The 55099-nt window shown below is 31.6% G+C and overlaps 5 protein-coding genes across 7 annotated transcripts in view; 3 read left to right on the plus strand and 2 right to left on the minus strand.

Annotated features, from left to right (window-relative positions):
• The window catches only part of LOC100261084 (serine/threonine-protein kinase AFC3), a 4477-nt gene extending 3752 nt beyond the window's left edge, over positions 1–725 (plus strand). For 2 of the 3 annotated variants that reach the window (XM_002284452.5, XM_019219587.2), the window contains exons 10-12: positions 1–27; positions 239–344; positions 442–725. The exon at positions 1–27 is cut by the window's left edge and continues 71 nt beyond it. In XM_002284452.5, the coding sequence (XP_002284488.1) occupies positions 1–27; positions 239–344; positions 442–579 (271 nt within the window). In that variant the 3' untranslated portion in view covers positions 580–725. Of the gene's footprint in view, positions 53–238; positions 345–441 lie in introns of those variants that run through there. The other variant, XM_019219588.2, reaches the window with a different exon arrangement.
• Positions 726–12291: 11566 nt separating this feature from the next.
• On the minus strand, positions 12292–21323 carry LOC100255917 (ABC transporter G family member 32). Its single transcript, XM_002281806.4, has 24 exons — positions 20875–21323; positions 20533–20653; positions 20344–20432; positions 20182–20266; positions 19398–19557; positions 19203–19279; positions 19063–19116; positions 18883–18973; positions 18382–18683; positions 18007–18288; positions 17323–17639; positions 17065–17225; positions 16881–16984; positions 16580–16739; positions 15801–15920; positions 15616–15710; positions 15189–15521; positions 14821–15111; positions 14193–14276; positions 13964–14097; positions 13650–13877; positions 13150–13321; positions 12787–13041; positions 12292–12655 (listed from the first exon to the last, which is right to left on the minus strand). The coding sequence occupies exons 1-24, from the start codon at positions 21150–21152 to the stop codon at positions 12383–12385; spliced, it is 4266 nt and encodes a 1421-aa protein (XP_002281842.1). The 5' UTR covers positions 21153–21323; the 3' UTR covers positions 12292–12382.
• A 3589-nt stretch (positions 21324–24912) lies between these two features.
• On the plus strand, positions 24913–28997 carry LOC100250753 (photosynthetic NDH subunit of subcomplex B 3, chloroplastic). The gene is made up of 6 exons (XM_002281817.5): positions 24913–25142; positions 25246–25359; positions 27908–27961; positions 28098–28160; positions 28266–28328; positions 28699–28997. Exons 1-6 carry the CDS (start codon positions 24954–24956, stop codon positions 28732–28734), a joined length of 519 nt encoding a protein of 172 aa, XP_002281853.1. The 5' UTR covers positions 24913–24953; the 3' UTR covers positions 28735–28997.
• Positions 28998–29184: 187 nt separating this feature from the next.
• On the minus strand, positions 29185–39088 carry LOC100255998 (aromatic aminotransferase ISS1). Its single transcript, XM_002284478.4, has 9 exons — positions 38929–39088; positions 38773–38820; positions 38493–38621; positions 38358–38417; positions 38105–38261; positions 30414–30520; positions 30233–30291; positions 30053–30161; positions 29185–29908 (listed from the first exon to the last, which is right to left on the minus strand). The coding sequence occupies exons 1-9, from the start codon at positions 38989–38991 to the stop codon at positions 29456–29458; spliced, it is 1185 nt and encodes a 394-aa protein (XP_002284514.1). The 5' UTR covers positions 38992–39088; the 3' UTR covers positions 29185–29455.
• Positions 39089–46454: 7366 nt separating this feature from the next.
• LOC100245617 (cyclin-A2-2) lies at positions 46455–53594 on the plus strand. Its single transcript, XM_010650250.2, has 12 exons — positions 46455–46569; positions 47658–48033; positions 48333–48621; positions 49291–49424; positions 49947–50039; positions 50576–50709; positions 51309–51384; positions 52102–52178; positions 52284–52317; positions 52413–52562; positions 52648–52782; positions 53128–53594. Exons 2-12 carry the CDS (start codon positions 47737–47739, stop codon positions 53185–53187), a joined length of 1479 nt encoding a protein of 492 aa, XP_010648552.1. The 5' UTR covers positions 46455–46569; positions 47658–47736; the 3' UTR covers positions 53188–53594.
• Positions 53595–55099: the final 1505 nt, after the last annotated feature.

The raw sequence follows: 55099 nt of genomic DNA on the forward strand, positions 1-55099 counted from the left end.
GCCAGAGCATATGATTCGGAGGGCAAGGTAAGTTTTCTTTGTGAAGATTATGGTAAGGAAACGGTTCCATCTGTTGGAAAAGATGGTACATATATAAAAGTTGTTGAACATTGCTAATTCTAAAAGGCCATTCTAGCACTTGATCATTGCTGTCCCTCTATTTTTGTATGCATCTAAAATTCGAGAATGATGTTTCGATATCACCCTTTAATGCCATTATATATCTGTATATTTGCAGCCGAAGTGTTGAAAAGTATTTCAGGGGAGGATCACGGTTGAATTGGCCTGAAGGAGCAGTTTCTAGGGAAAGTATCAGAGCAGTGAAGAAGCTTGACCGTCTGAAGGTTCCACCATTTTCTCCTTCTGCCTTTGATTTCAATAAACCTGAAGTTCCACTTTTCTGGTACATTTTTTAGTAAACTGTATGTCCGGTAAATGCAGGATATGGTATTACAGCATGTGGGGAGCTCAAGATCATCTCTTACTGACTTGCTTTATGGTTTATTGAAGTTTGATCCAGCGCAGCGGCTTACAGCCCGACAAGCACTGAACCATCCCTTCTTTAAGAATCCGACCTGAGAATTGAGAAGCACCACCATGTATCCGGTATATGGAATATAATATAAAATAGCAGGGGCTCAGTCTCAGGCTAGAAGTTTGAGGTTTTGTGGTTTCCCATCCTGTACAAATATTTAACTTAATGCAAAATCTTTATCCTTGGCCAAGACCTATTTGTCTTTGATCTTCAGATCGAAAATACACCTCTAGAAAAAGATTATTTTTGTAATAGCACTTTTATCATAAACATTATCAAGAAAAAAAAAAAAATCAGTTAGGCTATTGTTTGGTTTCAGAAAATTTGGAAAAAAAAAAAAGAAAAAGAGAAAGGAAAAGGGTAATTTGGGGATTTTAATAAAAATGTTTTTATTTATAAAAATTGATATAAAAAGAGTTTTAGTGAAAGTAAATATATTTTTTTTTTAAAAGTGCAACAGAAAATATTGTTAGGAATTTTTCAAATTTTAAATATTTGTCAACTGGTTATTCTTTGCTGTTCATTTATAATCATATAGATCTATAAAATATTCTTTATATTTTTAATTACTTTTACAAATATTTTATATAAAAAAAAGGGTTTTATTAAGTTATTTGATTATACCGTCTCCCGCAAATAATCGGGCAAGAGCTCTTCAATCCCACAAATAATCGCGTATGAATTCTTCATCCGTTGTGCAAAAACTCGTTGCTTCATTCCAAAAAAACATACATGCTTAATCTTCAACTTCAATCAAACTTATTATTAGAAAAAATAAAAAGATTGTATAAATAAAAGTAAATATCCATAGAGGGTGAAACATCTCTTTTCCTTGAATAATGGGGTTATGTTAACCCCTTTAGCCAAAAACCCAACTTTCTAATTGGCAATGGCCACTTCCCTATGTATAAAACAACACATCAAAAATCTAGAATTTTCTTTTACGGTTGAAAAACAACACATTCAAATTATAAAATTCTCTTTTAAAGTGATTATTTAGACCATTGAAAAACAATTTACGTTTTATGGAATAGACTTTAATATTCTAAAAACAAAGAGAGATAAAATATAATATTTTTCAAAATAAATAAAGAAGAGGCAAAGAGGGTTTTAGCTTAAAAACTCTTAATACAACTATTTTATTTTATTGTTCCTATCCTATATTGTTCAAAAATAATAAGTGATAAGTCAACTCATCAGTTATCATATCCTATATTCAACCAAATATAAGATAAGATGAATATTATCACTTATCCTATATTCAATCAAATATAAAATAAGATAAGTGGTGAGATATATTATCTATCTTCTTTTTTTTTATACCTTTCACGTGATATATTATATCATGATAAGATATGAGATAAATATCTTCCATGTATCAAATATTTATTTTTTAATACACTCATTTTACAAAATAAAATTTTTTTATTCTAAATTAAATTTATGAGTAAAAAAGAAAAACTAAAAAAAATATAAAATAATATTAATATATGATATATAAAAATTATTTTATATATTAAATACTATAATATAAAAATATATATTTTTGAAATTTAAATATTTTAATCATAAATATTGTTAAACATAAATGAATTACTTTATACATTGAAAAATAATATATATATTCATATTATTTTTTATTCATTTCACAAATTAAGATACACATATCCTATCCTAAATCATTTCGTCAACCAAACATAGCTTAGTATGAATAAACCTACCATTTATCTAAATTAGTTCTAAATTAAAATTTATTTTTCATTAAATTGTTCTTATTAAGTACTTTAAAATTAGTTTAAATTCTTTTTCAATTAGTGCAAGATAATTAATTTTATATTTTGATTGATTTTGTTTAACTTACTATAGTATCTAGAAATGATAAAATTAGGATTATATAATTTCTACCAAATAAGGTGATTTTCACGGATATAAATAATTATATTTGCTTTAATGAGATTTATAGACTCAATTGATTCGACTAGAGAAAGATTGTGGTATAGTAGAATATAAATTCAAAATTTTTTTTTAATAAAACAATTCATAATAAATAAAAATTAAAAAAAAAAAAATAGAAGGACTAACTTTTTATTAACTTGAGTAAATCGTGAAATTAATTAATTCTAAATTCATGTAATTAAGTTATTAATCATACAAATATAAATGTAACGAACGCATTTGAGCACACATCTTTCTAATTTTAAATTTGAAAATAATATCTTAAAAGTTATAAAAATAGAAGGTTTTGGATGGTGTCTCGTTTTAGAAGGTAGTCTTTTAGTTAAGTTCTAATCTTATCCAAGTAGATAACTTAAACTTTTTAATTGTGGATTATTTAAATTTCAAAATATAGACATATATTTATTCAATTTTCTCTCTATATAAATTTCATTTTTCCTCTTTCAAAAACATGAGTTTCATTTTTCCTCTATGAGAAACTTGTACTCGAAGAAGCTTTTCCAACATTGATTAAGGTATGAATTACTTTCTAATTTTTCTTTTGTTATGACATGATACTGATGATGATTTTGCATGACGACTTGAAGAATTTGTGAGATGATCAGCTATGTTTTGAATTATGTAGATTGATGTATTTGATCATTTATGCGATGTTGTTTCGTTTTCATGCATCGTTTACTTTCTGGTTGTTGAATAAATTTTCATCCAACGATTCTTTATGGGTTCATTTATATGCCTTGACATAGTTGTTTTCTGGAAATAGAAACATCTGAAAATTGTTGCCCTGATAGGATATTTGAATTCTCTTTACAGATGGCAGAATTACCTCTTGTGTTGATCTCCCCGTGGACTGCTTTCTACTCTCAACCTGCCGAGTACTTTCGTCCAGTTGAACATGAGTTGCAAGAGTTTGGGTGGAAGAAGAGAAGCTTGTTGGGTAAATTGTTTGGAAAGAAAAGCGTTCTAAGTATACACGATATGATCGACAAATGGGACTTAGATAATAGTGTGATCGTAAAATTCTTAGGGGATGAATTTTATTTATTTTCATTCCCTTTGGAAAGCGATTTCATAAAGGTTTGGTCCCACGGAACTGTGTTTGCGGAAGGACTGTGTCTTGCGGTGAGAAGATGGTGTCCAGGATTAGAATTAGACTCCAAGAGTATGTCGTATACTCAAATGTGGATGAAACTTCCGGATCTTGATCGTTGCTACTGGACCAATGAGGTTTTGTCCATGATGGCTTCTTCAGCCGGCCAGCCAATAGCTATTGATACTTCTAGTAGTGATGAAGCCCGAGTCTGCATTGAGGTTGACGTCAACGAACCACTGGTGACGGGAGTGCATGTGGATGATGGAGAGGGAGGATTCTGGCAGAGTTTCCGCTACGAGATTCCGGGGTTGTGCTTCCACTGTGGAAGAATTGGCCACAAGAGAGAATATTGCCCACATCCACGTCGGAGAAACAAGCAAACCTATGGAAGTCACAACTTGGCTCCTAGAAGAGAACATGGGCTTCGACCCCTTCGGTATTTTTCATGGCATCGTCCGGATGCTGGGTGGGTGAAGTTGAACTTTGACGGCTCATTCAAAGGGAGGACAGGGAGAGCGGGAGGTGGAGGCTTACTAAGAGACGCACAAGGCTCCTTCATCGCTGCTTTTGCCACACCATTGGACACAAGCAACTCATTGATAGCCGAGATTGGGGCACTTGAAGGTGGGCTCAGGTTGGCTTTGAAGTTGAATGTGGAGCGGATTTTGATTGAAGGCGACTCTAAGATTACAATAGAGATGTTAAACGGGAAGCGGGAAGCCACAGGGGAAGAAGAGAAGTCCCTTATGACTCATATCCATGAACTTCTGCAAGGCTTCCAAGAAGTTACTGCTCGCCATGAATTCAGGGAAGCAAACAGGCCGGCTGACCACCTAGCAAATATAGCAACACAAGCACATGAGCCTATGGAGTGGCACCCCCACCCTCCTCATTCCTTGCTTCCTTTTCTTCATCACGACCAATTCAGCAGGGTAGTTCCTAGACTTGTTTTGTAAGCCTTCTGGCTCCAAATTGTAAATTTGTAATCTATATTTTGTGATTTATGCTTGTAAAAAATTACATCCACTGTTAATCCTTGTACCATGACTATACTTTGTACGCATACATTCATTTGATGCAATATAATTGAAATTTTCTCTTCTCATGATACTTTTTTATCCTGTTTCCATCCCTGTTGCTGATTTTAATTTCTTAGTCTTAATATAAATGTGATATTATATACCTATATTCCAATAGGTAACCTCGTCTCCTAATCCAGATTCGGCTTTTCATAAACTTGTTACAATTTCTTCAATTCATTAAAGTTTTTTTTCTTATTTTATTTTTCCTTTTAAAATAAAATAAAATAAACGGCGACTCAAAGTCTTTTATAAAAATCATATTTTTCACAAAATAAATAAAAAAACGAGTATTATCGTCGAGTGGGAAACGTGAAAATTTATGAAGGATATTACGTATCTTTTTCTTAAAAATATAACAAATTCTTAAATTTGTGGTTTAAAAAATTTCATATTTAGGATGGAATGGGTTTGAGATGCCCGTGAAATATCTCAATTGTTTAAATATATGCTTATTTTTGTTGGAAAAAGGAAATCAATTTCTCACAGATCCATTTTATCCTGTTTATTTTTTTTAAATAAAAATAAAAATTTTATTTATGTTAAAACAAATATAATTTATCTATGAATAAATATAATAAATTTTTATATCAAACATAAGATTTATTATATAACACTTTTAGGTTAATAGTAACTGAAATAAACTTTCTAGGGTTATTTGATTAAAGGGATTAAAATAACTCTCACATTTGCACGAATAACTCATCCTTTAAAGGTAGAAAAAATAACTCAATTGAAACAAAAATACCTTTTTTTTTTTTTTTTTTCAAGACAACTTCTCCTTTCCCTCTATTTTATTTTTTTATCTTTTTTTTTCTACAAAGAAAAAGCTTAAGTTCTCACCGTTGTTTCATCTATTATTTATTCTTGGTTATGAAAAGATGTCAAAAATATAAGCAACCAACAATTTCCTTTTTATATCATCATTTTATTTCATTTTGTTTCTTGAAAATTAAAAACTTACTTCACCATTGTAAGTAGAAAACAGAGATTGCACTGTCAGTATGAAAAAATGAAAATGTGAAAAGTTAGTTCAAAAAAAGTTAGAAAAGTTTTATTCATATCGCAAGGTCAAATGATGGTAAATAATAAATCTAATGCATGAAAAATGATTATGTTTTAGTATTGCTTGCAAGAGTAACCAAATCATTGAATAAAAAAATAAAATAGAATGAAAGGGAAAATTGTCTTAAAGGGAAAAATGAAAAGTATTTTTGTCTCAATAGGATCATTTTTTCTACCTTTTAAAGAGTGGGTTCTTCTTGTAAACACGGGTTATTTTAACCCCTTTAACCAAAAACCGAACTTTCTAATGTCAAAGAATTGGGAACATTGGCAATGACCACTTCCCTATGTATAACAACACATCAAAAATCTAGAATTTTCTTTTACAGTTGAAAAACAACACATTCAAATTATAAAATTCTCTTTTAAAGTAGTTTATTTGGACCATTGAAAAAAAAATTACATTTTGTGAAATAAACTTTAAGATTCTAAAAACAAAGAGAGATAAAATATAATATTTTTCAAAATAAATAAAAGAGAGGCATTAAGGGTTTTAAACTCTTAATACAACTATCTTATTTTATTGTTTCTATCCTATATTATTGTTCAAAAATAATAAGTGATAAGTCAACTCATCAGTTATCTTATCTTATATTCAACCAAATATAAGATAAGATAAGTGTCATCACTTATCATATCCTATATTGAACCAAATATAATATAAGTGGTCAAATATATTATCTATCTTCCTTTTTTTATATCGGATATGTTAATATCATGATAAGATATAGGATATATATCTTTCATGTATCAAATATTTATTTTTTATCAAATTTTTATTTTTTAATATACTCATTTTACAAAATTAATTTTTTTATATTTTAAATTAAATTTATGAGTAAAAAAGAAAAACTAAAAAAAATATTTACAAAATAATATTAATATATGATATATAAATTATTTTTATATATTAAATAACATAATATAAAAAAATATTTTTGAAATTTAAATATTTTAATCATAAATATTGTTAAACATAAATGAATTACTTTAAACATTGAAAAATAAAATATATATTTCATATTATTTTTTATTCATTTCACAAATTAGGATATACATATCATATCCTATCTCATCCCGTCAACCAAACATAGCTTAGTGTGAATAAATCTACCATTTATCTTAATTAGTTCTAAATTAAAATTTATTTTTAATTAAATTGTTCTTCTTAAGTACTTTAAAATTAGTTTAAATTATTTTTCCATTAGTGCAAGATAATTAATTTTATATTGTCATTGATTTTGTTTAACTTACTATAATATCTAGAAATTATAAAATTAGGATTATATAATTTCTACAAAATAAGGTGATTTTCACGGAAATAAATAATTATATTTGCTTTAATGAGATTTATAGACTCAGTTGATTCTACTAGAGAAAGATTGTGGTATATAGTGGACTATAAATTCAAAATGTTTTATAATAAAACCATTCACAATAAATAAAAATAAAAAAAAAAGAATAGTAAGGACAAACTTTTTATTAAATTGAGTCAATCATGAAATTAATTAATTCCAAATTCATGTAATTATATTATTAATTTTTATGAAAATCATACAAATATAAATGAAATGAACGCATTTGAGCACACATCTTTCTAATTTTAAATTTGAAAATAATATCTTAAAAATTATAAAAATAGAAGTTTTTGGATGGTTTCTCGTTTTAGAAGGTAGTCTTTTAGTTAACTTCTAGTCTTGTCCGATTAGATAACTCAAACTTTCTAATTGTGGATTATTTAAATACTAAAATATTAAATATAGACATATATTTATTCCATTTTCTCTCTACATAAATTTCATTTTTCCTCTTTGAGAAACATGAGTTTCATTTTTCCTCTATGAGAAACTTGTACTTGGAGAAGCTTTTCCAAGATTAATTAAGGTATGAATTACTTTCTAATTTTTCTTTTGTTATGACATGATATGGATGATGATTTTGCATGATGACTTGAAGAATTTGTGAGATGATCCGCTATGTTTTGAATTTTGTATATTGATGTATTTGATCATTTATATGAGGTTGTTTGATAGTCATACATCGTTTACTTTTTGGTTGTTGAATAAATTTTCATCTAACGATTTTTTATAGGTTCATTTATATGCCTTGACATAGTTGTTGTCCGGAAATAGAAACATCTGAAAATTTATAATAACAACTCATCACTTATCATATCCTATATTCAACCAAATATAAGATAAGATAAGTGATGGGATATATTATCTATCTTCCTTTTTTTATACCTGATATGTTAATATCATGATAAGATATGGATATATATCTTCCATGTATCAAATATTTATTTTTTTATTAAATTTTTATTTTTTAATATACTCATTTTACAAAATTAAATTTTTTATTTTAAATTAAATTTATGAGTAAAAAAGAAAAACTAAAAAAAAATATTTACAAAATAATATTAAATAACATAATATAAAAAAATATTTTTGAAATTTAAATATTTTAATCATAAATATTGTTAAACATAAATGAATTACTTTAAACATTGAAAAATAAAATATATATATTTCATATTATTTTTTATTCATTTCACAAATTAGGATATACATATCATATCCTATCTCATCCCGTCAACCAAACATAGCTTAGTGTGAATAAATCTACCATTTATCTAAATTAGTTCTAAATTAAAATTTATTTTTAATTAAATTGTTCTTATTAAGTACTTTAAAATTAGTTTAAATTATTTTTCAATTAGTGCAAGATAATTAATTTTATATTGTCATTGATTTTGTTTAACTTACTATAATATCTAGAAATTATAAAATTAGGATTATATAATTTCTACAAAATAAGGTGATTTTCACGGATATAAATAATTATATTTGCTTTAATGGGATTTATAGACTCAATTGATTCTACTAGAGAAAGATTGTGGTATAGTGGACTATAAATTCAAAATGTTTTATAATAAAACCATTCACAATAAATAAAAATTTAAAAAAGAAAAAGAAAAAAAAAAGAATAGTAAGGACTAACTTTTTATTAACTTGAGTAAATCGTGAAATTAATTAATTCCAAATTCATGTAATTAAGTTATTAATTTTTATGAAAATCATACAAATACAAATGTAACGAATGCATTTGAGCACGCATCTTTCTAATTTTAAATTTTAAAATAATATCTTAAAAATCATAAAAATAAAAGTTTTTGGATGGTTTCTCATTTTAGAAGGTAGTCTTTTAGTTAACTTCTAATCTTATCCAATTAGATAACTCAAACTTTATAATTGTGGATTATTTAAATACAAAAATATTAAATATAGACATATATTTATTCCATTTTCTCTTTACATAAATTTCATTTTTTTCTCTTTGAGAAACATGAGTTTCATTTTTCCTCTTTGAGAAACTTGTATTTGGAGAAGCTTTTCCAACATTAATTAAGGTATGAATTACTTTCTAATTTTTCTTTTGTTATGACATGATATAGATGATGATTTTGCATGATGACTTGAAGAATTTGTGAGATGATCAGCTATGTTTTGAATTTTGTAGATTGATGTATTTGATCATTTATATGATGTTGTTTGATTGTCATGCATCGTTTACTTTTTGGTTGTTGAATAAATTTTCATCTAAATTCTTTATAGGTTCATTTATATGATAAATGATGAGATATATTATTTATCTTCCTTCTTTTATCTCTTTCATATGAGATATGTTAATATCATGATAAGATATGGGATATATATCTTCCATCTATTAAATATTTATTTATTTTTATCAATTTTTTATTTTTTAATATACTTATTTTACAAAAGAATTTTTTTATTTTAAATTAAATTTATGAGTAAAAAAGAAAAACTAAAAAAAATATTTATAAAATAATATTAATATATGATATATATATATATATAAATTATTTTTATATATTAAATAACATAATATAAAAAAATATTTTAAAATTTAAATATTTTAATCATAAATATTATTAAACATAAATGAATTACTTTAAACATTGAAAAATAATTCAAAAATTAGGATACACATATCCTATCATATCTCATCCCATTCAACCAAACATAGCTTAGTGTGAATAAATTTACCATTTATCTTAATTAGTTCTAAATTAAAATTTATTTTTAATTAAATTGTTCTTATACTTTAAAATTAGTTTAAATTCTTTCTCAATTAATGCAAGATAATTAATTTTATATTGTCATTGATTTTGTTTAACTTACTATAATATCTAGAAATTATAAAATTAGGATTATATAATTTCTACAAAATAAGGTGATTTTCACGGAAATAAATAATTATATTTGCTTGAATGAGATTTATAGACTCAATTGATTCGACTAGAGAAAAATTGTAGTATATTGGACTATAAATTCAAAAAAAATTATAATAAAACCATTCGCAATAAATAAAAGTTAAAAAAATAAAAAGAAAAAAAAAAAGAATTGTAAGGACTAACTCTTTATTAACTTGAGTAAATCGTGAAATTAATTAATTCCAAATTCATGTAATTAAGTTATTAATTTTTATGAAAATCATACAAATATAAATGTAACAAACGCATTTGAGCACACATCCTTCTAATTTTAAATTTGAAAATAATATCTTAAAAGTTATAAAAATAGAAGGTTTTGGATGGTTTCTTGTTTTAGAAGGTGGTCTTTTAGTTAAGTTCTAATCGTATCCAAGTAGATAGCTCAAACTTTATAATTGTGGATTATTTAAATTTCAAAATATAGACATATATTTATTCAATTTTCTCTCTACATAAATTTCATTTTTCCTCTTGGTTTCTCTGGGAGAAATTTGTACTTGGAGAAGCTTTTCCAAGATTAATTAAGGTATGAATTACTTTCTAATTTTTCTTTTTTTATGACACGATATCGATGATGATTTTGCATGATGACTTGAAGACTTTGTGAGATGATCAGCTATGTTTTGAATTTTGTAGATTGGTGTATTTGATCAGTTATACGATGTTGTTTGATTTGATCATTTATAGGTTCATTTATATGCCTTGACATAGATGTCCGGAAATAGAAACATCTGAAAATTGTTGCCCTGATAGGATATTTAAATTCTCTTTACAGATGGCAGCATTAGCTCTTGTGTTCTCCCCATGGACTGCTATCTACTCTCAACCTTCCGAGTACGTTCATCTAGCTCAACATGAGTTGCAGGAGTTTGTGTGGAAGGAGAGAAGTTTATTGGGTAAATTGTTCGGAAAGAAAAGCGTTCTAACTGTAAACGATATGATCGACAAATGGAACTTAGATAATAGCGTGATCGTAAAATGCTTAGGGGATGAATTTTATTTATTTTCATTCCCTTTGGAAAGCGATTTCATAAAGGTTTGGTCCCAAGGAACTGTGTTTGCGGAAGGACTGTGTCTTGCGGTGAGAAGATGGTGTCCGGGATTAGAATTAGACTCCAAGAGTATGTCGTATACTCAAATGTGGATGAAACTTCCGGATCTTGATCGTTGCTACTGGACCAATGAGGTTTTGTCCATGATGGCTTCTTCAGCCGGCCAGCCAATAGCTATTGATACTTCTAGTAGTGATGAAGCCCGAGTCTGTATTGAGGTTGACGTCAACGAACCACTGGTGACGGGAGTGCATGTGGATGATGGAGAGGGAGGATTCTGGCAGAGTTTCCGCTACGAGATTCCGGGGTTGTGCTTCCACTGTGGAAGAATTGGCCACAAGAGCGAATATTGTCCACATCCACGTCGGAGAAACATGCAAACCTATGGAAGTCACAACTTGGCTCCTAGAAGAGAACATGGGCTTCGACCCCTTCGGTATTTTTCATGGCATCGTCCGGGTGCTGGGTGGGTGAAGTTGAACTTTGACGGCTCATTCAAAGGGAGGACAGGGAGAGCGGGAGGTGGAGGCTTACTAAGAGACGCACAAGGCTCCTTCATCGCTGCTTTTGCCACACCATTGGACACAAGCAACTCATTGATGGCCGAGATTGGGGCACTTGAAGGTGGGCTCAGGTTGGCTTTGAAGTTGAATGTGGAGCGGATTTTGATTGAAGGCGACTCTAAGATTACAATAGAGATGTTAAGCGGGAAGCGGGAAGCCACAGGGGAAGAAGAGAAGTCCCTTATGACTCATATCCGTGAACTTCTGCAAGGCTTCCAAGAAGTTACTGCTCGCCATGAATTCAGGGAAGCAAACAGGCCGGCTGACCACCTAGCAAATATAGCAACACAAGCACATGAGCCTATGGAGTGGCACCCCCACCCTCCTCATTCCTTGCTTCCTTTTCTTCATCACGACCAATTCAGCAGGGTAGTTCCTAGACTTGTTTTGTAAGCCTTCTGGCTCCAAATTGTAAATTTGTAATCTATATTTTGTGATTTTTGCTTGTAAAAAATTACGTCCACTGTTAATCCTTGTACCATGACTATACTTTGTACGCATACATTCATTTGATGCAATATAATTGAAATTTTCTCTTCTCATGATACTTTTTCATCCTGTTTCCATCTCTGTTGCTCATTTTAATTTCTTAGTCTTAATATAAATATGATGTTATATACCTATATTCTGGGAATCATATGGCTATATGAATTTGCAGAAAATGGATTTGATTTCCATATAAACGAAAATTAAGAGTGTAGATGAATCACATTTATTACATTTTCTATTATAATCCTCCTCTCTATCTCCTTTGGAAGTTGAAGGATTTGATTGCAAAAGCAAAAGTGACTGCAAAGACTATGCAAAAACAAACCACCACCAAACCAGCTTTCTCCAAGAAATCATGTTTGTAACCAAACTCATCCTCAAGTAACTGTTTTATTGACACGGACCGCACCCCATCTGAGAGCTTCACTTGGTTTTTCATGTCTCCATATTGGGACGTCAGAAGCCCATACAAAGTCCAGGCTATTGGATTTGCCCAATAATACCATCTCCACCATATGGGGATTCTCTGCAAGAGGGAAAAAGAACACCTCAATATCAGTCATGACTTAAGAGAAGAAGAGCTACATTATCTGAAAGATGTCTACAAAACCGGCCTCAATTTGATAATGAGAGCGTGTAGAGTAAGTGTATTATTACCCTGCGAACAATCATGAATCCACTGAAAAGGTTCCACATCATATAAAACGGAGCAGCGATGATTGCAGCAACATTATGATTGGGTGTAACAGCAATGGTCATCATTCCAAAGAAGGTGAAGTACAGTAAAGTGAAATACATAAAGCATGAGTACCAAAGGAACTTCGTCAGGTTCCATTCAAATGAGGCCATGGAGTAGAACATACTGCTGTAGATAAGTGACTGTACAAACACATAAGGCAATTCAACCAAAACCTGCCCAAAAAGAAGTGTTATGAATCCTTATCTGTGTTTGCCATTGGAAGATTGATAGCTACTGTGGAAATTATAGGAAGAAAACAGAAGGAAAGGGTGGGAACAGACCTGGGCAAAGGCAAATGGCAGAGCAGAATACATCCCTGCTGCTCTTTCTCTGCATGAAACAGACCTTTCAACATAAACAACAGGCTGCACTGCAGTGGCATTTGTGATTCCTATAAATAAGACTGCTGCATACATGGATCCCATAGCATTAAAAATGTCCTGCTGTGTCTCCCTGCAGCAGAAAAAGGATTTGATTTCATGTAAATACAAATATTCTGACTTTACCACAGTTTGGTACATTGTTTATGATGCTGTTGGCTAATCATAATTCAACAATGAAGAAAAGGGATGGTTGGACATTAGAAGTTTAGAACCATGTTGCAAATCAATCATTGTCCAGGAGACACCAGGAGATACCATCCAGGAAAGAAAGCTTCCCTTACTCTTTTGAATGGTTCTTAACAAGGTGAAAGCATATGATGAAAAAATGATGAACAAGACAGATAGAGATACATCATAATGAAAATTTTCAGAAGTTGAGAGAAGCTCCAGATGGTAACCTTTTAGAACCGAATTTCCAGCATATCGTTCCAAACATCAATGATATGATAACAGTGTAGAAGAAGCGGACAGCAGTGTATTGTGGATTCCGCCAATAAGACAGATTTTGCTTCCAAAGACAGTCCAGAAGCTGGGAAAAGAATGACTGAGAATATTTGGTTGGGAAGCTTAAATCCTTTGAATCCCAGTTTGGTATGCTTAGTCTTTCAACCAGTGTTTTATTTTGCCTGAAACATAACATAATTAACTAAGAAAAAGCAGGACACATGCTAAAAGATTGATTCTGTTGCAGAAAATGAAAAAGATAACTTACTGGAATAGATTTGATCTTTTATAAACTTCTGCAAAATCCAGACCAAGACGAGCTTCTTCTGTAGAAGTAGTGACCTCAAGCATCCATGTAGCAGGGTTGTAGCCAGGCATGATCTTCGGGACTCCTTCAATGGCCTAGTAAAAACAAAGTAAGAAGGGAATAAGACTCGTGTTTTCCATCAGTAGGCTGTCAAAAAAGTGCAAACAAAATAGAAAGAAGCAAGACCAACCTCAAAAAACTCAACAAGTTTGTGAGACTTGGCGCCTAGAGGACCAGCATAAATGAGCTTCCCTCCTTTCTTCATAAATAAAAGCTGTGACAGAATATATTTGTTGGGAGATTAGAATCATGATCAATGCACCTATCCATGTGAATTCATTGTCAAGAAAACATAGTTTTAAAAAGTAAATGCAGGGTTGTATCTGCCTATTTAAGTCAGAAATAATAGCAGATTACAAACATGGTAGTATCAAAATATATACATGCCCTAGATAAAGGTATAATTTCAATATGGTGAAGTGATTTATGAGTTAATTTCAATCCTTTGTCTTTTTTTATGAAATTTTACTGGACTTTTTATCACAAATTTTGACCAAATCCTATTTTCCTATATGGCTTTTAGTTATGATAATGGAACATCAGAGCTTTCATGTTTTCCCAGATTATCAGCTGCACTTTGAGGGAAAATAGTCAGATCATTTCTATGCAAATTGAAGTTCAGGTATTCAGTTTGAATCCAAAAATTTTCCAATTTTAATTGTAAAGTCAACAAATATGTTAGAACTTCCTAGCTGAGATGAACTCCTGCTCCAAAAATTAAATATGGCTCTACTCAAAAGGAATTAAAAGAGGAGAACCTCATCAAAAGACTCAAAGATATCTATGCTTGGCTGATGGATTGTGCAAACAATAGTCCGCCCAGTGTTGACGATATTCCTCACAGTTCTCATAACAATGGCAGCAGACCTGGCATCCAGTCCTGAAGTGGGTTCATCCATGAACACAATAGAAGGGTTGGCAACAAGCTCAACAGCAATGGTCAGCCTTTTTCTTTGCTCTGTGGACAATCCATCAACCCCAGGTAGACCAACTAAAGCTCCACTTAAAGGAGTGAGCTCAACAAGCTCCATAACCTCACTAACAAAAGCCTGCAATTTCATACGTAAAAGTTAACCCATCAACCAAATAGAAAAAACCATTAGCAATATCCATGGACCATAGTTACCTTCTGTGTTTTCAAGTCAACATGGGAAGGTAGCCGGAGACAGGCAGAGAATAGAAGTGATTCATGGACAGTCAAGAATGGAGAATGAACATCACTCTGCTCACAATAGCCGGAAATCCTTGCAAAGGTCTCTTGCCTTTTGGGATAACCAGAAATACGTATGCTCCCTTCAATAACCCCCCCTGTTTTTCTACCAGCTAAAACATCCATGAGGGTAGTTTTACCAGCACCACTGACTCCAACTAATGCAGTAAGCACGCCTGGCCTAAATGCTCCAGTAACATTAACTAGCAACTGTAATCGGTCTTCCAGTGCACCCTGCTGTTTCAGTTCCTGCAGCAACATGATGATAAGATCATAAGAAAAAACATTAAGGAAAAGATTTGTGGCACAGATAATAAACAATAGAGAAAATCAGCCAATGTACCGCTGGGACATCCACATAATAATTAATGTCGTGGAAGGACATGGAGAGCGGTTGAAATGGAAGGACCATGCCTCTGCGTTCTTTAATGTCTCTGCCTGAAACAAAGGTGAAGAATCAAATCTATATATTCGAAGTAAACTCGAGAATATCTAGTTGAAGCAAAGAAATAGTCCTTTCATTCATACCAGTAAATGAGTGTGAATGCTTCAAAAATTCTCCTAGCTCAATGACAGCATGTTTGCCGTTTGTCTTCTCTTCATTGAGAGGCTTTTCTTTAGAAACAACAACTTGTCGCCTCCCAAGGGCTGCACAGAATTTGAGAGCATGATTTTGATTAGATAGTTATTATTTTCAATCAGTTCACTACATTGAAGTTTTCAATGGAGATAAGGAGATTAGACCAAGGATTCCACTGGTATTTTGGAAAGATGGATCTTGGGCATGGTTTCAACAAACTTCCATACATTTCTGTAGCCAAAGTTGAGCTCCCTGTACTAAATTGTGCCTTCCTTCCCCTGCATCTAGCCCCTTTTCTACTCTAATAGAATTTTGTAAAGGATTAATCCATGATTATACTAGTTTAAATTTCTATGTTGGTAGGATGGTTTACCCTCTCTGCCAATTGGTCTCATCCAGGATCATAGCATGCCCTTCTCCTGCCACCAATTGGCCTCCCAGGAATTTGGCTTCGACTCATATAGTGTTGATGTCATGTCCTAATGAGTCATAAAGTAATTTTGGAGCCTAATGGATCATTTTTTTTCCATAAACATAAACAGAACCCCAAATAGTAAGGAAATGGATTGATGGTTTTTGTCATATTTGGTTTCGTTCATTGGATGGTTAAAAACATATCTTCTGTTTCAAAGAAGATCATAATGAAAGAATTACGCATCATTACAAGGATCTACTTTTTCTAAATATCTAAGCACCCTAGCTTAAAGAACTATTCCATACAACTTACGGTTCAGGTAAGTCAAGAAGAGTGTGAACAGGATGTTGAACAAAATTGCGTAGCCAAGCAAAGCACCCACACCAATCCAGTACCAGTAGCTCTCTGGAAATAAACTGCGGCCTCTCAATAATGCCTCCCCTAAAGAAAATGTAGTGTGGTTCCCAGCTCTCTACAAATTATAGAAGAGAAATAGAAATGAATAAAAATGAGAAGGAAATTACAGGTTTACAAGGTCAGTTCAACTGAGTAAGGAGTTGAAAGAAACACTTAGATAAAATCCTAAAGAAACACTTGCATAAAATCATGTTACCTTGTCCCAAGAATGGCCAAGGAATTCATTCACAGAAGCCGCATTTTGAGCATACATCAAAGGGGAAAACCAATAACCCCAAATCCACCAATTGGGAATGCTATCTGCAGAAGTGATAAAGATGAGTGCACTAACAAAGTGAAGTTATGACAGATGTAGGAACTGAGAGAAGATTTAAGCTGACCTCTTGAAAGGATAAATCCTCCCAGAGCCATGACCACCAACATTGCAAAAGATCCAAAGGTGTTAGCAACTATCATATTTCGTCCCAAGGATGCCATGATGCGGAAAAGAGAAATAGACATCTGGTGCAAAGAGAAATATAACAAAGCCTGCTTAAGGCATCTGCATAAGTACAAAACAAGACTGAATCAATCTCAAATTGATCCCCAAAAAAGAAAACTTGCTGGCATTTCTTCTGGGCAAAAGAAAAAACATATACCTGGTTATTTGAGGATCAAATCCAACCACATAATAAGTAACTGCCACCCATATGCAGGACTCTAGAATTGAAGATGGAATACTCAAAAACCAAGAAGGAATTGTATAGACCCAGCATGGATAGAAGCGCAAGTCTCTATGCTTGTAGAGAACTGGAAGCTTGGCTACTAACATTGGGACCTCCGTAAAGCCATTGAAGAGAATCATAACTATTGCAAAGTAGAGGGCACCAAGATAAACACCGCCATCATCAAGTGTATTATGATGCATGGTTGTTCGAAAAAATACAGTCACCATGATCACAACAACAAAAAGAAGCTGCAAAATAGACCCCATGGCTCTTGTATCAGTATTTAGAACTCTAACTTTACAGCAATTTTGTCACAGGAGGTCCTTTTTTCTCCTTTTATCACAGATGATCGCCCCACAACTAACAAGATAATGGAAATGATCGTATACAAGTCAATACCAGAACAGAAAACAAGTCCACCAACTCAACCTAATTTAAGTCAGACATAAACCCGAGATTCTAATATACAAACTTTGTTTAATTGAATTAGGGTGAGCTTCAAGAATTTGATCTCCAACAAGCTAAATTTTGAGTCATTCATATTTATGGTAAATGGTATCTATGCATGGACTGAAGGTTTCTTAGAATAATAAAAAAGCTGCTCAAAAGAATTACCTGCGTGAATTTGAAAATATAGATGAATGAATTACGTTTCATCAGCAGCATTTGCCAGGAGAAACTCATCTTGAGAAGCTCAGCCCTCTTCACACCATAAGTAAATGTTGAGAGCGCTGCAGGGTGACTACAGCATCCATCAATAGGTACAGCCAGCAACTGGAACAAAGATTTTCTGGCATGAAATGATCGAAAAGCTTCTGCAAGCTTTGCCACAGGTACATATTGGTAATGGCGATCAGGAAAGGACCAATACTGTTCTTGATCTTTTTCTGATATGACCTGTGTATAAGCATTCAAAGATGGAAAAGAAAGAAAAATAAGCACAAATTCATAGAGCACAAGTTCAATTGCAAACTCCAAATATATACTTACTTCTTGCAAAAAATCAGCCACATTTTTCCTATCTGGACACTGAAACCCCATAAGTTCAAAGAACTCAAGAGCAGCCTTGCTTGGTCCCTGGTACACAATCTGACCTTCCGCCAAAAGAATGATATCATCAAACAGCTCATAAGTCTCAGGATCTGGTTGCAAGAGAGATATGACTGTTGTCCCATTAAGTGCTTGAGTTGAATGCCTAAGGTACTTGATAATTTGATGCGTAGTTGAACTATCAAGCCCGGTTGATATCTCATCCATGAACAATACTGTAGATGCACCCACTAACATTTCACCTGCAGGGCACACAGACATGTCACTTCTGTTTAATTCACATATCTAGCTTCATAAGGTATTGAATGAAAGGTTATATTTATAGGTTCTGTATTGCGAGGTTAATTCTATTCCACTAGTAAAAATTGGTAGTACAGAGAAAGACCGACAAAGCAGTAAACCGAACAAGCAAAACCACAAACAAAAGGAATGCAAGATAACCTGTAGAAAGCCGCTTCTTTTCACCCCCAGAGATCCCTTTGAGCATTTCATCTCCCACCAATGTGTCCGCACAAGGGTCCAATCCTAAAATCTTTGTAAATATGTGAGCATACAGGAAAATGGCTAAAAATTTTCCCATCACAGAGTGACAATGAATCCTCCATTGTGGAAATGAATTACCTTCATAATATACTCAGTAACAAGGCTTGTTTTCTGTTCCCCCAGTGCTAATGCCTAAAGACAGAACAAATACATTCGTATAAACACACGCAGCAAGCTCTTTAAGGGGAAAAAAGGGAATTTCATGTAATAATTCACACCTTGATAAATATATCTAGATCTTCATCAGGTTTTATCCCAGCATTCTCCTCTCTTCTTAGAAGTTCCAAAAGCATATCTGTCACAAAATTTCATAGTTTTAGTACTTTTATATTTCAATGACTAATTATCCCAAAGAAATGAAAATAGATGCATGTATATGGACACATCCACAAACAAGATTACTTTGGGCTTACCATATTTGAATCCAACACCTTGACAACGTCTCGAGAACTGAAGAGTCTCCTTGACTGTCATTTCTGCAACGTGCCAGTCCTGCTGACTTACATAAGCTGAAGTTCTTTGCGGAACAAACTCCCTAAGCTCGTGTCCGTTGTATGTGATTCTCCCTGACATCTTCAAAGTAACTCGACTGAATTAATGAAGAAGTAACATACAACAGATAAAGGAAAACTAGTACAAGTTCCCTCATTTAGAGCTCCTTGCAACACCTATTGAGACGGATCTTTTAAAATCCCCAACTACGGGACTCCATATATACAATACAAGTCAGACAACTGAATCCTCTAATTCAATTGTTAGCTTTCGTCCACCTTCCTCAATCACTTCCAATGAAGTATGTGATTTCCTTTCCTTTTTCTTTTCCTCAGAGAGGGATATGACTTCCCAGGAAACAAACAAGACCATCTGGCCATTTTCTTGCCAAAATATACACTTGGGGTTTTTCCAATTTTAGAAACTTTCACATAATTTTGCCATTGCTATTTCAGGATTCCTTGTACAAGATCATCTTGTGAAATTGCTGCACATTCCACACCATGGACCAACCCAAGAGAAAATTATCAGATATTTAGCTGAACCTCTAGCCAAAAGCCCACTCAATTTGAGTCAGTTCTTGGTTGATAAGTCTCACATAAAAATTAACTTCTGGTTTTCAGAATACTCAAGCTATCCCTAAAGTAAAAAAACATAAGTGATTATAGAACATCAATTGATGCAAATTCTTAATATATTGGGTACCTGCAGACCAGTTCCAAGTCTCCCAGCAAGTGCCAAAAGCAATGTTGTCTTTCCAGAGCTCGGAGGACCCAAAAGCAATGTCAATCTAAAAGAAAACATGTCTGAGAAGCAAAACCAGCTTGGCAATTTAACAACCAGTTTATAGAAGTTTTTAACGCTTACCTTGAAGGTCTAATAACACCACTAATGTCGTCTAAAATTGATAGCTTCTTCCTTTCTCCAGGGAAAATCCTCAACTGCCTCAAGAAAGCCTGCAGAATTTTTTGTATTTCATGAAGCTTGGTCAGAAAGAGACTGCAGTTAATGAAACTATTTCAAAAAAATTATAGCTTGTAACAACCTATCACCTACCTCAGTCGTGTTGAAAATGAAATTGGGGATTGTAGGCAGTGCTCTGCTTCCGACATGAACAAAAGAATTGACCTTCAGGTGCTCAAATCGAACTTCGACTTTTGGAAATTCCAGACCAACACTAGAATCCCCATTAAGAAAAAAGAAACACACAATCAATCAAGTCATAGCCGAACTTCAACTCAGAAGATAATGAGAAAGAAAACCCGGTCTCAAACAGTTCAAAGCAAGCCCTTTAAGGTTTTTTATTCTACTTTTCTTTTCATTTCCCCTACATTTTCTCAGCAACCAAGCAAAACCCTTTTCAGGAAATGCAAGAAACAGCTTATTGAAAAAACTTACTCTTTAAATCTCCTTCTAATTTTATCAAAAAACAGCTCTGGGTCTTCGGTGACAGCCCTAACCAACCGATCCACCACGAGCCTGCGCTCATAAACGTCGAGCTTACACAGTTCAACCTCCGATAATTCCCCAGAAATGTTCCGAAACAACGACCTCCGAGCTCTAGAATAGGTCGGAATCCTCTGCAATGAAGCCCAACGAAGAGCCTTGTCATCACAATCTCCATTTCCACTGTTGGGGCTCGCATAAACAGTGTCTAAAGAAGAAAAGCTATTCATTGTAAGGACAGAAATCAAAGCCTTTAGGCCTAAGCTTAATGGTGAAAGAAGGCAGAATATTTAAAGTGTGAGTTTGGAGACATGAATTACTGAATCCATCCAACTACTTTAGTAGGCTCAAAATTGGTTGTTGAGGTCTGCAATTAATCTCAACACACAGAAGCACACAAGAAATGAGGGGTCTTTTGTGGGGTTGGAAAGTGAGACAGACGTTTCAACCTTTGTTTTTTTGTTTGCTGGTAGAAGGTTTAGGTTAGACTTTAGCGGGAGATTTTTGAATGAAACGGTCGAAAAAGTGGGTTTCACTTCTTGGTAGTTAAAACGGTCTTGACCTGTAATGGGGAACACGAGGAAAGTCCTTTTCCTTTCTCATCACACCTTCTTTCCAGGGTTGCGTCCTCAATATTTCCCTTGGAAATTTTTTGGGATTTGGTCATGGCTAAAATAAAGACTTTAAATTTGACCTACCAATAAATTAAATTTAAATAAAAATAAAATAAAATTGATGTAGTAAATAATAAGACCGATTCAATTATAAAGAAATAAAATATAAATATACGTAAACTGAATCTTGATACAAGTAAATGAGACTAATTTTATCATATGATATTTTATTTTATCGATCACCACATTTTGTATTATACCATATTAATAAATAAATAAAAACCCGTAAAACGACACATAGATGGTGTTTCCATTTTTTAGTTGTTAAATCAAATAATGTAAAATCTTAGTCATTAAATTAATGATTATGTCAAGAAGTATATAAATCAAATTGCATTTCAAAGTGATCGAGTTAAATTAAAATGTGACTAAATTGCCCTTTAATGCAATCATTCTCTACTAATATGGACAAATGATCTCTTTTTACATTATTCCATGGATTCTGATTAATTATAATAGTTTTTAATAATATTTTTTCAATATAGTATCTTAAAAAAGTATTTTTAAATTTATGAGGAATTACAAGATGTGAAGTAAGAAGTCATCTTTTAAATAAATTATTTTAATTTAAATACTAAAGTTTGAAATTAGATTATCGGCATCAAACTTTTATACTTATATTAAAATACATAACTTTTACTTGATGTGTTGTTAACAATGGTATGTTTGAAAATATTTATAGTTATTGTGAAAATATTTATAAAAAATAAAAAACAAAAAAATTTTGTCTCATGATAAATTATCTTTTTGATATAATCATTTCGTACCCATCAAATACACTATAAAAAAGGATTTTGATTAAATATAATAGTTTTTATTAATTTTTTTTTTAACATAATAAATGAAAATTTATTTTTCAAATTTTTAGTAAGAAGTGAAGTAAGAAATTGATTCCTCAAAAAAATTTAGTTAAAATATGAAAGTTTTGTGGGGTTTTAGACTTGAATATTTATTTATTTATTTTCAAATTTAGTTGAGTATAGGATTGATTAGGGTTTTTTAGTTCATTATTGCTGAAAAATGTAAGTGGCACCATATCAAGCGGCCCATTATGATGATATTCAATTCCTTCATTCAAAACTACGACAAAGTTGAGCATGTGTTAGGGAAATTGAATTTTGATTTGGGAATTATTGATAATTATTTTATTTTTGGTCATTCTATTAAGATTATATTATTAGAATTTGATGGAAAAATTCTTATAACAATCACATATATTTAGATAAATTTTATATGGTATGTTTCATTGTGTCCAATTTGTCCATTTGCATATCATTCAAGTTTCTCCATCCTTTTTTTTTTTTTTTATGGAAAATCTTAAAAGAATGAATTTTTAATTACGTTATAATTTCAAAATGTAAATGTAAATGCACTTCTATTTTTATTATTTTTCAAAATAAAAAATATAATAATTTTTAATCATTTTTATAAATATTGAATTTATCGGAGTTTTTTATTTTTAAAAAACATATTTGATAATTATGCAATAAATAGAAAAAAACAAAAAAAAACTATGATTTGTCAATGATTTTTAAATGTCTAATATAAAATATTAATATCATTATTTTGGAAATAAAAAATAAAATGTTAATAAATCATAACTATTAATTTTCCATTTAAAGTTTATATAAATGGAAAACTAAAGAATCAAAATTTTTATGCCCTTATATTTTAGTTTTTACCCTCAATTTTAAAAACTAAAATAAAAGTAGATTACCATAAATGATTTTTAAAACTATTTTCAAATTTTAAATTATAAAAACAAAAATTTATATCAAAACACTTTCATTAGAACCACTTTTATGAATAATCCATTACTTTTTTTTCTAAATAAAAAAAAATACTTTTTATAGTTTTATAATGTTTTTCATAACAAAAAAAAAAATCATAGTAAGAATAAGAACCTAAAGATTTTTAGTTGAAAAATTACTTAAAATCAATTTTAAAGTGTGTTCGATAGTGATTATATAAAACGCTTTTAGTTTTTCTAATGTTTGAAAATTTTTATCTTTCAAAATGTTAGAAGAGTTAAAAACACTTTTTAAAATAACGGTTAAATAGACTCTTAAAATTTTTAAAAGTGATTTATATTTTATGTCTAATTTTGTGAAACAAGTGTTTCAATACGTAGAAAGTATCTTAAGCCCATAATCTCCTACAAAAGGGTTCTAAAATATGTCAAAATAAGAACAATTAAAGTAAATTATATTGTAAGTTCTAAATATTATATGTGAATAGTTGTAATGTCTTTTCTTAAGTCTTATTTTATACTTTCATGATATGTAACTTCACTTCCAAGAAAAAATTACTTTTATGTTCAACAACCTTACCTACTGTCTTCATATGTGCTCAAACCTTTTATTGTTAAGACTTCATTCTTCATTTGTTATCCCTCAAAACTTTTCTTCTACCTTCCATGCACGTGCTTACTAGCCTTGACTTTAGAGGTTATTGTTGCAATCTTCTATTTTTCTATCACATTACATGATAATGGATAGAACCTTCTATTTTGATAATTGATGGTCTTGGATCGAGTCCAGCATAACGTTATTGTAACTCAAATTCATAATCTTCTTTTTAATAACAATTTTTTAAATTGAACTTTTACCATCTTATTTGAAAAATCAATTGGTAGTCAATAAGAGTAAATCAAACTTTTTATGAAATTCGATATCACACCATATACGCCTATTCTAAAAAACCATCATTTGAGTGACTCATCCCTAGTCTTAAGAGTGGTATCGTTACATTTCAACAAATAGAATCTCTTATTTTGAATTAAAAATAATAATTTTACTTGATAGGTTTATTGTGATAGTCGACATTTCAAGGTGATGCTCTATTGAGTTCAACTATTATGCTTTATAGATTGAACAAATATCATCATGATTGACATGTCGGTCTTTGTTGCTCGATGAAATCTTGAGAGTACTTTATATGAGCGGGACACTCAAACTTGCTTATTAAGATGCTATATTCCTACATCTTATATCGGTAAACATTGTCCATCGGAACATGTAGCACCATGAAAGAGGGAGAGCCCTTTCATTACCCTTGTTTTTAACAATCAAGTGATTGAACTTGATAGTATTAAATGCTCAGTTTTACCCTTTTCCATTATTAATATTATTTTTAGAGAAAGTTGAAGGTGGGTATGATGTTAGGCCCAAAGTGTTCGCCCATCCCATCCAAGAAAAACCCGGATGGGTCCAACTTACTAGGATGGCCATGGGCCTGGGCCTGTATCTGGATGTCTCGGTTTAAACTTTATGGGCCTTCGAGCCTAGCCCAACCCAGCTTTTCCAAACAAGCTCAATAAAACGGAGAAATACAGAGACAGTGAAATACAGGCAGAAAATGGCTGCCCTGAATTTCACCGCCATATCCCTCCGGCCGCCGGAAAAATCATACGTAACTGGAAACCACCGAAACCCTATTTCTTTTCTTCCAGGAAGGAGACCCATGAAAATAGCTGCGGCAGCGAATTCTGTTGAATCTTCGCCGACTGTGCCGGAAAAGCCTGAAATCGAGCTCGAATTCATAGGGGTACATTTCAGTTTACTCTACAAAGTTCTCAGCTCTTTTACAAATTTTTGGTTTTGGATTATTGAATTTTGATTTTTTTTTATTAAATTTAATTTTGATATAGGAGAAGCCAGGTAGCGATGGGTCATTCCCAGTGGAGAGGGCGAAGGCAGTGAGTGGAGAGAAGCTTCTGAGGAACATCATGTTGGATAACAAGATAGAGCTCTACGCCCCGTACGTAAGTTCTGGCGCATTTTAGTCTATTTGCACTTTGTTTCCTAACGTACGCCATACATGTTCAAGAAACGGCGTCGTTTAACCTTAAAATATATGTTGTTATGGTAAGATCAGGGGTATATTGAGTATATACTCATTAAGTGATGAGTTTAGGATAGAGAAACCATGGATGAAATAATCAATGATTATAGAGTTTTTGACAATGAATACATAAAAGCATTTTGGAATATATATATATATATATATATATATATATATATATATATATATATATAAAAAGATAATTTGAGTGCGTTTAGTAAAGCTTAATAATTAATACTTAAGAAATTAAATTATTTTAAGGTAAATTATATTTAAATTATAAAATAATTTTTAATTTTAAATCATAATATTAAATTATTTTATCAAATACACTTGATAACTTAAATTAAATGATTCGGTCATGTTAAATCAATGAGTTAGATTTGTGAAACATCCTTAATATGTTTAATAACTAAAATTAAGTTTGATTGATAGTGTTTTTATAAAGCACTTCTAGCATAAAAAGTTTCTTCCAAGAAAAATAAGGTGTTTAGCAAAATTTGGATAGCAGTTCTAAAAAAAATTAAAAAAATCACTAGTAACTTTTCTTGAAAAAGTTAGAGTTCTATCTAGGAAATGATTTCAAAAATATTTTGTATGAAAACCTAAAATATTTTAATCTTTTTTCTATATTTTTAAATATGTTTTAAAATTAACTATGTATTTGTAATTATTTTTAAAATAGTAAAATGAGTAAAAATAACTAAAAAATATTATTTGAAAACACCTCATTTTATATTTTATTTTAAGAAGAAAAAAACTGTTATATTTTCTACTTGTCAAACTGTAGAAAAAAAATTAATGGATTAAATTATCACTAAATTTAATCTTAAAAAAAAATTGTTATGTCATGGTTCAACAAAATTTAAGTTGGACATGTGAGACAAATTTTGAAAGGTCTCCAAGTAAAGAATTTTAAAAAATAGATATTCTCGTATGAATAAGTTTCCTAAAAAAAGGAAAACTGATCTTTGACTAAAAAATAATAATAACATAAAAATATTATTATTATTATTATCTTGTTGGAAAAACCTCAAAAGAAAAAGTTGATAAAATTAAGTAAGCAACTAAATATCATAAATTTAAACTTGAATTCCCCATCTTCACCTATGGGACTTCCTAGAGCAGACAATTCTTTATATTCACCTATAAATAGAGGTGCCTTCCTTGTCCAGAAAATCTAGGGGAGATAAAAAATAGAGATCTACAAAGCAACTTTATACAATAAAAGAAGTTTCACAACAAGAAAAGGAGTTTCATAAAATCTCCATGCAAATGTGGTAAACAGTAAAAGGGTTACACACATGTTATTCGCCATTCAACAAGTTTATTTGGGAAAATGTCACCCTAAGCCCTCGATTGATCTTAAAATCTAAGAAAACAATTTTGTCATAAAGTTGTGACCAAAATGAAAGAATTAGAGATATATATTATTTTGTAAAAGAATATCATCACAAAAATTGTACCTCACAATTTTAATTTTAATAAAATCTTTGTTCATATTATTCTTCCTATTGTTTTGCTAATGCTTTCGCAAAATTTATGCATACAAATCAAAGGGATATATTATTTCACCATAAATTTGTACACGCAAATTTCGTGAAAGTTCTACAAAATTAGCAAAACAATAGGAAAAATAATGCAAACAAAGATTTTATTAAAATTTAAATTGTGGGGTACAATATTTGTGATAATATTCTTTTACAAAATAATATATTTTTTATTCTTTCGTTTTGACCACAACTTAAATAACGATGATGAAATAGTTCTTGGATTTGAAGATCAATCGAAGGCTTAGAGTAGGTTTTTTCCGAATGAACCTATTGAATGGCAAAGAACGTGTGTAACCCTCTTTTTCTGTATGAAGTCGTTTTATAAATTTCATTTTCTTAGTTTGAATTTTTTTTTATCTCTTCTAGATTTTCTCCTACAAAATTTTTAATCTCCTCTTTTCTTGAAAGAAGTCACCTCGGTCTATTTATTATATTTTGATTTTAGCAACTTTTTATTCCCAGCTTTTGCAACAAGATAACAATAATATTTATTATTATTATTATTATTATTATTATTCTTTTTTAGTTGGAGAAGCATCATCGCATTGCGAATTTTTTTTTTAAGACTAAATTTAATAATTATTTAATCCACTAAATTTTTTATGTCTACACAAACATCTTCTCCTCTCTATTTTTCTAGAGAATAGTAAACTGTTTTCAAAACCGATTACCAAACATGGACTAAGTGATTCTCACAAAAAAAACTTTTAAAGAAAATGTATCCACTAAAAATACTTTCCATAAAAACACCACAGAAAACCCTCAAAAGTTGGTTTGAAACACCCCAAACGTCAGTCTTTTAATAAGATTCTTTGTTACATATGATATGGTGGGGCAGCTGGGAATTGATTTTTTGTTGAGTTGAAGTCAGTGTACAATACATAACTTGAAAAGATGGGATTGAGCTTTGAACAGGGGAAGTTGATGAACTGCGGGGGCGGTGGAAGCTGCGGAACTTGCATTGTTGAGGTATAAACATATGATTCAAACTTCTGTTTTTGCCATAACTTTGCTCTCTTCGACCTTATTTGTTATCCCATCAGTACTAATCCCCAGATCTGTAACTGCAAAATATTCTTCAATTGTATTGTTTTTCACTTTGCAGATTATTGATGGAAAAGATCTTCTGAACGAGAGAACAAACACAGAGCTCCGTTATCTGAAGAAGGCATGATCTCTGATCTTCTCCCTCTGGACACACAATCATATGAAGTTTCGTTCTCTCAGAATTTGCCTAATGCTTCTTCATCACTTCTTTGGTTTTGATGTACAGAAACCTGAATCTTGGAGGCTTGCTTGCCAAACTATTGTTGGAAATAAAGAGAACTCTGGCAAGGTATGGCAGTATATTTTTCTAAATTTAGAAGCACTTGGGGTTTTATTCAGTGGTTTGGCAGTGATTATAGGAAGTATTTGTAGGCTTTATAATACTTGAAGGATGAAAATTTCCAAGTGTTATAAAGTCCAAAAACACTTCCTAAAATCACTACCAAACGCACTCTTAGAGTCCATTTTGACCGTGTTTTTTGAAGAGTGCTTCCAATGTACCTTCCTCAGGTTTTTCTTTCAAAAAACACTTTCTGAAACAACAGTTTTACTAAAAGCACTTCAAATAAAAAGCACGAAAGACAAGAGAAGAGAATAGTGTGTCACAAACATGAACAAATGACAATTGGCTCTGTGTTCTTGTGATAAATCGCTTTCAGGTTGTAGTTCAGAGACTGCCCCAGTGGAAGAAGTGAACAAGGCTCAACCATTTGCACCCCCTGGAAAAGTTTTAAAGCATTAAATTCATGTATAAATCATGTGAGTTCAATTATTTTTGAGATTTCTAAACTTGGACTGCAAATATTTATGATTTCCTGTCAATGTTTGTTTGCATAACAATACTAGTTTCTTTGTTGACTTGTGACAATACTAGCTTGCAGAAAAACTGTGGTTTGGTTGGTTTTTTTGGAAGAAGGAAAAAAAAAGTTGAATAGACATGATCGGTTTTATGTTTGAATTATGATTGAACTGACCTTTTAGTGATGAAAAACAAACCAACTCAATCTTGTTTGCAGTCGATGTGGTTTAGATGCTTGATTGGATCTAGTTCATTTAGGCTTTAAGATCAATTTGTCGATTTAGTTTGGTCAAAATGATCAATAGGTTGCAAGTTAATTTAAACCGATAAGAGTCGGTTTTCAAAATTCTCAAACCAAAAGAACCTTTATGATTGTTAAGAACTGAACCAATTTGATCGATTTTAATTGGATTGGATCGGTTTTATCAATTTTTTAGTATTCACTCACACCCGCTAGATATGGAATGCCTTGGCCCTCACTGGTAGGTTCCATGGGAAGTAGAGAACTAAAGGCTCTTTTATAACCCATTGTCTTGAATTACAAACAAACGTCCGGGGTCTAGCATATTGTAAAATCCTAGAAGAACCAGCCATTTTCAGTGACATGGTGAGAGGAGTCACTCCACCATGCCATCTCTCATAAGTTCCTCCAACCCGGCCCTCAGTCTCTTCGCAGCAACTTCACATTCCACCTCTCTAATCGCTCCATACGTGACCCGAACACACCCTGCCAAACCACAAGCACTCCCAGGAAGAAGCACCACCCCATGCCTCTTCGCAAGCCAGCACACAACCGCAAAGTCATCTTGGTATTTCTCAGGCAGCTTTGCCCATATGTAGATCGCTCCTCCCCCTCCTTTCACTGCATCCTGTCCTATAGGTGACAGAGCCTCCAGAAGAAGCTCTCTGTTTCTCACAAGGCTTTTCACTTGGTTTCTCACCCACTCACGCCCAGCTTCCAAGCAGCCCAGAGCCGTGGACTGTGAAATCATTGAAGCACAGATTGCTACATTGTCCTGAACCTTGAGGAGCTGCGTTCGGAGACTCTGCACTTCCGATGGATAAGCTATCTGCAGGCAAGATAGCACGATAATTAATACTACCTACTAGTCTAGCTTTCAAAAGGGAACTAAAATGGCCTAGAAGAAAATTATTTTGCTCCTGACTATACTCAAGAACATATCAAAATATATGGAAGTAAAATCACTGCTTACATATCCAACTCGCCACCCCATCATCCCATATGCTTTCGAGAAAGAAAAGAGATTCACGACATGGTTTCCTTCCACACAAGAATGCTTCAAACCATCGTATGTAAAGTATCTGCAGAAATGAATGATGAATCAAAATGGGATCATGTAGTTGAAGCAAAACTAAAAATCAAAGCCACTTACTCATATGCATTGTCTACCACCAGCCAAGTGCCTGCCCTTCTGCAGATTTCCGAAATTCTCTGTTTGGGACAGACAAACAACTAGTTAGAGAATTTGAAGTGAGTTGGAGTGAAAGGTGATGGATCTTCCTATATAATAAAATTTTGTTTGTTTGGAGTGTAAAGAGGAGTCAGAGCGAGACCTTGAGGAGAGGGTCTGGGATGCAAGTTCCTGTTGGATTTCCAGGATTTGTGATGGAAACCAGCTTTGGAGCTGGTTTAGTTTCTGAAAGAACTCTTTCTAACCAGTCTACAAAAATGCCCACATATATTATCTAAAAAGGTATGAGAAGCACAAATATTTCTGCTTTCACCGCTAGTTCAATGGTTGGAAAGAGGAAGGACACTTCAGTTCTATTACCTCAAGCTTGATGGGATAAATACAAACAATGCACAATCAGATTTTATCCCCTCTTGAGAGAACCTAATAGGAATCAATCAAATAAAGCAACAAGAATTCACTCAATCAACAAGTATATGAACACCAACAATTTTTAGCGTGGAAAACCTTCTCTAATACGAGAAGTAAAAACCACAAAACCCTTAAACCACTTAAAAACTCCACTAATACAATCAATGGGTTACACAATTCTCTCTAAATAAAACTAGAGACATACATCAACCATATCTATAGACAAATTAATCTTGGCAATTTCAACAACTTTGCATAAAGACAATGGAAAAATCTCACCAAACACAACCACTGTTCTCGGACTGAAATATAATTGTTCCGAACTCCAAATCCAATCTCCACCGTTTAGAATGAAGATCAATGAGTTTTCAATGTGCTCAAAATCAGTTTAATCTAACCACGGATTAACTTTGATCGGAGTTCATGATCATAACTGTCCGGATAGAAAACTCACCAAAACAGAGGCTTTGTTCTCGGATTGAAAGACGATCATCCGGAACTCCAAATTTGATCTCCATCATTCATATTGAAGATCAATGAGTCACGAACCTCTCTTCCAAATTTCAGGTCGATCGGCCCACAGACGAAGCAAGATCGGACCTTTGATGAAATCTGGACAGTGAAGAAAAACTGAGTTTTTCTCTCTAACTTAAAAAATGGTGGTTCTCCCCTTCTCTTTATTTTCTCCTTCTACTCTCTTTCTCTTCTATCTCCGATGGCTGCAAAAAAATTCGAAGAAGAAGAAGAAGAAGAGGGATTCTTCTTCTAACCCTTTTATATAAAGACCTAAGAGGCCTTACATTTTGGGCTCTTAATTTGGGTCTTCCACATGAGGAAAAACCCAATAAATCTCCCTCTTTCTGATTATATGGAGGGATTCGTCATCCCGACGATTGAACAACAAACTTCAAGCTTCTCCCTTGGTAAGGACTTCGTTAACATATCTGAGTTATTGTGATCGGTATGTATCTTCTCAAGTTCAAACAAGTTGTCATTGAGAGCATCTCTCATCCAATGATACCTCACATCAATGTGCTTCGATCTTGCATGAAAGGTAGAATTCTTACTAAGGTAAATGGCGCTCTGGTTATCACAGTATACCATATTGTGTTGCTGCTTAAATTCGAGCTCATGTATGAAACGCTTCATCCACAACAACTTTTTACATGCTTCTGCTACTACAATGTATTCTGTCTCTGTTATAGAAAGTGCAACACGTTTCTGTAGTCTTGATTGCCAAGACACAACACCTCATAAGAATGTCATCAAATAGCTTGAAGTAGACCTTCTATTATCTACATCCCCTGCCATGTTTGAATCAGTGTAGCCAACAAGTATTGGTTTCCCACTTCCAAAAGTAAGTTTCAACTTGGAAGTGCCTCGCAAATATCTCATAATCCACTTAACTGCCTCCCAATGAAGTCTTCTTGGATTAGATAGAAAGCGGCTAACAACACCAACTGCATAAGCTATGTCTGGTTTAGTACATATCATGACATACATCAAACTTCCTGTTAGAAAAATTAGGCTAATCCAACCTATGGTAATCACCTTAGAGGGGGGGTGAATAGGGTGATAGTCTCTTTTTGCAAATTTAAATTATGTGAATGTAAGAGACAATTATATGCAAGTATATAATAAACAATATAAAAACAATTGCATATAAATTAAAAGAGTAGGGAAGAGAAAATGCAAACACAAGATTTTATAGTGGTTCGACGCAACCCAACCTACATCTACTCTCCTCTAGCTTCAATCTCAAGCTTGAGGTTCCACTAATTCAAGGCTTCCAAACCAAGCCTTCAAGCAATACAATTGGATTATGGTTCCAATTCACCCTCTTAGACTTTTGGCTCCAAGCACCCTTTACACTTCTCAAGAGATATCTCACTCTTGAACAACCCCTCAAGTGATACCCCACACTTGAAAAACTTCCTCTCAAAGATTTACAAATAAATGATCTCACAAAATCTTGGTACAAAAACTTTAAGCTCAAATGATACAAGAAAACTAGGATTGAATGGTGCACTAAAGATATGCAAGTTTTAGAACAATGGTGCACTCAAAAACATTCTTCCAAAGCTTAAATATATTCAAGAAAGGTTTGGGAAGGTTAAGTTTTTTAAACAATGAAGATTAGAGCCTTTTTATAGAAGAAAAAAGTCAAACTAGCCGTTGAGGGTTCGATCGGTCGAGGTAGGGGTCAACCGGTTGACTAGCCGTTAGCATTTAATACTTAGCAGGTGACCGTTAGGCCTTAACCAAACCTCAACCAGACCTCGACCGGACCTCAACCGATTGAGGTTCAACCTTGACTGGTTGAACAACCGTTCTGGAAGAAAGAGAAAGTTTTTTGAACCCTCGACCAGTTGAGTTGGGGGTCTACTCGGACCTCGACCAGTTGAGCTGGTGGTCAACCCAAACCTCGACCGACTGAGCTGGGGGTCGACCCAAACCTCGACCAGTTGAGCTTGCGGTCGACCAGTTCCTCATCCGATTCAACCAGTTGAGCCATATTTTGGGTCAACAACCAACTTTTTCAACTTAAAACCTTTTAAAACAAGTTTGAAAAACATTTAACACAAGGTTTTAGTTGAAAACATGAAATCATCTAATTCTTAAAATATTTAAAACAAAATAACTCTTTGATGATTTTGGTGCATAAATAAAGAATGTAATGCATGAAAATCCTAATGCACCAACAACCTTACAAAGAGATCTTATAAAGTTTGGGTCTTGAAAAACACTTCTCTTTGAAGTGGTCTTCTTCTTCATGATTTCTCCTTGGCTTGATTTGTCTTTGTGATTGCCACTTTGGAAATCATCTTGCCTAATCACACTTGAAATATAATCATTTATTCTAAACTTTGTTTTGTTATCATCAAAATCAAGATTAACCAAACCTTGGTTTCACACTCCCTATTGTTGAGGCATACGGAACTCTTCTCATATCTTCCTTATCCTTATTTGTAGAAGGGTTATGTCTACTGCTTAGCTTAAAGTGACTAGCTAGAGGAGAACTAACCACTTAGTTTTGCTCATGTTAAATCTTTCAAGCACATTTTCAATATATTGCTCCTGTGACATATACAGCTTCTTGAATGCTCTATCTCGCTCAATTCTAATACCAATAATTTTTTTTGCTGGCCCCAAATCCTTCATGGAAAAGGATTTGATTAACTGTTTCTTCAGCTCATCAATTCTTGAAATGTTTCTGCCAACAATCAAGATATCATCAACATAGAACAACAATATAACAAAATCATCATTAGAGAATTTCTGCACAAATACAAAATGGCCAGAAGTAGTTTTTCGGTAGCCTTGCTCCCCCATAATTGATTCAAACTTCTTATACCATTGTCTCGGTGCCTACTTTAAGCCATAAAGACTTTTCTTCAACTTATGCACATAATCCTCTTTTCCTTTTATTGTGAAACCCTCTGGTTGTTCCATATAAATTTCTTTGTCTAAATCACCATGGAGAAATGCAATCTTAACATCCATCTGCTCAATCTCTAAATCAAGACTAGCTGTTAAGCCCAAAACTACACGAATAGACGACATCTTAACAACAAGAGAAAAAATTTCATCAAAATCAATACCTTTCAAAAATGGTGGTTTTCCCATTCTCTCTCTTTTCTCTTTCTACTCTTTTTTTCTTTTACCTCCGGTGGCTACAAAAAAATTGGAAGAAGAAAAAGAAGGATTCTTTTTCTAACCCTTTTATATAAAGGCCTACAAGACCTTAAATTTTGGGCTCTTAATTTGGGTCTTCCACATGAGGAAAAACCTAACAAAGCCTACATTTGATTGTACATCTTGGATATCATTTTCCTTGGATATTACATCTAGGATGTTATATCTAATGGAACGATATGGTAAGATATTATTGTTGGGTTTTTCCTCATGTGGAAGGCTCAAATTAAGAGGCCAAAATTTAAGGCCTCTTAGACCTTTATATAAAAGAGTTAGAAAAAGAATATTTCTTCTTCTTCTTTAGTCAAAAGAAAGGTATTGATTTTGATGAGATTTTTTCTCATGTTGTTAAGATGTCGTCTATTCATGTAGTTTTGAGCTTGACAGTTAGTCTTGATTTGGAGATTAAGCAAATGGATGTTAAGACTGCATTTCCCCATGGTGATTTAGACAAAGAAATTTATATGGAATAGCCAGAGGGTTTCACAACAAAAGAAAAAGAGGATTATGTGTGTAAATTGAAGAAAAATCTTTATGGCTTGAAGCAAGCACCGAGGCAATGGTATAAGAAGTTTGAATCAGTTATGGAGGAGCAAGGCTACCAAAAAACTATTTCTGACCATTGTGTATTTGTGCAAAAATTCTCTGATGATGATTTTGTTATATTGTTGCTCTATGTTGATGATATATTGATTGTTGGCAGAAATGTTTCAAGAATTGATAAGTTGAAAAAGCAGTTAAACAAATACTTTTCCATGAAGGATTTAGGGTCAGCAAAGAAAATTCTTGGTATTAGAATTGAGCGAGATAGAGCATCCAAGAAGTTGTATATGTCACAAGAGCAATATATTAAAAAGGTGTTTGAAAGATTTAACATCAGCAAAGCTAAAGTGGTTAGTTCTCCTCTAGCTAGTCACTTTAAGCTAAGCAACAGACATAGCCCTTCTATAGATAAGGAGAAGGAAGACATGAGAAGAGTTTCGTATGCCTCAACAGTAGGAAGTTTGATGTATGTCATGGTATGTACTAGACCAAACATAGCTTATGCAGTTGGTGTTGTCAGCCACTTTCTATCTAATCCAAGAAGACTACATTGGGAGGCAATCAAATGGACTTTTGAAAGTAGGAAACTAGTACTTGTTGGCTACACTGATTTAAACATGGCAAGGGATGTAAATAATAGAAAGTCTACTTCTGGCTATTTGATGACATTCTCATGAGGTGTTATGTCTTGGCAATCAAGACCACAGAAATGTGTTGCACTTTCTACAACAAAGGCAAAGTACATTGTAGCAGCAAAAGCATGTAAATAGTTGTTGTGGATGAAGCGTTTCATACATGAGCTCAGGTTCAAGCAACATTGTTATGTGGTATACTGTGATAACCAGAGCACCATTCACCTTAGTAAGAATTCTACTTTTCATGCAAGATCGAAGCACATTGATGTGAGGTATCATTGGATGAGAGATCCTCTCAATGACAACCTGTTTGAACTTGAGAAGATACATACCGATCACAATGACTCAGATATGTTGACGATGTCCTTACCAAGGGAGAAGCTTGAAGTTTGTTGTTCAATCGTCGGGATGACGAGCCCCTCCACATAATCGGAAAGAGGGAGATTTGTTGGGTTTTTCCTCATGTGGAAGGCCCAAATTAAGAGCCCAAAATTTAAGGCCTCTTAAACCTTTATATAAAAGGGTTAGAAGAAGAATCTCTCTTCTTCTTCTTCCAATTTTTTTGCAGCCACTGGAAGTAGAAGAAAAAGAGAGTAGAAGGAGAAAAGAGAGAGAATGGGAGAACCACCATTTTTTAAGTTAGAGGGAAAAACTCAATTTTTCTTCACTGTCCAGATTTCATCAAATGCCCGATCCCTCTTCATTTGTGGGCAAATCGACCTAAAATTTGAGGAAAGATTCGTGACTCATTGATCTTCAATCTGATCGGTGCAGATCGGATTTGGAGTTCCGAATGGTCGTCTTTCAGTCCAAGAACAGAGTCTCTATTTTGGTGAGTTTTCTATCCGGACAGTTTTGATCATGAGCTGGAATCAAGGTTAATCTGTGGTTCGATTGAGCTGATTTTTGGTGAGCATGTTCAGAACTCATTGATCTTCATCCTGAACGATGGAAATTAGATTTGGAGTTCGGGACAATTATATTTCAGTCCTAGAACAGTGGTTGTGTTTGGTAAGATTTCTCCATTGTCTTTACGCAAAGTTGTTGAAATTGTCAAGATTAATTTGTCTTGAGATATGGTTGATGTATGCCTCTAGTTTTATCTAGAGAGAATTGCGTAACTCATTGATTATATTAGTGAAGTTTTTAAGTGGCCTAAGGGTCTCGTGGTTTTTACTTCTCACATGGGAGAAGGTTTTCCACGCTAAAAATTGTTGGTGTTCATATACTTGTTGATTGGGTGAATTCTTGTTGCTCCATTTGATTGATTCATATTAGGTTCTCACAAGAGAGGATAAAATCTTATTGTGTATTGTTTGTGTTTATCCCATCAATTATATGGATGGAATGAGTTGACATACTTATATTTGGTTTCTAAAAGGAATAAAAAAATACAATGAAAAACATATTGTATTTCAATGGTATATATATATATATATATTAGTATCATTTTATGTATATTTTTATACATTTTTTTTAACTACAGATTTATTTTTTTTAACCAAAATTATTTGAAAATTGATAAGAAGTGAATTTATGATCCATAAGATATGTATATCTCAATATATAAAATATATATATATAGGATAATATATTACATCACTCATCATATCTCATTATCAACCAAATATGAGACATGATATATTATCTTATCTCTCATCTTATCTCATATTATTGACTAGTTATAATATGAAATACGATAAGAAATAAGATAATATATCATATCCTATATTTGATTAAAGGATAAAAGATATGATGATATATTTTATCTCATAATTAGCAAACCGATGTTATAAGTAAATCTTTTATATATATTTCATGTATTTGAGATATGATAATCTCAAGGAGACATGAGATATACATCTCTCATAAATTGTAAATTCACTTCCGATCAATTTTTTTTTTTATGCTACAATAATTTTGATTAAAAAAAGTTAAATTTGTAGCTAAAAAAACTATAAAATATGTATAAAATACATTGTAAAATAATACTAATATGTTTATTATATATATATATATATATATATTTGTATATTCAACAATATAATACAATATTTTTATTTACAAATTTTAAATATTTTAATCATAAACATTATTTAAAGAAATAAAAAGCTTATTAGATTATAAATTATAAACGGAAATATTAGAATGTAATATAATTTTTATTTTAAATAAATATTGAACATTAAAATATAATATGTTTTCTATTTCAATATTTTTTTTTTTTACAAACAAAATATAAGTATGTCATAACATATCTTATTAGATATGATATATTAAGATGTCACTTCATCTAATATAATATCCAAGAATATCGGGATTGAAAGGAAGGTATTATTAAAACCATATCTTAATGAATACATTAAGTTTTCTTTTCAAAATTTTGGTTCATCATGAATATCGGTAAAATTAAATTAGATCAATTCATTTTAAAAACACACAAGTATGTTAAATTCATGTTTCAATTAATTAAAAAAAAAATCAAAGGGTATAACTTGATGTTAATTTGATACCAAATGAAAATATTTTCCAATGACCTACATCTGACCTGCATCCGGTAGAAGCGTCTCGGGATCGCTGGTACCGATCAATATGCCGGTGATGCCGGTCATCTGGAAGGACATGTATGCATTGAAGAAGTATGGTGCAAACAGTACCACAGAATCCTTAACATCACATAATGTAAGCACAAGATTCAAAAATCCCTGAGAACAAGCAAAAACGAACATTCTTATGAAAAATCCTGGAAATTCCGAACCTCAGACATCCAACAAAGAAGAAGTAACACTCACACCACCCACCTGATTTGAACCTGCTGTTACCATGATTGAAGACTTGTGCAATTCATTCTCATGCCGCAACTGCAGATCAAAACTGCTGTCATTTCAAGAACTTGGAAAAGCTTTGTAATTCCAACACCTTACCAAAATGAGTACCTTCTTTATCAATGCCTCCCTAAGCTCTGCCAGACCTTCGTGAGTCCCATACTGGCTTGTTGAAGGCTCCCATGCCTTCTCTTTAACCTTCTCCAGAGCCTGGTCGGGTGGTTGCCAATAGACCGCCCCCTACTCCCCTCACAAAACATAGCCTAAAGATCAAGATCCCACAAACAACCACCTCCCCTGGTCCCCTCACAAACAAACTACAACCAAACATGCTCTGTGACATGTGACAAAATTTAAAAATTAAAAAAAAAAAAAAACCAAGAAAATAAACCTGACCCAGCGGCATTAGATCTTTGGTACCCTTGCTCAACTCCCGTATCTGCGAGCATGACCAATGAACCATAAGAAAATCAGAGCACAAATCCCGGAAAATAATAAAGACCTAGTCAAGATTCACAGCACAGGAATGGGGAAGTGCTCACGATACCTTAACCATGACTGGAAGATCAGTGTGGAGAGCACGAGCGGCGAGTTCTGGGTGAGACCCCATCAAGAAAATTCAAGTGTTGAGTTGTTTTGGGGGCAACACTTAGGGATTAAAGATGGAGTGGCTGCCAACTTGTCCGTCTCACTGGTGAGTGCTGTGTAGGTTATGGAAGACGACAAATAAATTATACTTCTTTGGAAAAATCTAGAAAAGAAAATAAATGTTATATATACTTCGTATTCAGAGTGGTCATGGTCAATAAACATTGCATGTGACTTCTTCGTTAAACGTGCAGAGTTGCACATTTCAGACAGAGGAGAGAGAGGAAAATGTGAGTGGCTTAAAAATAACCGCCAAAAAATTATGAATATTAAATTTTTAAAATTAGGTTTTCAAGAGAACCTTTTTAATCAAATAACTCTTAAAAAAAATAGGGAAAAAAAATATCAACCATTAATCATCTTTCTCCTACATTCTTGTCATTTTTTCTAATGTGAGTTTGTTTTCAACACTTCATATGAAAAAAGGAAAACATTCTTGCAAAAACATTTTGATTTTAAAGAGGATTATATTCTAAATCTTTTGATTTGATAAAAAATAAAAATATGATACGTAATATTAAAAAAAAAAAGGAACAAAACTCTCAAAATATATATATATATATAATGAAATATAGGTTTATTTGATAACTCTTTTTGAAAACATATATTTTTAAAAATAAAAAATAGTCTTATAATTTAGAAAGCAAGTTTATTAAGTTCTTGATAAAAAAACAAATTTGTTAGAATTTGTTATAAACATTAGATTTTTTAAAATAAATTTAAGATGTTTTTAATTAATTTTTATGAGTGTATATATAATAATTCAAAAGATAAAAAAGAAAAATTATAAACAAATAAACACTCCCTATGGGTCAACCCCCACCGAGGCTAAGGATTAGGAATAAACTTTGATATCATTTACAACAACTTGTTCCAAATCGTATAGATATTCTCCCTTATCTAAGGTAGGATGTCACAACGTAAATATACAATAATTTTATGAATAATAAATTAAAATAATTATTTTTCATATTTTAATTCTCAAATAATTATAAAAACATCGTCAAACATATTCTTAATTTTAATATTTTCAATAAATAATTGAATAAGCACAATTCCAACTTATTTGTCCTAATTGTACCATCTAATAAAATATTTGTTTAAAAAAATTAAAAAATTAAAAATAAATAAATTGTGAAACCCCTTTGAGAAGTTTTTCTATATAGAAAAGGTATAACTACTCCCTTTGAATACTTATCCACAGGAGCCTCCCTTCAGCCAATCACAAACCCAAACCCAAACCCATGTTTAATCTCCACACCTACTTCCAAGTTCCAACATAGTGGTTGTCTTACTCAAAATATGACCCACATTTGAAAACAAAAAAAGCCATTTGTGGGCTCAATTTTTTTTTATATTTTTTTTTAACTAATTTTTACAAAGACAAGAAACACTCATTACCATTGTATTACAAACCAAAGTGTTTCTAGAATCAAATTATTTCTGAAAACAAAAACAAAAACAAAAACAAAACAAGGCTCTAGGTGCCCACAAAGTCTCACACTTTGACTAATTATTTTCGAGTGATGAAGACTTGACTTACGGTTGTAATTATTAAAAATTTGAACCACTACATTAGCAAGAAAAGTGGAGTAAGGGAGAAGCATACACAATAGACAATTGAAAAGGGACAGCCTTTATATTTCTTCCTTGTTTGGTTTCCCAAAAAAAAATATCATTTATGCCAAAAGACAATAGTGAAGAGGATGGGAATGGGGACCATTTGTGCCTCTTCTTAAAGTTGCTGTTTTTTCTTGTTCTTCTTTCTCTTGTTTCAATTTAAAATTTTGCTTTTTTTTTTTTTTTAATATAAATAATTTCATTTCATTTAATGTTCACATGGCCACTCCATGGTGGTGCAGATCGGGTCATTATTTTATTCAATTACTTGAGACTCACTTTGGGAGAGTAAATTGATTTGTTAGGTCGAAACTATTTTTGAAAACGGTTTTTTAAATAAAAATGCAAAAACAAGTTTAATAACCAAATAATAGAAAATATAATGTTTTTAAATAATAAATTTTAGTTGTTTTTATTAATTTTTATGATTCTTTTTTCTTTTTTATTATTATTTTTAAAAAATATTATATAGATATAGAGAATGATTAAAAATAAAATATTATTGACAATTTTTTTTTAAACATATTTGAAAACATTTTAAAATATAAATCTTATTTTTCTAGAAAAGTTTGGAAAATACTTTTACAGAAGTAGCTCTAGGATTCAAATATTAAAAATACAAGTATGTATTTTTTTTTTTTTTATTGGTGTCTATACTTGGAGAGTACATTTTTAAAATACTATTATTAAAAATAAAAATGATTTTTATATTTTTTAAAAAATTAATTAAATGAAATCGATTTTTTATTGTTTTTTGATAAAATAAAAATACTAATCTCTTTACTTTTTCAAAATTATTATATTAAGGATTTTTATTTAATTAAAAATTTTAAAAATATCAAAAAGTATACTTATTTTTAATAAAAATATTTGTAAAAATATAAAATCTAATTACATAGCACTAGCATTTATTTATGACTTTTTCTAGCATTAATTAGAAGCCAACCAAAGTAATAAATTATAAAAACCTTTTCAAATCACATTTTACTTTTTAATTTCATTAATGCCCCTCAATATAATTACACCAAGCCAAAATTGATTTCAAATTTCATTAATTAGTATCATTACATATGTATTTCATTTATAAAATATATTTTTCAAATAATAAAATTTATTTTTTAGAGAAATATTAAATATTAATCAAACCACAAGGACACATGAAAATATAATAAAAAAAAATATAAGATTTTCAACGTATTCAATGATCGATATGATGATCCCTACATCAATAGAGTGTATCAACCTTCAACAATTCATTAATAAAAAATAATAAAAAGAAAAATTACAATGCTGAAACTCTCGAAAACCTCAATCACTCTCTCTTAAAAGCAAAAGGTTTAAGTATAAAATGATTAAATATATAATAAGAATAAATTCGTCAATTAATATATAAAAAAAATTTATACCCAACGTCCAGTGTAAAGAACAATAAAACTGATTGAGACTTCATAATCCAACATTCAACATATTTATCTAATGCTAATTACATAAATTTAAAATTAATAATAGTTAAGCATAGTTATTCCAAATTTGAGATGGTCGGAGTGAAATTAACCCTATTTTCAAATGCAAATTCTTTATTGTTAAATTGATTTATTTTAATAGGTTAATATGTTGGTTGTTATGATTTGACGTATGGATGGCACCCAATTATCAGCTAGGCTCTTCTTGGCTTTTAGATGATGAAATTTAGAGAGAAAAGTTGGCTAAAAGGGGGCCCAATATAGACAATGGTATGTCAATTGTGACAAAAGGATTCTTTGTGTCTGAAGTGGTCCTGATTCATGGATCTAAAGGAGCCCTAAAAATTATTAGCCGCTCCATCTAACAACCATATGATATTCCTTTTGGTAGAATATGATTGAATTCTTTGCTCTTTTTCTGACTTTCCAAATCAACGGTTTTGATTCTTTTGTAGGCTTAAAGCCATGTATGAATTGACTCCACCAGATATTTATAAAAAAAGAGTTATCTTATATATTAAAAAAATAACACCCCAATTGAAATAAGATAAAGTCGGTGTGTAAGGTGATGTTTGTTTTTTTATATTTAATTTTAAATAAAATTTAAAATTAAATAGTATTTAATAGTATTAAGTATTAAGGTGTTTAATTTTTTTAATATTTTATTTTTATTAAATATTTTTTAAAAATAAATTACTTTTAATATTGAGAAAAAACCAAACATTAAGAAATAAGTCAAAAATATTAAGAAATATGTTATTTTGGTTTTTTCCATTTATTCAAAAATTTATTAAATAAATAATAAGTTGACAAAAATAAAAATAAACAATTTAAAATTTGAAACCATATTACTTTTAACAAAAAGTTTTAAAAAAATTTAAAAAAAATAAAATGAAATGTACTTTTTCTAAATTATAATTCTCAATTATATAAATTTATTATTAAAAAAAAATTGATATGCTTTGACGGTTATAAAGTGGAATGTACAATCGATTGTTAATCATGCCTAAATACTAGTTGTTGACAACTATAAAAAGCATGCCTTAAGTTAAAAAAAGCCATCATGGGTGGCTTAATCAAGATTTTCAAAATTCACATTTTAATTCGAATTTAAATAGGCGTATTTACATGCTTTACTTTTACTTTTACCTTTTCTTTTTGTTTTTGTTTTTTATTTAATTATCTCTTAGTTGATGCTCACGTGATCAAAAGGGGTTCAAGTAAAAGAGAAATTCAAGGTAAAAAGTCCACATAACGATATAGTCAAGATTCTCACCATTGGCATTTTTCTCTTTTTCTTTATATTAGTTATAAGTTTCAATTATTTTTTGTCCTCTACGTAGAGCCACTTTCCTGGAGATTTCCATAAGAACAATTTATTTATTTACCGTTATGTTTCCTTATTTTGATACTAATTCCAACTATTTTGTCTCTTTGATAATAACATATTTTATTGATATATGTATTATAGTGACGTTTATTTTTTGATTGAATAAAATAAATAAATATTTGACTTATTTTGTTTACCTTAAAGTAACGTATTAATATTATAATTAAAGCGAACTAGTTATCAACACATCATTTTTAATTAAATAAAAAAAATCATATATTTAAATTTTTTCTATTTAATAAAAAATTAAATACCATAGTAGTCTCACTCTAAAATATTTTTAAAAGTATAATTGTTTTTATAATATACAAATGGTTTTTTCACGTAAAATTACAAAAACATTGAAATTAGGGTTTAGCCTATATTTTGAGCATGTATTATTTGCCAAATGTAGGTCCAACTAAAGTCCAATCTATGTGTACTTCTAACTAATGATTTGATTTTGAGTGAGATGAAGAAAATGCCCAAATTCTAGGCGCAATTGTGTTTGAAAATAATTTTATGTTTTGAAGAATAAATAATTGCTTTTATTTAAAAATACTATTTATAATCTTTTAATAATTGTTTTTTGAATTTATTTTGAAAAATGGTTATTTTTTTAGAAATGTTTTCGTTGTCTTGTTGGTATTTTTTAAACAATAATCTTTAAAACAGAGAGTAGTTTAAAATTTTTTGTTGTATATAAATTTATTGTATTTGTATAAAGAATAAGTCAAAAAAAAATATTTTTCAAAGTTGAGTTTTTAAACAAAATTTTGTTTTAAAAAATAATTGAGAAAACTTTTTTAAAAATATTTAAATAAGTGTAATATAGTCGTACTCTTATACCACTTGTCATGGACTTAAGTGTACCACTTGTCACGGACTTAAATGTACCACTTGTAAGTCTTGTACCACTTATCATGAATTTAGGTATTTTTTAAGCTTATATGTGGCACTTAGACAATTCAATCTAACTATATTTCCCCAATCTTAGCTTTCTATACTAAGCAATCGGCCCGGAAACTAGGAAATGAAAGAAACAACAATTGAAGACCTAATCATTATTAAACTGGTAAAAACTTTGGATTGGAAGATAATAAATTTTATATATCAAATACAGGTGTAAATGAAATTAACCAACGGGTTGACCATAGTGGCTCCCAATTACACCCATGTGCAGCCCAATTTGATATCAAAAGTAAAATGACTAGACTGCCCCCAAAATCTATTCTCAAACAAGATGGTAGAAAAATTAGATAAGGGGTAATATTGCCAAATCGAGCTGCATTACTTGTCTTCGTCAACTTTATTATCAATCCATATGCCCATCTGACTTATTTCAATAGATCTAACAAGTTCAAATCTACACCTAAAACCTTATGATAGCACTCAAATTCAAATGAAAAAATTATCACGTGATGGATTCCACCTCCATTTAATTAAAGTAATTAAAATTTTATAAGGAAACAATTTTATTAAGTTGGTATTTATTTCTTTGTCCAAATTCTAAATAAATTTGAATTTGTTTGAAATCTAAATAATTTTTTTTTACAAATTTAAGACTTAAAATTTAAGATTTTTATTTTTAAATCACTTATTATATTCAAATCAAATATCTCTTATGATAGCAGTCAAATTCCACCTTCATAAGTAATTAAAATTTTATAAGGAATAAATTTTATTAAGGTGGTATTTATTTCTTTATACAAATTCTAAATAAATTTGAATTTGTTTGAAATTTTTTTCAAATTTAAGATAATTTTTTTTAAAATCAATTATTATACTCAAATCAAATATCTTATAATAGGACTTAAAAAATAAATGGTAATAAAACATCTAATATTCCACATCCACAAAATCAAATCACACCTAAATACAATCTATCGTACAAACTTAACTTTTTTTTTATATTTGGACTCGTGGAAAATTAATTTTGAATGGGAATGGAGAAGATATGGAAAAGGTGGGTAATGTACTTTTTAGCAATGAAATTACTTCATTTCAACAGTCCCACAAAATATTAAATGCAGTTCCACAACATATTAAATGTAAGAAAATTTATTGAATTCAGTTCTGTTAGGTTAGATGGTAAATAATTTTATTTTATTTTTAAATGAAAAAAATTGCTTTAGACAACTCATCTTTGATGGGTCCAAGTCCATATAAAATGAAATAAACAAATTAAAATATTGAGAAAAAATAAAAAAATTTATTTATTATTTATTATGCAAATCTTACTATAAGATGTTTAATATTTAATTTTTTAAATACATAATTTACTAAGGAAATCATTCCATTCTAGCAAATTTCAAAATGATAAAAAAGAAATTGCCAGCTGGCAACAAAATATTAAAATGAATTCTATAAAAAAAAATTCGTGATCTAAATTTTCTATCGGTGGCATTGGATTATTAGTCGGGAATGCAATTGTTTTCAAATTTCATAGATTTAAAATAAATCAAACATGTTTAGCAAAATTTGGTAAAAAAATAATTTTATGAGAATTTGATTTAAAAATAAATTTAAAATATGTTATTTTTTTAAATAATATTTTAAAAAAATAAAAAATATGAAAAATATTTTAAAAACTTTTACGTTTTTAATGTTAAGTACATGATATTGTTGTTGAAGACAAGTGAAAATTGTTTTTAAAAATTATTTTCGTAAAACGTTTTAGAACACTAACTTATTTTTCAAGCTTTTAAAATGTAAGTTATTAATTTATTATTTTTATTGTGGAAAACATTTTCGCTTTTGCTGCCAAACAGGTTCAATAAATAATAAATATCCACCTATCTTTTTTGTTTTTTTTTTTTCAAGATTTTAAAATGGGGGAAAAAGGAAAATATTGGAAGAAGCAAAAGGAGGAGTGGAAAAAACAAAATTTCCATTTGGATTTGAGAAGTTTGAACTGTATCCTTTCCCTCCCTGCCTCTCAAGTCCTCACGCTCCTTCTATATAACCCATACGCACTCACTCACCACTCTCTCTTTACAACTGTCCTTACATTGGATGATCGGTCACTAGAAACCCTACGCTGTATCTCCAGACCGCCATTGGAGGTCTCGGAGCTCGCAAATGCATTGTAAGCTGCGCATTTTCTTTCTCTGAAAATGTGTGTATATGTATTTAAACGTGGCCTTTTGTCATGGCCGGTTTGAATTCATTACACTTCAGAGTTTTTTTTTTTTTTTTTAGTTTTTCAGCACAGATCTGTCATGAAAACGTTTTTGTTCTTCTAAAATTTCTCTCTCTTTTTTTCTTTTTGCTTATTTCATTTTCACCTCTGTTTCTGCTTTTTTTGTTTTTTTTTTCTCTTTTTATTATCTTGAATTTTTGGTTCGGCCTTTTCTTTGTGCATTGTGTGTTTTTGTTGTCTTTTTAATGTTTGTTTTGAGTTTATGTATTTGGAGAAAAATAGAGATTTTTGTGGCCAGTGATGGAGACGATTATTTGTTCTTTCTTTTTTTTGTTGGTATTTTTATGTTTCGATTTCATTTTTTTTTTGTTCTGGTTTTGATTGAGTTTTTAAGGTGTTTGAAGCTGAGATTGGCCAAATTATGAGGGAATCAAGAATTTTGGATGGTTTTGAAACTTTTTTCATCTGAAAATAGTCAGATCTTTGGATTAATGCATAAATCCTGTTCTGCTTTGGAATAATTTTGAAATATTGACGTGTTTTAGTGAGCTAAAAGAATGCTGAAATACTGTTTGGTTGCTGAGAAACGTCTGAAAAAGAGGAGAGGAAAAAGGAGCAAAACAAGACTTAGAATCTCATGCTTTATTTTGTTTTTGTTTATTTTGTGATGAAAAGGCCTCAACAAAGCGCAGTGTTGTGGTAAGCCTCACTGGAGATGGTTTTGTTTTCAAGGGTCCTGAAAATGAAACCTAAGATTCAAATTCAACCTTATTTTCCCCCACATTTTCCTCAGAAGTCCATCAAAATGTTAATGTAATGGAATTATGAAAGTTGTTGCATACTTTTTAAACACCTTTGCTCTTGGTTTTTGTGGCATGAACCAAATCTTCAATTTATGCAACTATGTTTGCTTCTGTTCGCTCAAGTCTTTCTGAATCATTGAAATCCAAAGGCCTTTTGCTGTATTGAGTTGCTTTGCCAATGCATCTCCAGCTACTGTTTGTTGACATTTTCTCTTTCTTTTTTATCTGCAGTTGAATTGGTCACAGGTCTTCTGGTTTGACCAATACAGTAAAGTTTTCAAGGGTGGATTGCTCTTCCACTAGGCACATCATGAACAAAGAAAATATTATTTCTGCTAAAATTGAAGAGCCAACTGTTCGGATCACGAGAGCACGAGCGAAAGCTGCTACCAAATCAGGGGGGTTACTCCCCCCTAAACCTCCCATTAAACTGGACCAAATGCAGGTGGTTCGAACGAATTCTAAAAGGGCAGCGTCTGATGAGAACAAGCCCTCTGCCACTGCCAATGCTGGCCTTCAGCATAAGAGAAGGGCAGCGCTAAAGGATGTCACCAATGTCGTCAGTGAAAATTCATACATGAATTGCATTAGTACAACTAAAGTTGAGGCAAGGATTTTATCATTCTTTGAAGTGTATATAATGTGCAATTTTCATGATATTTTTGTATTGAATTTTTATATTGGAAAACCTAATATGTTTATTGTTATAATTATCTGAAAATTACATACAATGATTCTTGTTGATCTTCACTCAACACCAAAGAGAATGTTTGTATTACCAAACTTCATTCATTTGTCTCCATATTTTTTTTAGTACACAAGCTTTCACATTTGTGCACTCAGTAACCTTCTCTCTGTTTTGTCTTACCTTTTGTTGTTTTTCCCCCCTGATTTTCTGATTGGCAGATTAGCAAGCGAGCTAAAAGAGGTCCTTCAAATAAGAGTTCAAAGGTGGCTCTGACTGTTTTGGTAGAAACTCCGCAGGTTCAAGAGGATGCCAAAACAAAGGTAACTGGAGAAACATCCAACATAAGGACAGTGGAAACACAAGATAGTACTTTACTGGTTAACTTGGAAGAGGATGAATTCATTCAACATACATTTAGTAGCTTAAGAACAAGTGATGTAGCTGATCCGACTCAATTAGAAGAGACATCCATAAAACCTGCTCAACACCAAATTCTTTCTGAGGAAGGTTTGTGATTCTGTTTTAATTTTCCATTAGGGTGTGACAATGTTGACAAGAATATGACTTGAATAATGATGTTCTAACCGAAAATTAAATAGATACTGTGAATGAGAAACATAGTTGCTTTGAACTATACATATAATGTATGTTTATATAGTCTGCCCTGTGAATAATGTTTCCTTGTCTATGAATCAACTTTTGCTTCATAATCTACTTTAAATGTGTTTGTACTAAATTTAAACTGTTCCAAAAATTTAGCATCTGCATAAAATACAATTATTAATTTCCTCTTGGCTTATAAATCACTAAATCATTTTTAGTTTAACGAACTAGAAAAAGAACAGTCGCTTACATAGGAATGGAATTGTGGAAGCAGGAAAATTGTTTCTCAAACAGTCAGGTTGTAAATACTTCTGGGTGGCATTCATATAATGATAAATAAAATGTTTTTTAATGCAATTTTCCGAGTCTATGTTCTTAGACTGGGCCACAGAAGGCAATTAACTTAACACCTGATGCTTTGTTGCATAAGAGTCATGGTGGCAAATAGCACCAGCTGGTTCAAATAAGCTCTAGGGATCTGAATTAGTAGCTTGGGTGAGAAGTTGGAGAAACTCCCTAGAATGAAGATTACTAAACTCACTGTAGTTTACTGGTTTTGCTTCTTTTATGCAGAAGAAGATAATCTTTTCAAGGCACAGGGATCCCCAAATGGTCCATGCATTGCAGATATTGATTCAGACCACAAGGATCCTCAAATGTGCAGCTTGTATGCCTCTGACATCTATGATAATTTTCTTTGTAGAGAGGTTTGTATTGCTAACACCATCCTATAATGCCTATAATTGTGTTTACCTTCATGCCAATAGTACCGTCTGTGGTCAATTGCATATCCTGCCCCTGGGGCCTGACTCAGGTGGCAAGGATTGTATCTCTGCAGCCTACAATAATAGTCTAATTTTTTTATCAATCAATTACAATAATAGTCTAATAGCACTTCATTATATTCATTAGTTGGAAATCTTGAATGTAATACCACTGCTGGCTTTTCATCTTAAATGATTACCCTCTGATGCTGAACAGAGTATCACATGCTTTCATCATCATGGGATTCTCATACAACTTATACTTGCTAGAAAATTCTCCCTTGTTTGATAAGGATTTCTAAGGAAAGGTTTCTATGTGGTACTTACAGTCATGGATTAGTATTTAAATTCAAGATTTTATGCCATGGGACTTCAAAAACAAAATGTCTGCTAACTTTTATGCTCTCCACCTATAAACATCAAGTATTGTCTGGTAACTAACTGTAAATTCCCTCCTTTTCTCAGCTTGACCGAAGACCTTCTGCTAATTTTATGGACTCAGTCCAACGAGACATCACTCCAAACATGCGAGGAATTCTGGTTGATTGGCTTGTAGAGGTTGGTATAGTCACTTAGCTTACACTGGGACGAGCACTTTTGCATTATCCAAAATGTTATAATATGAACTTAATAAGATGCTGAGAAGCCTATGGATTTGTCCATAAGATGCTGGGAAGCCCAATGGATTCTCTCAGAAGCTATTACTCGCATCCATTTTATTTTATTTTTGCCTCATTGAATTTCATTTTTTAGAAGGTTATAACAATTATAATCTCAGAACAAGTTTGGTCATTTCAGTATCACATTCTCTTCCCTTCTTTCATTTTTCCCCTGCTATTCTTTGTAAGCAATGGATTGCAAATCTGCAACCTCATAATGATTTACTAACTATTAGACTGGTGGTATTTCTATTGTCTCAAATCGGTAGGCTTAGGCTTTAACATGAAAGAGTATCTTGGTAGTATTGTATCTGAATTTGGACTTATAGATCCAAGAACATCTGATTCTTTCTTGTTTCCAGCATTTATGGGCTCTTTTTCAGATCAGTAGTTGATCACAAAAGGATTTGATCATAATCACTTCTCCTATTTCAGGTTTCAGAAGAATATAAGCTGGTTCCAGATACACTTTACCTCACAGTTAATCTTATCGATCGATTTCTATCCAAAAATTACATTGAAAAGCAAAGACTCCAACTGCTTGGTGTTACTTGCATGCTAATTGCCTCGTAAGCTCCCTATTTTGTTGTAGCTGTCATGGAATTATAGATGCATTACTTATACATTGAGTTCTTTTAACAAAAAAAAAAAAAAAATAGTTAAAAAGGTTTTCTCACTGATTAAAATGTCTCCAACTCAGAACTATACTTCTGATATGGCTCTGGTTATGATAATGATGAGCTAAAGACCATCAATATTTATACAAATTGCAATGAGAATTTCCTTTCTTGTTCCTTCTCTATAACTTGAAGCTTATTCAATAAAATTGGATGGTGTATCAAGTATAAAAGATAAATGACAGGAAACAAGAAATTGTCCTTAAATTTATAGATATAGAATGAGCATGCTTTGCCCAATCGACATGGGGAAGTGTAATTGCTCATCTAATTCTTAAAAAAATCAGAAAAATTTTCAGCTGAATAAGATTTCCAATTGATTTTTTTATTACATTGCTCTTCATCGGGTAATTAAACTCTCAACCTGCTTATGGTTTATATATTCTAAATATTCTTGAAAGCTTTTGGTGGTCCTGACAATATCTTAGATAGTTTTTCTGTTTCTTAACTTAATTAAATTGTTCTTGTGCATGTTTTTTTATGGCTTGAAGAAAGTATGAAGAAATATGTGCACCACATGTGGAAGAGTTCTGCTTCATCACCGATAACACCTACACAAGAGAAGAGGTTTGTTTTTGGCTACCTTTTGCAGTCTGCTTCTTCAACCCATTTAATTATCCATGCAATCGAGTAGAACTTAAACTATTTTAAGTTAAGCAAGCAATAATTTTACTACCGAAAAGGTGCATAGATGTTGTATATGATGTTGATGCCTTTGAAACAAAACTTTAACTATGTTCTGCTTCATTTTTATCCAATAACTTTCAGAAATAAGAGTTATTAGTGCAGAGATAACTGAATTATTAAGCATATCAAGCAAGCTAGTGAATTCATAGCCAGTTGGCTACTGAATTGAACTCAAGAAATTCATCATGTGACATAAAGTCCAAAGTAATTTGAATACCTAAAAGCTTCTCTTGATTGTTGGCAAATAAGAAAAGAAAAGGAAAACTTGGAATCCTTCAAACAGCCACTCTCATGTCACTGATTTGGATGACACTGAAATTCTCATTACCATGTAGAGGCACCTACCCAGCAATTAAAGCACGAGGCAAACCTCAAGGTATAAGGTGTATGTTTCATGTGAATCCTACCCTATGCCACAAGGCTTGAGCTTAGTAAGTGCAAAGTACTGAGCTGGTTTACTTGAGTTTGCCTCAAACGCCTTACAACCAAAGTTTTTAGAACACCAATTTAGACGACTAATTTAGTTCCCAACAACTTTGCGGAATGCTCACAACATTTTTGAATTTATAAGTCCTCCTGATGGAAGTTGCATTGCAGGTATTGAAAATGGAGAGTCAAGTTTTGAATTTTCTGGGCTTTCAACTATCTGTTCCCACCACAAAAAAGTTTCTCAGGTACCTACCTCATCCACCTTCTATCTATCTTTATTATTGGTGAAACAACACCTACAATCCACCAAAGTCCCTGACATATGTTTTCCTCAACTTTACGGTTTTCAGGAGGTTCATTCAGGCAGCACAGACCTCTTACAAGGTCTGTTACACAGCATCCTATCCCTCCCAATATGAAAAATAGAAAAAAGTTAAGGAAGTGAACTAGTTCTGAAATTTAATCACTTTGATTAACAGGTTCCTTGTGTTGAACTGGAGTTCTTGGCGAATTATATAGCAGAGCTAACTCTTGTTGACTACAGCTTCCTAAAGTACCTACACTCCCTGATTGCTGCATCTGCCGTATTTCTTGCCAGATGGACACTCAATCAGTCAGACCACCCTTGGGTTTGCATCTTTCCCTGCCTCATTAATTCCAATTTAACTTTCTTTATATGAAGATAAAAAAAATGTAAATTATATGTTCTTGCAGAATGCAACTCTAGAGCACTACACCACTTACAAGGCATCAGACCTGAAGAATGTAGTTCTCGCAATGCAAGATTTGCAACTCAACACTAATGGTTCCTCTCTGAATGCCATACGTGACAAGTATAAGCTAAAAAAGGTAACCATGTATTAGAAGTACAGAGTTTGGAAAGTGTTTTCAGAAATAATTTTGAAAAACAGTTTTTTTATATTTTATACAACAAAAGTTTGCTTGTAACTTAGAATATAATGGTTTTAAATATATTTTAAAAATAATTTATGTTATTACCTTTTCAAACAAATTTTAGAAAACAAGTGAAAACAACTTAATATGACTAAAATATATTCTTCAACTACATTATGTTTTCTGTTTTTTTCTATAGAACAGAAAATTGTTTTCAAAAACAGTTCCATGCCGGGTTCCATGATAGTGAATAAAAAACAGGGTACTGAGTTTTGAAAACTGTTCTTGTACTCATGACAGTTCAAGAGCGTGGCCACTCTCTCCTCCGAAAAAGCAGTGCAGGAACTCTTCCAAGATTAACATCTGATTCTTCCTTGGTCAAGATACAATCATAACATACTAAGAACTTGGAATTGCTCATTGCCATGCTCATCCATCCGGTACTTAGAGGGTGCTCCTGATCTCTAATAAAAACTTTCTTCTGAGTTTCCATTTACTCTCTTCTCCACAAAATCTGTTTTACCTGTGTTGTAGCATGTTGCCAGGTCGATGTAACGTTGAACTATTATTAAACACAATTGAGGTAGTAAACTCTCAATTGCCTTGTGACACTTCTAATTTTTCAAGCCTTTTTTTGGCTTGTGTAGTTGTATGATGTCAGAGCCATTCAACAGCAACTCGCTGGGTTGCCGGTTTGAAGAGGGGGTTGTATTTAAATGTATCGAATATTTTTATGAATTTCTTATAATAATTTACCCTTCACAATATTTTTCTTTTTGGTCTCTATTTTCCAACACTTTTTGGTAGAATATGGACTGTTTTTTTTTTTTTCTTTTATTTGTAGGGGAATGCTGGATGGGCGTCTGAGGGAGAGCTGCACTGACATCCAGATTGCCCTCAGCCACAGGCCCACAGGTCATTCACTTTCTAACCTTAGTTTGCCCTAAAAACTATGTTTAATTTTTGGAAAGTATAAGAAATACTAAAGAAAATAAATTATAATTAAAATTAATTAAAAATTTATATATTTTTTTATAAAATAAATTTAAAATAATATATAAAAGTTTTTTTTTTCTTTTCCTATTCTTTCTCTTTATTGTTTATTTTTTGCAAATTCTCCAAAAAACAAACATAACTAAAAAGTGATAAGCCAAAGCGCAAATGGTGGAGTACTTAGATGAAAACAATTTATTTATTTATTTATTATTTTTCTTCGTTTTTTCTCTACTCTTTCTTTTTTACTTTTTCTTCTTTATAAATTTTTATAAATTTTTTGAAAAATATGTATACAATCAAAATATGACAGATATAGGTATTTCCTAAGTTATCTCAAGCCACTTCATATTGCTAAGTTGGTCTTTCACACTTAGTTAACTAGGCTAAGTAATGTTCACGACTTGAAAACTAGAATGCTCAATGAAGAAAACACTAAAAAGAAAGAAAGTCGTGAAGTTTTGTATTGCACAAGAATGCTTACAATATTAGGAAATTATAAATTTGTCACCTCCTATTCATAGGCAACTAAGGAAGTCTCCAAAATTTACAAAGGTTTCACTTTATCTTAAAATTCTCTAAAATGTTCTATACAAACTTTATGTACAAGTATGTATAAGATGAATTTGGAATTCTTTAGAATACTTCACTCTTTTCCCTTGTCTTCCATCCCTTAGAGATGTTTGGGTGTTTTTACACTTGTTTGGAATCTTTCACATTCTTCCATTGGTGGAAACTTCCTTCTCTCCCATATAAGAGGGTCATTTGATTAAGTTATAACAAGAAAATGATAAGGCAAAGTACAAATGGTGGAGCACCTAGAATCCAATGAGCCTTGGAAACTTCTTAGATTGATAATTTTGAAGGACGAAACTTCTCTGGTTGATAAATTTGGAGAAATCCTCTGCGGTTGTTTCCCAGCCAACACTCCTATGGGCCCAAACCAAAGTTTGGCCCAGGTCTTTTTTGGGTTGTGGCTTAACCAAGGTTTTTCTAGGCCGTTAGAACTGGTCGTGGGCCCATGAGGGGGCCTAAGATAACCATCGCTTCCCAGATCCAATCTCCTCATCATGCCTTCATCCCTCCAACTGATATGTCAAGTTTAATTTTAGGTGGTCGGATACAAATTATATAATAAGATATCACATTATAATTTTTAATGTGATATGAATCATATGATACCTTAAATGATATCCTATGATTACTCGATGAATAATGTCATTTTTATCTTCGGATTATAGAAGGAATAAAAAACGAAACAAAAATATATTACATTAGA

Source organism: Vitis vinifera, chromosome 4 (genome assembly GCF_030704535.1).
Source record: "Vitis vinifera cultivar Pinot Noir 40024 chromosome 4, ASM3070453v1".
NCBI classification, from domain to species: domain Eukaryota; kingdom Viridiplantae; phylum Streptophyta; class Magnoliopsida; order Vitales; family Vitaceae; genus Vitis; species Vitis vinifera.

Coding starts and splice junctions, on each gene's coding strand:
- LOC100245617 (XM_010650250.2), top strand. CDS start 47,737: ATGAACAAAGAAAATATTATTTCTGCTAAAATTGAAGAGCCAACTGTT. Junction 50,040..50,575: donor TGGTTGATTGGCTTGTAGAG/GTTGGTATAGTC, acceptor CTCCTATTTCAG/GTTTCAGAAGAATATAAGCT. Junction 52,179..52,283: donor ACCACAAAAAAGTTTCTCAG/GTACCTACCTCA, acceptor TACGGTTTTCAG/GAGGTTCATTCAGGCAGCAC.
- LOC100250753 (XM_002281817.5), top strand. CDS start 24,954: ATGGCTGCCCTGAATTTCACCGCCATATCCCTCCGGCCGCCGGAAAAA. Junction 27,962..28,097: donor GCGGAACTTGCATTGTTGAG/GTATAAACATAT, acceptor TTCACTTTGCAG/ATTATTGATGGAAAAGATCT. Junction 28,161..28,265: donor AGCTCCGTTATCTGAAGAAG/GCATGATCTCTG, acceptor TTTGATGTACAG/AAACCTGAATCTTGGAGGCT.
- LOC100255998 (XM_002284478.4), bottom strand. CDS start 38,991: ATGGGGTCTCACCCAGAACTCGCCGCTCGTGCTCTCCACACTGATCTT. Junction 30,521..38,104: donor GACGCTTCTACCGGATGCAG/GTCAGATGTAGG, acceptor GCATTTTTGTAG/ACTGGTTAGAAAGAGTTCTT. Junction 29,909..30,052: donor TGGGGTGGCGAGTTGGATAT/GTAAGCAGTGAT, acceptor TCTTGCCTGCAG/ATAGCTTATCCATCGGAAGT.
- LOC100255917 (XM_002281806.4), bottom strand. CDS start 21,152: ATGAATAGCTTTTCTTCTTTAGACACTGTTTATGCGAGCCCCAACAGT. Junction 20,433..20,532: donor TCATTTTCAACACGACTGAG/GTAGGTGATAGG, acceptor AAAATTCTGCAG/GCTTTCTTGAGGCAGTTGAG. Junction 15,112..15,188: donor TTGACTTGAAAACACAGAAG/GTAACTATGGTC, acceptor ATGAAATTGCAG/GCTTTTGTTAGTGAGGTTAT.